Source organism: Anopheles marshallii, chromosome 2 (assembly GCF_943734725.1).
Source record: "Anopheles marshallii chromosome 2, idAnoMarsDA_429_01, whole genome shotgun sequence".
NCBI classification, from domain to species: Eukaryota; Metazoa; Arthropoda; class Insecta; order Diptera; family Culicidae; genus Anopheles; species Anopheles marshallii.
In genome coordinates, this window is record NC_071326.1 from 41894486 (window position 1) to 41966574 (window position 72089).

The 72089-nt window shown below is 42.5% G+C and overlaps 2 protein-coding genes across 2 annotated transcripts; one reads left to right on the forward strand and one right to left on the reverse strand.

Annotated features, from left to right (window-relative positions):
• Nucleotides 1–12757: 12757 nt before the first annotated feature.
• Nucleotides 12758–18758, forward strand: LOC128708973 (connectin-like). The gene is made up of 3 exons (XM_053803956.1): nt 12758–13615; nt 13694–13910; nt 18226–18758. The coding sequence occupies exons 1-3, from the start codon at nt 12758–12760 to the stop codon at nt 18756–18758; spliced, it is 1608 nt and encodes a 535-aa protein (XP_053659931.1).
• Nucleotides 18759–29250: 10492 nt separating this feature from the next.
• On the reverse strand, nt 29251–30743 carry LOC128708819 (angiopoietin-related protein 1-like). The gene is made up of 3 exons (XM_053803799.1): nt 30289–30743; nt 29577–30203; nt 29251–29503 (listed from the first exon to the last, which is right to left on the reverse strand). Exons 1-3 carry the CDS (start codon nt 30741–30743, stop codon nt 29251–29253), a joined length of 1335 nt encoding a protein of 444 aa, XP_053659774.1.
• Between the last annotated feature and the right edge of the window lie 41346 nt (nt 30744–72089).

Consider the following 72089-nt stretch of genomic DNA (forward strand, 5'->3'; position numbering starts at 1 on the left):
AAGATAGCTCTATGTTGTATTTTCTTTCTATCGCTACACTGATGCGATATGATGTGAACATTTCGTCAGTTCAAACAGAGCAAACCATCGAATAAATCGTTTTCGTACGAACAATAGCATACTTTCAGGCGATTAGTTCAATGTTTCGTTAGGAAAAGCAGACTCAATTTTTTTAATAACTTTATGTTCTACTTTAATTTCACCAAAGAAGAACTGTGCATACTTACCGGTAAAATAAAATTACAAAGCGAACCGATGCTAGCATAAACCAATTCCAACTCCGTTTCAAAAACACTTTAAACAACCCTAAAATCAAGCAACCATGTAAATGGCATCTGTTTCTGAGAACTTTTTCTTTTTTCTCCCACTCTGCCGTTGGCGAATCCCGGATTAACCCTGCCCCGTGCCGAAGCGCTTTACAGCGATTCGTAACGAATTGTTTTCAAGGGTTGTTTTATCCCCCACTGTTTCCACTGATCCCACTGCCACCAGAACCGTGTGGTGGCGATGAAATTCAAAGCGGGAAACGGTTGGTGCTAAAACAGATAATACGAGGCAATTTTCCACCAAACATGACAACGATGAGAAAGCAGCGGAAAAATTAAAAAGACGAAAGCGAAACAGAAATAAAGGAAAAGCGGAGCGCCCGAGCAACAACGGAACAGCACATTCTCATGCAATTCGAACGCAACGCAATGGCACTCTGGAGGCGTAAGTGTCTTCATGCCTGCAGCGCTATCCTCGTAGCGTACTTGCGTGAGTGGCCTTAATCATGGCGCAGAAGGACTGCAAAATCTAGAGCAAGAAAGAAGGAAAGAAAGATAGACAGTGCGAGTGGAAAATAAAAATAAATATATTTTACAGAACAAAGGATCCAGACCCAGACGGGTCTGCGCAGTGCGATAGCATAGATGACGGCGACGACGACAGCGAGGACGGAACGAAGACGATAAATGAAACTGACACTTAACACCACTCGCGTTGACGATAATTTTCTCGAGCGGTTTCCGTTTCCGTTCGCATTCGTCCACGTCAAGCGTTCTGGCGCTTGGCCGCCCCTGTTACTGGTTGCCCATGTTTGTGCCATTCGGTATTCGTGGTGGCGCATTTCTCTTCGGCATCCGTGTGAAATAGACACGATTTTGAATTTTACCCCAGCGACACAGTGAACGGATTGGGGACAAAATTTATTAATTTCGCTATTACTTTTCTACACGAAACAGTATTTCGAAGTGAGTAATTTCCACGTATTTCAAGTGGCAAAGCCATTAGTTGATTTCAAATGAAACTATCATTGAAAGATCTAAATTTCGTAAGAGCTTTACGAGCTTAAAATGTTTAACGAAATTAACAATCGGTTATTACAATAAGTTTGAAACAATTTGATGGAATAAAAAACGATTTGTGTCGCGGGTTGCATACTTTTAGGCGAAATTATCGCACAGACAAATTTCCCCGTTTGCATAGTTTTAGTGTGTTTCATTATTTATAACTTGTCGTATTTTTATGACCAATTCTCTTCCGTCTTATCTGACTGTGTGCTAGGTGTACAATATTTGCCATACTTTCTCTGGGATTGTTTTTTCCTAGCACCGTGTTACTTTTCCTTGCATGAACTCTCTTTTAACAGCAGTGCCAGATGAAGGCATTTGGTTTCTTAAAAGCCAAAAACGATAAAAAAAACACACGCATGCACTATGAAAGGAAAGTTTTCTCCCTGAAAGCCACTGAACCCAAGCTCAAGACTCAAAGAAATGTCTGAGTATTTGGTACAAGTAGTACAAGATAACAACAACCAAAAAAAAAAAAACATCCTTAAAACAAATTGGAACATCTTCCACTGACATTGCCGTTGGCCAACTTTTTTCCCGGCTTCGTTTGCGCTTCACAAAATCTCATCCACACAAAGAAAAGTCCCCCGAACCGAGGACGGATCACGGATGCGCACGGTAGCAAAGGATTGTTCCGCGGACGGATAACCATAACACCGGTCCGAATGACCGGCCCCGGTTGGGTTGTTGTAGAATATCAACGCAGACATATTTTCGGTCCTTTCAAAACTTTTCCTTCACAAAGCGGCCTTTACCCACCCACCCTTACGGTTACCCCGTTCAGGTTCACGAGCAGGGTAATTTTTTTGCCCACCACCAGAGGGCGAACCAGCGGGGTTTTCAGAGATAACCTCCGAGGAGGGTTTTGGCGGTACTAAAAACACTTCACCTTCAAGTGATTATTTTCCATTTGACCTTTTTTTGGCGTTCCTCGTTCTCGTTCCTCTTCTTCTTTAAGAGAGCGAAAAAGCCATCAGAACAAACGAGGGTTGGAAATGGCAGTGGCGGTTGGGAAGGAGAAGGTAACGATGAACGGTTATGGTATCATCTTCATTAATGTTCTCGCCTCGGTTATGACACCGGTTGACCCGGCCTCCGTCATCCGCCTGTCAACCGCTAACCATATCGTCAATCCCCGCTCCCGATAGCCGTGAAACCGTGAATTGAGCTAAAATTGTGAAATTTATTCTTCACCAATCATTGCAAAAATGGGACGCTTAGGGATAGCGCAGGAAGCCTAAGAAAAAAAAAAAACATTCCAAAGAAAACGCCTGCTTCCACTATCACCCACACGCTGGCCTGGAGGCTGGGGAATAAACACACTTCATCCCACTTTGAGGTGGGTGCTCGAGTATCGTTTGTCGATGGAGAATACTCGAGCCACAAGGCCGGAGTCGGCTGCGAAAGATGCACAGCCCAAGGAAGACGTTATCGTTTGCTAAGGGGTTTTCAAATAAGTTCTGATTATTATTTAAAATATTGATATTAGAAGGCGAACACGCCGGGAGGAATGTGGTTTCGGTAGGCTCCTCTCCTTCATCCGCTCGGAATGCCTACGCTTTTCCCTTTGCTTGCTTCGCCGAAACCGGCGGGGAATGGTGCAAACCTAATTGGGAAATGGGACGATTTGGAAACGGTTGGTTGGATCGATTCAACGACTCGACATAGGCAAACCAGCATTTTCGCTCTCACGCCCCCCTGTCGCGCGTAGGCCAATCACGAAGGGGTCTGGAAAAATGACTTTTAAACGGTTAAATTGCCCAAGCTTTAACGCTTTTGCTCGGTGCCGGAGCAGTGGTACCGGAACGAAGGAAGGGATTTTAGGAAAAGCTCAATTTTATGTTGTCTTTCACCGTCGACCACCCGGCACAGCGGCAGCATTCGGGAGGAAGGGGGAAGGCCGGAACACTCGTGCGAAAAGTGTCTGATAACATTATCCCGGGTAATGAGAGTTGATTGCTGTTTTGCAGGAGGGGTTTTTGTTGTCGTTTCGGTTGTTTCGACAAGCAGCTGGTACATGATTGCCAATGTTGTTTCGGATCGAGCGGTATAGCAGGGCGTTACGTCGTTATCGCACTCACAGCTTATGTAGGATCATTTTTTTATTGCCCTAACGCCCGGTACCACATCGGGGTTTTTTTTTTGGAGAATTGTTTTCCAGATGTTTGACGTTGCTTGAGCAAAGAGCATAGGGAAACGATTTGGATCAATTGGAAGCAAAAAAATAACAACCAGAAACTAAACCGAGAGTAATTGTGAATTAGAACGGTGACACATAAACGGCACATGATATTATTCACTAGCTTGTTGGGCATGTTTCGACAAGCGCCTACAATGACTTTCACGTGTGTCATCAAGAATGAATGCGCATTTAGGCGTTCTTTTTGAAAGCCATAATTATTGGCTAAGTGAAGTGCACTTTCATTCGGCTGATATGTACGAATACTTCCGCAAAATTGTACCGGACCCTATTGGAACCAACTGTCGCCAACAGCGAATCGGAACTACGGCATTAATTGCCATTAATTGCAAAAAATGTATATAGAGCGATAGAACGTGACTATCATGCCATTTTGATAGAATCCTCTTATCAGAATGGCTAATCCCTCACGCTTTGTAGGCTCTTTTGTCATTAGAGACAAAGAACCACCTTAAAAGCTTATTTATTCGATGGTATTCTGAACAAAAGAGCAAATTTTTAGGATAAAATTGTTCAATCATTGTCGACTTGCTATCATCATTTGTCAGTTTGCTTTAAAATCTTAATATAATTACTATTGCTTAACGAAATACTTGGCTACTGCAAATATTACAACATGCTAATTGCAGTTACCAAAACATTTCAATGTGGTTTCAGAGTAAAACATGCTCTACCATAATGAATTTCTAGCTTAAAAAACGGAATAATACGATTGATTACAAGCTTACAGATACGTTGATGCATCTGACGAAATGCTACAATTCATAACTTCCGCAACAACGTTTTCGAATTAGAACGTTGGTTTCCATACCCAGCCCTATCATCACCGACGTTCCATGTTAAAGCAGTATTCCATCGCCAGATTACGCTACGACGAGCTGAAAAGTATCTTTACCCGAAATGAGAATTAAATCTAATGGAATGGATTAGCGCAGCGAGTGAGAACATAAAACCAGCGAGAAAAAAGGAAAACCATCCCATCACGCACTGCAGTACTACCCGTAGCACATAGCACCGCACACGTAGCTTTCATTGAACTGAAGAAACAATGAAAACCAGACGAGTACAGTCAGCAACGTACTGCGCACACGTTCGGAGGATTTATGCGTTGTTCAAGTGGAAAAAATGTCTTCCAGTGTGCTCGGTACCTAAAAACTGACAAAACGCCTTCTGCCGCACAAGGGCGGACATGAAAGCAAAAATGCTCATAAAGAGCGGACGAATTCAATGAGCATTTTTTGGTATTTTCGGTCCTTGCACACAGTTTCACACACCATTCCCGGAATGGCACAGCAAGAGGTGTACATGGCTGTGTGCATTCTGAATGTAGCTTTCTAAGACAATGAGTCAAAATCTCCTCATCAGCACAGGGAATGTGCTGGCATGCGTTGCCGGGCGAGAATCGTGCATCGATGGAGCTCGAGCATCGCCAAGAACCTAGAAAGAAGATGCCCCGATCGGTATCAGGCGCCATCCCGAAACCTTACCTCAGGGTTTGCGAGGGAGATAATGAATGGGCTCACGCTGGAATGGAGAGAATTAAAACATTACTCTTCCGGATGCAGTAATCCAACGAGGGTAACGAGGCTAGCGCGGGTCGGTGCATTCGATCCGATGTCGGTAGCAGTCGCTTCCATCGCAAAAATACCCACCGAGCAAGCTTTGCCTTTTTTTACCGATAACTTTGAAGGACGCTTCACGTACAGTGTCGTTAGTGTGCTTACCTATCGGGTGCTAACGCTTTCTTTTGCCTTACCTTTTCTCATTTCAGACATGTTAATTAACGCCAGCAAATCGGCAGAATCAATTACTCGCTAAGCTCTCGGAATCGCTCGGTACAACGTGAGGAACCGTTGCTGTGTGCTTCGGAGAAAAACGAATAAACCAAATCACACCGATAGAAGGTAAATTAAGAAGAAAGGCTGAAGTGTTATCATTAGCTGGTGGAATTTCCAATATTATCCTAAAATGTCTTACACGCTAGTGGATGTGTGTTTTGCTCGAGAGCAGTTTCGGGATCCGAGAAAAAGATTGTTCTAGTCATATGAATTAGTACTTATTAGTAAAAGGCACAATTTATATAAATGTCATCATTACGAAAGTCTCTTTGACAAAATACTCCAAATAATAAAAAACTGAAATAACTACAAGAGTTTGTGAAGATCTAATTGCCTATCATGACCCCTAAATGTATACAATGCCATGATCATATAGTAAGTAGTTTAATGAAGTTAATATGTACTATTTTGATCTAAAATGCGCTAAGGGTTCATTTGAAGCATGCCTCACCACGCCTAAATTAACTCTAAAGTAATTTTAAATAAGAAAGTAAAAGGGTTTTTTTATAAAAAAAGCTTTCTGTTGACCAATACATCAACTCCCAACGGAATTTTACTCTATGAAGGATGAAAAAAATAGGCAAATATCAAAATGGTATCGCTTTCGTCATAATGCTCGATCTGCATTTGACGGTATCGATTACAGCCCCACGCTCCTTTTTTGACCCCCCAAACCCGCCAAATCACGGCATTACCACAAAAGCAAATCGATCCCGGAAACCAGCCCACTGGCGGTCGGGCAATCAATTATGATTGATAAAAATGTCTTGTAAACGTCTATCTCACTTCAGACTCCACTCTTCTGCAGCAAAACAAACCATACCGCTAACCCGGGGACACTGTCTCGTACAGGTCTTCCGATCCGCTTTGCAGTCGAATCGATAGACCGACCGAAGGGATGGAAAATTATTGAAATTCAATAAAGCGATCAAAGCGTGACCGTGGTAAAGATGGTAAAAGAAAAGATGGGAAAATTGTGTTTACCCGTCCTGCTATGCGACCCGGTCACGGGTGAACTGGACCGGCCTATATGGTTGCCGGAAAAAACGACCATTATCAAATGCCTTCTCAAGACTGGCAAGCTGCTGCAGCGATGGTGGAAGCGATCACAAGAAATTGGGGGAAAAATGAACCTTCAACCTCGTTGGACACTGGCGTTAGCCTTTCGTTAGCAGAGAGCTTCACTCTCGAGTAAACCGCGAACGATGGCGAAATTGCGTATTGCCAAAAAGTGCTCCTCCAACCAAAATATAATGGAATTACACGCTAGCGAAACGAAGTCATCCAACGGACGGCACGGAAGCGATAAATTTCGGCTACAAAAGTAGTCCCGATATCCTTTCTCCAGGGACGGCACACCGCTACCATCTTCCTGCCGAGTTGAGGTGGAATCAATTGGAAAGTTTTTGATGCAGAAGCGAAACGGCACCCGTCAACAAGAACCATTCTGTCGAGCAATTTCCGGTGTCCGCTGTCAAGCGGTTCCTCACCAACAAAACACCCTAGCGCCACATTTTAATCCAGCGGCCCTTCCCTTTTCGGGCCGGGAATGGGCGGGTGGGATGATATTTATGGAAAATGGTTATTGAGTCTTACTAACCGGTCGCGAAACAGCTCTTAAAATCATCCCCGGACTGCTCTTTGTTTGGGACGCACGGCAGCCACGTCGGTGCAAGCCGGTGGAGGCTGAATCGGAACAAAGCCTCAGGTGGGCACAGCGCAATCATAATCGCGCTCCAAGGTTTGGGGCACATTTTTCGGTCGGCAATTATTGTCTATGTTTGGCCAACTTCCAGCACACTCCGAAGGTATCGTTCCCGGTGGGGCAACATTTTTAGCACAAATTGTCCTGCGGGACTGGGCGTGACGGCATGCAACGGGAAACGGCCGGGAGACGCCATGATGCCATAAAAGCTCGCTCACACTCGGCGTCTCCTAACGCCGAACACGCTGAGCTGGCCACAGAAGTACCGCTAGCACCGGACGAATGGCAATAAAATGAACGACTCACGGCGGCCATTAGTTTATGCGCTTTAGTGAAGCGCACTGACATAGCGCTGCAGTAAAAAGGGGGCGAGAAAGCGCGAGCGCGCGCGCGCGACCGAGCGTTTTGGCTACCATTTCGTTGGTACTGTACACAAAGAAAGATGCTGTGAATGGTAGCCGGGTCAAAGGGGAGCAAATGGCTCATCCTTTGGGGGCACACAAAAGCAAACACGCTGACGGTCCAATCTAGCATTCCAAATGTATCCGCTCCGCTGTTGGAATAGTCTAAAATGGCTATGGACAATGTGAAAACATAAACCAACGTTAAGCGAGTATCACGGCGATAGTTCAATGAGTGGATTTATCTGCCGGAAGAATGATAAGAGTTTTAACTGCTGCAACTAATTCGTTAATAGAATCTCCAATAGAAAAAGCATTTCCCAATATTGCATACGTCTTTCGAATTTTATATTATTGAACATTGAAGATTTAACACTCACCAACACCAATTTAGAACTACCTTTTGGAAATGATTTCCTCATCATGCAATAATTTGTAAAAAAAATTCTCTAGTTACAAGGCCGTTATTATTTACGAGAAAAAATCGTCAAGGTCTAAAAAAGTCTAAAGCAGTGGTCGGCAAACTTATATGAAGCAAAGAGCAAAATGTAATAAAAATACATGTGTAAAGAATTTCAGAAATTCCAAATATGAACGGAAACGGAAGAGTTAGGCGTGTTCAAACAGTCGACAAATCGCTCTTACTATGGTCTAGTCAGATTAGAATATTGCTTTTTTATATTATCAGAAATTACTTTCAAACTTGACGGTCTATGCCGTAGTGTCAAGCTACTTCTCCACTATGGTTAACCATCAAGTAGGCATTTTCTCCTACCAAACTGCCTTATCCCAAGCATACTCGGTTCAAACGACTACTTCATGCGGCTGTAATTTTATTGCAGCCAGTATACAATGTGTTCTGGTTAAATAAAAATGTCCGTTAAGTAAAAATAAGTCAGTTATTTCTTAAACACCATATAAAACCATCTACTTCCCTTTTTTGCACAACCGTGATCATCACAAACAAGTTCCGAATCACCCGGGTGAACGACAGAGACATGCAATTTATGCGCGTTACCATTTCCACCATTCAAAATTCTCCACCAACGGCAAACGATATGGCAAAATGCATTCACCTACACATACAAACGCACCAAATATCTTGGCCCCGTAGGTTGACAGGCATCCTTTCTCGCCGGGGAGTCATCAGGTCATCGTTTATTACGATCAACTTTCCCTGGGGGGAAAAGTGCAAGAAATTACAATTTCGTTGCAGACATTCAGGGGGCACGTATTTTGGCACAGTTGAAAGCACACGCGGCTATGTCGTAAAACAGCATCGACCAGTAGCAGCAGTTCGTGGCGAGTGGATCGATGCCAAATTGCTTCGTAATTGTGTTTATGAAGTTTTCTCGCCCATGCGATGGGAAAGGGAAATGTAATGTAAAAAAAAAAAAAACGAGCGCAAGGTACATCGCTATCGCATGCGGAGAAAGGGCAGTAATATGGCTTAGTGCCGAACGTAAGTAGTCACATTTATTATGGTGGCATTTCGGATGCATTCTATATGCTGGTTTAATGGTAGCCACCGCACGTCCTGTCTCTTAATGGATACCACATACACACACACACAACCCCACTCACGGGTTGGAAAAGTTGCGCGAGCGTCAACAAAATGTGCAAATATGTGCAAAATAAACTGCATAATAGCACCACATAAAAGTCATTATTATTATGGGTTCAACTATGTTTGCTTTTGTATGAAATATGCATTATTGCATGTGATGGTTAGACAATTCATTCACCAATTAAAATTCATTCGATTCTAATTCATTTCCATTATACTGCTCCACAAATCATCACCAGGAATGTAGTTAATTATTTTCCACGAAATGGTAATGGCGGTGCTTGTAATAATAAGGCAAAGAAATCTCTAATGATATGCCGTGTGGATTGATTTGCAACCATAATTTAATTAGTTTTCCACCTTCCTTGTGTGTGATTAATTCATTCGTTTTCCCACGAGAGTTCTAGGCTATGGCATCCCGCCGCCATCAATGTTTCCCCGTCCCTGCGGGAGGTTGATCCTTATCAATCAACAATTTCCTTGCCTTTTCTTCGGCACTTTCGTGTAGCTTCCGCTCCGTCCAATTTCCCGCACGCTATCCGGCGCGGAACGATTTGATAGCATGGCTTCATCGTGGCCAACAACAAAGCAAATAAAAATGAAGCGAAAAATCGTGAAACAATCGAAGAAAAACCGCATGCACCATATCGAACCCATGCTGTCCGGTTGGGTGGGACTGCCCGGCTGGACTGAGAGCAGTAAAAGTCAAGACACCGGGTCAGACGACCGGAAATAAATCAATCCGAATCGGCAAGTAGCCGCACCACTTTGCTGCTTCCGGACCACTGACCAAAAGAAAAAAACAGGCCGCTGCGCTGTGTGTTGGTGAGCAATGCTCTGCGCCATTCGCAGCCTACACACTTCTCTGCCCTTAATGCGGACCCAGAGCAGAACAGAGCAATTTTATGCTCAATCATCGTTTGACTGCTCATCTTGCCAGCGCTTTACTTTTGCAGAATATTCATCACTCTGAAGGCCAATTCAATCCGATGATGGCTGAAGATGATGTTGCTGCGAGAAGAAACAGCATTTTCAAGCGGTGAAAGGAAGAGGATAGAAAATGACCGGAGGAGAATAAAATACGAAAGCTTTAGCAATACTTCTACCATCATGGCGTGCAGCAAAGTGGATGGGGTGTACGGCCACACGCTTACAAGCCTTCTATAGCCCACTATGCTTTTCTACACCATCAAACATTCTGCCCGGTCCCTGGTAAAGACAGTCCAGAGCCTTCAATCTCCTATCCGACGCAGTTCCGGACCCGTCCGAACCCGCAAACCATCAACGACAGACAGCGCTCGCCGGGCAAGCGGATCCGGAAGCATACATTCAGGCGTCCGGAGCAATGATAAATAAATGCTCACAATGATGCGCACAACTTCATCGTGCGGCGAAATCTCATCTCATCAATATGCCGTTCTGCCGTTACACACTCCACAAACCTTGGCCACACTTGCCGAACAATGCGGTGCGTTTTGCAAATTTGTGTTTCCCTTTTCGGGTGCTACGATTTTTTCCACCCTTCGAACACACACACACACACACTGTCCGGTTGATTTACGTTCGCCGGAAGCGGAAGTGGCCGGAACCAAGGGCCGGTGCACAGCACGTAATTTGGAAGAGAATAAAGTGTAAACGAGCGCCAATATTTCAGCGGGCGATCAAATTTCTCAACGGTCGGTCAAATATGGGCGGGTGGATGGGCAAGCGTCATTTAAATTTTATTACAATTTGATCTCCTCCATTGTAATACAATTATTGCCAATCTCGTGCTTTGGCCCTCGATTCCGCGCCGCGGAATGATGCCGATTCGTTTTGGCACATTTTCTTTTTCCATGTATTCTCATGAACGTGCCATTGTTCCTTGTTAACGCAGCTTGAAAATTTGCGTGGAAGAGAAATGTACAGAAATACCTTTTGTTCATCAGATTTATTTAAGAACTGGCGCAGAACTGTTTCCTTTCTGCGAAATGATGTTCTTTCAATCGCAAGACGTTCTTTCAAAGTTTTCCTACCAATTCATTTCCAAGCTCGGTCGGAGCATTCGAAAGATGAAGAAGTGTTAATAATAATCTTCTCAAATTTTAATTTCCACTGAAAAACATATTTCCTTCAAGAACCATTGAATGTTACTGGCATAGGTTCAGATAGAAGCACTATTACAAATCGTTCGAAAATTTTGCAGTAGAACCTTGTTTTACCACAAAATATTCAACGCAAATGGCTTAACAATTTTAAGTTTTCAACACATCTTTTCTGATCAATTTTTATCAAAACGAATCGCGCTTGGGTATTTTTCCAATTCTTTCTAGGCGAGAAACAAACAGTTCCTCCCGTTCGTTCGCTACAATGCCGGCGCCACTCGGTCTGGAACCGGAAATTACTTTCATAATAAAGCTGTTCATTGACGTTTCCTTTTTCGGGGAGGATTCGTTGAATGTGGTACGCTCTCACTATGTCATACTCGCGAGCCTTTTCCCACCGACAGTCCGTGGCCCTCGGTTGCTCATTGCCTTTCATCCGAAGTAGATTGTTTTGTTGGGAGCTTTCGTTATTTTTCTGGTAAACGAAGACGTTAGTAACGTTTGTTTGTTCATTGTTTTGTCAGCTTCATATCTTATCGCTTGTTGCACAATCGATGAGAAGTTTGAATGCTTAGGATATGACTGACAGCTAAGCAACATGGGCATTTTTTTTTTCGACTGCTTTGTACGACGCATGAGACTATAAAATGTCGAGTAATTGCTTGTTACAAAACAGCAAACATTTTCACGTCAAACTGTTGAATAACAATGAACCAACAGTAGAATTTTTTTTTTTTCCAACACTCGTTAAGGTGGCTTTAGCAGAAGAATTAGACGGATTGCATATTTCAAGGCGTTTAAGAGTGTTCAACAAGAACTATAGTAATAATAAGAGGGGACATATCATATCATATCATTGATATCTTGTGGATTTAATTTTAAAAGCATAGAAACATTATTTAATGCTTCTAAATTTCCAAATTGCAATGAAATTCCATTTGGGGTTACAGCATTGTACGGAATAGAATGCATGGTGTGGAATGCAGTACTTACTGATGTTTACCCAGGATAGCATAGTTTAGTGTAATGTTTGTTACAGCAAGAGAATTTTTACGAATATTGGAATCTATCAAACCTACGCTTTTACCTCATTGAGAACTGTATTGCACACTATTTAGCGAAAAGTGGTTGCAATTTTAGTTAGTTCGCTACGCCTCAATACACGTATTTCATTGTTGTTCAAGTAGCTAACAGATGCAGAAACGGTACCTGTTGGCGTCGTTGAATTTAATTGCCATAAACAAGTTATTTACACATCTCTGGTCCCACTAACTGCTCACCAACATTCAACACACATCGTTCTGTTCGTTCGTTCACATCGAATTCCTTGAATTGCGAGCAAAACAACGCTTATGCAGTATTCCGGTGAATGCCTGCCTAAGCGGAATTTGTTTACGAACCTAACGTTTCAATAACTTTCGAGTGGCACATTTGGTTTCCTCGTATTACAACCACCAACCTCGTATATTGTACGTGATGAAATCAAATTTAATTAGCATTAGCCTGCGGGAAACCACATGCCACGGTGTTTCCTAAGTTTGATATTTTGTTTCTCACAGTTTTTTACATCATTTTCTATTCTGATATAGGCCAAACTTTTCCGACGACAACGCACAAACTTCTCCTTCACGATGGTATCTGCGACATATCAGAATCTGACGCTAGCGCTACTAGTGCTGTGTATCGTCACCAGTCCGATCGAGAGTCGATACCGCGAGAAGGATGTCAAGAAGGGAAAGTCTTCACCGCCTGTACTGCCCCAGATGATAATTCCATCGCCACTAATGAACCTTTGTTCCGGCGATCGCGAGATGAAGTTGGTCTGCCACTGCTCACCAGACGATCCGCACGTGAAAGCACAGAAGGCGAACTGTTGGATTTTTAGCAAGGAGCTACCGCGCAAGGATACTAACTGGCTCGCCTTCCAGACACAGTCCACACTGGAACAGTTAAAGATTACGGTGCAGAAGATCGGTAATCTGGCCTATATCCCCTCGGACGTACTGCACACGCTTAAGTACCTCAAGCAGCTAACGATCGAGTACGGTGTGATACCGGACCTGCTCAACTACGCGTTTGGCAATCTGACTGAGCTACGCAATGTGACGCTGCACAAGAACCAGATCCGCATCGTACATCCGTTCGCGTTTGCCAACCATCCGTTTCTGGAGGAGATCAACCTGGAGCGTAACGAGATACTCGAGCTAGACAAGGAAGCGCTCGTACATTTGCCCGCATTGCGCAAGCTTAATCTAGATTTCAACAATCTCTCCATGCTGCACGACGACGTGTTCGTTTACCTGACCAGCCTGGACGAGTTGAAGCTCGAATCGAACCTGATATCTGTGCTGACGCGCGAAATTTTCAAAGGTCTTGGCAACCTAAGAATACTGAAGCTGACGGCCAACACCCTGACCTTCATCGGTGATACAATCTTCGCGGAGCTGTGGAGTCTGCAGGAGCTGGACCTAGATCACAACCAGATCGAGGTAGAGAAAATTGCTCTTATTGCTCATATTCCCGTTTTAATTGCATTTTTCGCGGTCTCCTTTCATTTCGTACTACAGAAACTATCTGCCCGTGCATTCGACGGGTTGAACAACCTACGGAAGCTCAACCTGGAGAACAACCGGTTAAAGCGGCTCGAGCGGGGCATCTTTACCGGCGTCCCGGCCGTTCTGAATCTCAACCTAAACTCCAATCAGCTGGAAACGATTACGTACAACAACTTCCTGCCACTAATGGACAACCTGGTCAACAGTACGGCCATTCTTCATCTCAAAGGTACGCTATTAAGGGAAGGAAAGTTTTATATCTTCGCTGCGTCGCGTGAGACGAGCCGGATGGAAAAGGGAACAATGTGCCGGTTTTTTGAAGCACACGTGCAAAATCTCAACCCAATTAGTGTCACAATGGGTTGCTGAGCGGGACTAAACCGTAGCATTCGTGGGTGCCTACGGGTTTTGATGGTGTGACCTCAAAAGAGGATCCCGTTTTGTTTTACGACCACTTGGCGCGCCCCATCTGCCGGTGAGTATCCCACTTCCGCTCGTGTGTCGTTTGGGTAACCTACCTTCGGAAGAGTTTCCATTCACCTGAAAGTTGAAAAGTATAACAATGTTCCGTAGCTAACCTTTAAGTAATGAGTGGTACGAATTCTGTATCACCAGACCTGCAGGAAAACTTTGTTTGGGAAACTACCTGAAATGGAGCGTACCAATGTAGAAGTGATACATTTCATTCCACCTTTTTATCGTCAATCAAACTCGTAAGTTACATCAGATTCAGGGTAAAATTTCACTGAAGGATTACATAAAAAGCAAATACATAAATCTGAAAGCATGGAAACCCAAGCAACCTGTGCACGAGACTGTTGAAACATGTTTTTCTATCAAACCTCATTCCATACGATAATCCGCCTAAAGGTATGCAATTGACGTTTTGACGTTATTGACGTTATGAATTGCATCGAGTTAATACAGTTTATACAGCTTCTAATGAACTACCTAAGGCCATGTACATGCAGCAGCTACATGCATGATCGTTCTGAATAATTGTTTGATGGTAAAAAGCTTTTCGTTAGTCATATATCAGCTTCGGTACCGTTCGGCAGAACTCTGCAGCAGTTATGTCAAAGTTCAAGTAAACTTTTATTGCATACCTGGTTGATGATGTACTTCAATATCATATGCCCGGCGTTTAACTATCAATGGAAAAACTTTCCCCAAATACCTGTAGGCCATTGCCAATGGTACGCATTCGATCATATGTACAGCGGACTCAACTCTCAGCAGGCAAATATAATGAGCCCAAGCCTACAGTGTGCGAGAGTGCTTGTTTTTATTGTCCCCGGTGTACACTCCAACGTCATAATCCCTTTGATCCGTTGAGCCGAAGAAATTTAATAATGTACGGACCCACCCTGTTTGCAATTCATCTTCAACCGTTTTTCATCGCACATGGCAGCAGTGCGCTGTAAGGGAGAAATGGCACAACTAATGAGGAAAAAAGTAATTTATTACTCCTCCATCGACCAGCTATTGGCGTGAGGTGGTTTTGAAAGAACTGGTCAGTCGCCAGTAAGCCGGGAAAAGATCAAAGAACAATTTTGTTCCCATACACACTCACTTTCTGTTTGATCAGTGGGTGACACGTAGGCGACAAATTTTGCGGACGATGAATACGTTTCAAAGGAAATTAACTTTCCATGTGGACTACACGGTACATGTCGTAGGCTTACGGGTTGGTTTTTTTTCTCCCATACAGCGCTGTCTCACAGTTTAATGCATAATTTTAAATTTAATTTAAATTCATCTCATCATTCATATCATTTGCAATGTAAAGCGACCGACGGAAAGGTTTGGCACCATCGGTGAAAACATGGAAAGGAATAATCAAGCGGCGGATCATGAAGGATCGTCCCACCAACAGAACACATTGCAATTGTATTTTAATTAACAGAAATAACACATTTTGAGTCCGTGGTCATAAATGAAAAAAAAAATGCCATCCACACAGCGCTCATCATTCGCTTTTTGATTATGGATGAAGTGGTCTTTTTCGATTGTTTTCATTTTTTGAGTGTTTAGTTAGTTGGTGGTTTTCCGCAAGTTGTGTGGTTCTGTTATTTTATCGCCCTAGCCGCTTTGCTCCATTTTCTACTCATTGTGTCATTGCGTTGAGATGGGTTTCGTGCTAGTGCTTGGGGCATTTGGAAAAGTTTCACCTTACCCTATCACACGTCCTTCCCATCCCCTGCCTCTAGTGAGTTATATAAAAGCCATGCCTATGTTTTATACTGTTTAAAAAAACAAGGGAAGATAAAAAAAATCACTCCAACATCAATCACAATTACCAACTTTGCCCGGTTGATGGGAGAAAACTGTCACTCGTGTACATGGAAATTGTCGGTCCCTGGGAAAATGATCCGAAAAAAATACTGGAAACCCATTTTGGACACAAGGCAAGTTGACCGCAAACGCACGATGGCCTCACATTAGCAAAACCTGGTTCAACCTGGTGCACGATCCAACGTCCGGTGGAAACTCACTACCATCAATCATCGTTTTCATTAACCATCGGTGTGTAGGAGTTTTTCTTTGCGTCCCCCAGTCTTCCTCTCTCTCTCTCTCTCTCTCTCTGTCACACACACACACGCCTGCCGAGTGCTTAGTTCTGGCCAGCAAAATACAGCTTTTGAGTTCATTTAAATTTTCATTAGCCGTAAAAGCTAAATAAACTTTTGCACCGGCCGGTGTGGCTCGGTGAATCATCATCTCAACGTCAATGGCATGTTGGCCACACCCGTTCACGTTCACCACCACTTTGGAACCGGTATGGCTGATGCCCGTAGCTTCTCCAGGGAATGCTTGGACAGGGAAGAAAAAATACTTTCCCATGCAGAAATGACGAAAAGTTGTACCCACATTGCTCAGCGATACCGTTGAGACGCGGCTGACTCGTGTCAAGTGTACAGAGACTCACGCTCTCCCAATCAACCTTCAAAATTGACCATATCTTCGATTATTAAACAGTGCTACGGGTTGCCATGAGTTGATTGCTTTCCCATATCGGTTGGATCGAACTTTCCTCGATGAAGTTTAGCTTTGTGCCATTTTTTTTTTCTTTACGAATTTCACTTCCCGAGCCGTTCAGTGAACTTTCAAAATATTGATTTAATAAATGTACGGCTAAGCTTGTCGGTGCGCTCTTGACAGCTGAAATCAATCATGCTTCAATTGCAAACCCACCCCGTCAACCGTGGCGAAACGCGATAAACTTTACGTGCGATTACGGCCAACAGTTTTCCTACCGGTTTAAACGTTTGCCACAACTTGGCTATTTCACCTTCAACCAACCGCCAACACCTAGAACACGCGGCACAAGCACAAAACTTTTCCCCGAACGGGTTGTTCCTTCACGCCGTTCCGGAAGACGAAAACTTCATCCTCGATAATGCTGCAAAATAACAAATCAGAAACTGAACCGAAACTTGCACCAACCTGCCCGACTATTGATGGATTTCCTTGTGGGACGCAATTGGTTTCATCTCGCCAAACAATTCAAGGAAAGTGGCACGCGAAGCAGCTCTCTGTTGGCAATAAATTCTGCCAGTTTACACCTCCTCCCATCATGACGGACAGCGGTACCGTAACAAAAACATGATGGACAGAAAACAGCATACCACCGCCACGATTGCTGAAAGTCGGTAACACCATTTTTACATTACTCGCTCCCTACCTTTTTTTTTTATTGTCCTGGCTACTTATTGGCCTCGTTGGTGGCATGCTTTAAACGTTTGGGTATTTACACCGTCCTTCAAAACGAACCCGGCACCCGGCGATGTTCGAAAGAAAGCGAAAAGCACCCATCGTAGGGTTGAAGTTCGTGTACCGTTCGTGGTTGGCAGCGCGCCCAAAAGTTAACAGACAGCTTCGTCTTCCGTTCACCTTGCGTTTTGGCAGGTCGGAGTTTATGATCGAATTTCGCCAACGTGCCAAACTGTCAAGAATGCAGCAGGGGTTTGCGCATCACCTCGGTGATGGCAGCCTTGGTGTCGATGAAGGTGGCTCTTGTAATAGGGAACGCTTCTGAGGAAACTTATGCTTTGATAGTGGTCGCTTTTAAAGAACGGAAAAAAGATCATTAACATTGCAGTATTACTAGTTTTTTCCTGTAATGAATACAAAAAAACAATAGAACTTCTGAATTCCAAAAACTCTACCTTTCTTTTATCGACAATGGAATCGGCAAGAAACGGAAAATTATGGGGAAACAATTGAATAAATAGAACAGTATTCAATATTCTCTACAAGAAAGCAAACTTTTCAAAACTATTTCTACCAGCATGAAAAGTTGCTAACATTGCATACATTTAGGCGTTTTCATTGTCGAATTTTCGCGTGTAGTGCAAATCCTTTACAATTTGTTACAAAATGTCATCTCCATGTATAACACCGTTCCAATGTTCGACATGAAGCTCATGGATACAAAAAGTGGTGTTATGCTCGTGAAAATAATTTGTTTAATTTTTTATTCAGTCTTTTTAACAGTGCTCTGTTCACCGCAATGTCCTCTTTGCTTTTTGATTTCTCCACAGACAACCGATTTCTATGCGACTGTCGGCTTCTGTGGCTGTTTGATCTACGCAACAACACCAAAAACGAGGATCTCCGGTACACACTGCAGCACGTGGAATGTCTGTACGACATCAAAGGCATCTACGGAACGCCATCGCTAACGCACAACCAGCTGAAAGAGTTTGGCCGCAGCCAACCACCGGACACTATCCTGTTCGACGAGGACTACTACGACGATACGGGGCACCGAAAGCCGGGTGTGGTGTTACAGAAGAAGTTCAGCTCGAGCCGATCCGTTCCCGATGGTAGCCCGGACAAAAGCCAGCTGCAACCCATCACACTGATGAAGCTACGGAAGGACACTATTCTACCCTGCCCGAAGGAGCTGGACGAACCGACGGAACTACCGCTTTCGCGTGAATCGATCGGGCTCGATATGGGCTGGCGTTCGTCGGTGACGGCCACGAGCGAGGCTTCGACTTGCATACACTCGGTGGTATTGGTAGGTATGTGTTCTATGCTCACCGTAGCGCGGTACGGGCGAAGATGTTAGTTTTGGCAGCAGCACACTAACCAATGTTGACCGACTATCTTATGCAGCTGGTTTGAGCAGGATCGGTCGTGCGTGTATATGACTCTCGTAGACATTTCGTTTAATCAACAAGATCTCAAGTTTCATTGCTCTGGGGCGTTCTATTGTTTAGAAAGTTAAGAAAGAACATGCGAGGCACGATGGCTGCAGAGTGGGGGGAGAAAAACCTGGTGTAAATAACGATGTTAGATCTGAGTAGCAAATCGATGATTTGCCTTAGCTAAATAAAGGTGATTTAGATCGAAAACGAATTTATATGATGCCAATGATGTTCGGTTGATTTTGTCTAGAGGCAACAACAGGACGAAAGCTATACGCAATGTGCATGCAAGTACAATGCCCATATAGACGCATCGTCGGCATGCACACGCCCTAAAGGACGGTCAAGAGATGAATGAACGGTGAACACCATCAAGGTGTTCCTTGCCTTGTACATAGTACCTTCCTGCCCTTTAGTTCCGGCACCATTGCAGCATTCGATACGAAATGGTTCCGGTTTCGGGTACCGGTATCGCACACTTAGTAACACTGTGCACTCAAACACTTTCACTCACCGCAAATATCGGCTAACTCTTACTGAATGTACATAGTAGCACTGGTATGGTATTACGTCTTACAACACAATTCGAGCGACCATGAGCACAGTAACGATTACTTTGTCTCTCCTGGCACATCCAGACATGGCGGTTGTTCTATTTCGGTGAGGACTACATCCTATTCCCTGAAACCCTTCATCCCAGAATTTGACGGAATTTGAAGTAATAAACTACTGCTTTGTGTGATTTGTTTAATGCACAGCTTCCAGGAATTTAATCAAATAACAAAATCTAGATTTGATTAAACCGATTTATTTAGTTGTAACGATGCTTAAGAACATAACATGGATCAAATTCGGTAAACATATTCAGTGTATTCAGTTTACAACTAATTTGCTGTTGGGATTGCATAACTTTTGGCGTTTTTTTTTTCACTAGCAGTACATATTTAGGCTGCTCAAGTTATTGTTTGTGCTCTATAAATGGATAAAGCTGCTGAAGAAAAGCTTCATTGGGAATTATGTTTAACAGTAATCAGGTTTAATTTAATCACAATCGCATTACTCTGATTAGTTGAACACGAGTAGCACTGTTCAAAATCGTTCACAACCGAAACAAGCTGGCTTAAAGTAGACGCGCTGTGTTGGCTGACGTTTACAGTACGTTTTATGAACTCCTTTTGATTATTTAATGAAATACAATTACTGCAAACAGCAGCTATCCGGTATCTTTTCTTGCAGCGGTTTTTTACGTTTCATTACCAGCGCAAGCTTCACAATGAGCCTGTTTGACACCTCATCAGGCAACAGTCGTCAGTTTCACGAGCACTTTAACGAGCCCATTACCCGCCGGCAAACATCCGTTGCTCGTTTCCCGCAGCCAACGTTGACGTTTGTTGCTTCGTGTTTGGCAATCTCGCCAAGAAACACAACTTTCGGCAGGAGCTAAAAATCATGTCATCCGAATCACAATTTACATGCACCGACGTCTAAAACGGATGAAACATTAGGCGACCATTTGTCGCTCTCACTGTTCTGTGGCTTCGTGGTACTGACAGAAGCCTAAAACCTACCGTGTACATGGGTACGAGAATGTTTTTTTTTGCCTTCTTCACACGGAATCTTTTCTCCATCCCACACACGCACGCTTCGGCAGAAATGTGCGGTACGACGAGTGCTGTTCGGCTGGTGCACATCCATAAAATGTGCCAAGTGCCTGCCAACAACCGAAACCTTCGGAACAGGAACGTCAAAGCCCGGTGAAAATGGGTGAACCTAAACAACCGCCAAGAGTAACAAACAAACGGGCTGATACCCGTAACAGCAACCGTACACGCGCCGTTGACAGTGTGCGTGCGCGGCGAAAAAAAGGCACAATTTCTGAGAATGGAAAAAAGAAACACAATCACAAAATGAACAAAAACAAGGAGGATAAAAAATGAAATGTTAATAAAATAACGAAGTACGTAAGCATACATTTACTGCACCGTAAAAAGTGTAAAATGGGCAAACATAAACCATGGGTTGCGAGCGAGGCGAAAAAGACACGACCATGAACGCTATCGATGCCTTTTACCGAATGGGAAAGGGCTGCTGAAGTTTTGTTTTTATTTCGTGTATTTGCTTCCCTTTTTTTCTCCCCGTTTATCCCGCATACATACAAATTCGCACAGGGAACTGAAGGCTCTGTCGCCGTATCCCGTTCCCGGTCGTAACGGTTTGCCTAACTGCAGGCGCTACACAGACGCCCGGCGGTGGAAGTGTTGCCAGCATGAGTTTTTCATTTTCTCGACACGTCTTGAAGTCAGAGTGTAGTTTTTTTTTTTCCTTTCTTTCCCAACAACATTCAGGTTTGGGAGAGAAAAAAGTGCTCCCGTACAATTACGCCGTACGGGTTTCCTTTCGTCCGGTTCGCTTTACCCCACCATCTTCGAGGAGTTTGTGTGAGGTAAGAGAAGGTCATTGGGTGAAACGGAGCACCAAATTAATATTTAATGTACGCGCAGCTCGCTACATGCGTCCTGGCGAACCGAAGCATAGGAAATAAAAACCAAACGAAGTTGCGGAATGTTAAAAACCAACCCAAAATTGAACAAGCTCGTGAAACCAGCTAGACACATACACATGCGCACCGAGTTTGTTAGAATTCCCACCGGAAATGGGAAGTTGATTTTGCTCGGCATGCTTCCGTTGTGGCGGGGCTGTTAGTGTTGAATCCAATACCACGAGCAGACGGGAAATGAGCACTAAAAACGGAATTGAACATCGTGTCTAAGACGCCTCCAAGGTGCCGCACCCGAGGTTCGACTTCCGCAATGAAGTGCTCGAATCCGTGATAACTTCACCGAAGCCGTTACAAGAAACTCAAACCCACAGCGCAGCTTCACTCAAACTTCCACGGATGGTGCTGGTGTGTATGAGTTTCTGTGGCACTATGTCTGTGCAAGAAACCATCTACGTGGAGCATCCAAAGCATCATTGCAACATAAAACTAGCGCACCAGCGCACCCAATTAGTAGTCGAATGTAATCTACGTAATTGAGTGTAATCATGTTACAAAGCTTGCTTGGCAAAGACAGACAAGGCTTGGTGCAGCAGCACGATGGACGCATGTTATCCCTTTTTTTTTTTTGTTCTTCTCTTCCTCAACTCCTCAATTCGTTTTCCTTGCCGTTTATTTCCGGGATTGGTGGTGGTAGTGCAAAGTTTTCGCCCCGACCGACTTACCGTGCCCGGGGAGGGATTAGAGCAGATACTTCGAAACTTCCCGTAACGAAGATTTACGAGCTGTGCTACCGCCGGGACGTATGGGCGCCCAGTAAAATTATGCACCCGAAGGCCTAACCGGTCTGTGGGCCGAGCGCCGACAGGGTGATGAATGTGGTTTTAAAAGTATGGTGACGAAAAAAACGGGGAATCATCCGTGAACTCGATTAGAAACGAGCGTAAATGTATCCCGCACATCTAAAGCCCTCCCTGCACAAGGACGAAAGGACACGGTACACAGACAGAAAAAAAAACAAACAAACTACAAAGCAGCGGGTAGCTGTAAAAAACTTGAGCTAAGCAAGTCATATACAAGTACATGAAATATTGAAAAATATGCAAAAAAAAACCAAACCCTCATCACCGATCCGGCTAAAGTAACGGTTAGCAACACAAAAATCCACTATGTGCAAACGTACGAGCAAAATTTTGTCATCTGTAAATACTGTATAAATGTGATTCTAGATGTGCGAACATAGATACTCTATCACTACAAATGAAACAACTAAAGCCTAACAACAACAAAGAAAGAACAGAAACAGGCAATAAATCACACAGAAAGAGAGGAAAAACAAAACATACTAGCATAAATAAATCATGAAACAGGATGCAGATTGAAACATCAACAGGAATGCTTCAAATGTCTGTACCCTCCCATGAAAAGTCCTAATAAAAAAAAATCACTTTTACACACATTCCAGCGACGAAAGCAGAAGCAGCGAAAGCCTGTGACGAAATTCAATGAACGCAATGGTATTCTCGAGAACACGAGCAATGTTAAGGAGTTTAAGTTTGAGTGTAACTTAGTTTACACCTATTTATGTTTAACAACTAACATCCCGTCGTGAAAAATATTTGCCCCCTATACAAAAACACACACACACACACATAAAAGATACGAAATCGTATGTAGTACACGGCGAGTGTGCATTATGAGACAGGGTGACAAATCGCAACATAGTAGGCAGAGCGAGGAAAAACAAACCGATTATCCAAAAGCACAAAAAAATGTAATGGAAACGTGGGATAAAATGGAAAGAAAACGCATCCTTGTAACATTTTTTATGCTTCAGTGATGTCCTTAACTCGACTAGGATTAGTAACGTATGAAAAGTAAAAATAAAAAGAACAACAAATCATAATTGACCTTGGAAAAAGTCTCTCTTTCTCTTTCTCTTTCTCTTTCGCTCTCAATGTAGTGTTTTTCTTCTAGGCGGCAGCAAAATGGGTTGGGTTTATAAGTAACCTTTGATCTGAACAATTGCAACTAGGTAAGTAAGCAAAGTGCATGTCAAACAATATGTAGAATGAGTCCTTTTATTGCTTATTGCTTAAGAGCTTATAATACTAATTAAAAGCAAAACACCCAAGCGTATGCAAACTGCATAGAATAAATGTTATGTTTCTTACACATTTTTAAAAGTACGAACAGATATTCTTTTTAGTCCTTGAGCTAATAGACACAGGATTACTTTTATTTAAATAATTTCAGTGCAATTTTCAAGTACCATGTGATACCTGCATGCGATAAATTTCTTTTCCGAACAGATTGGTTTCTAATTGCTATCAACATCAAAAGACAATTACTTTATTCCGATCAACAAACGATCGATATCTTCATTTCACTCCCCTATCTACTCCACTTCGCTGGCTCGGAAGAGCCCAGAACGTGAAAGAACTTATCCTACAAAAGGTGTACCAGTAAGTACGTGTCGTAACTTTCCCCGGCCTGCACCGAAACCCAAAACCGGACACAAAAGGGAAGAAAACCCAACCCCATGGAAAAGAAGAGATTAAAATTTATAATCCTCCCCAGCCGGTAATTTACTCCTCCCATCATGATTACGTGGGCCGTGATTCAATCCATGCTCAGCGCCCACTTTGACCTTCTTTCCCGCGCTGGCACAATGCGGTTGATCGATGGCTCGTCGGGCAAGTCGGAATATTGGACTTTGGGAAACTTTTCCCGCAAAACTTTTGCATCTCGTCGTCCTGCATCGTCGTCTTAAGCAGCATGTTAAGTAAATTAACCTCAAGCGATTGCTGGTAGCGGCCAGAGCCGAGTGGCACAGGATAAATGGTTGGAGGCGATGAGTTGGGTACATATTACATTATTCTGAGCCGGAGCGATAAATATTGCTGTTGGGATGGGTGCATTTAAATTGTTTGTTGTTGCTGGTGCTCCTATGTTTTTATGGGTGGAATGTAACGTATTAAAGCTGGGGCATCTTTTCGCATCTTACTGAATGGCCAGTGGAGCTAACGATAAGATATAATTGGACGTCTCAATTATTGAACATAAATAATACATATGGTTGATTGTTTAGCTGATGTGTGTGTCTCTACTTGAACGCTTTATAGTTATTTTAATGAAATAATTAATTTTATATAAACAGCAACAAGAGTTTTGATTTCTGTTATAGATCTCGGACTTTAATCAATTAGAATAGAATTTACTCAAATCATTTCTACAAACCTCATCCATTCGGACATCAGCAAAGTAATCCTGTTTCAGCTTCAAATTAAAGTTCAAATGCTTATTAATCGATATACGATGTTACGTTAAATCGTCTATCCTCCATTTTAAAACTTGGCCTGACCCAACCCTGACGTAATAAAACTCTAGGTCTAGTCACAAAATTAGCTTCCAACATCCGTGATCCTTAATGGTTAACACACTTTTTTCGCAGGTGGGTTCAGATCCTCTTAAGATTACCGATCCGATCCGAACCTACAAGATCGCCGATCCGGGTAGAGTAACGATTAGCGCAATAATGCAAAAAAATCCTAGTATATGCAAATGTTCAAAGTCCCTTGTCGACAAGACTAATAATTCTCTAGATCGGTTGGTAAAACTATCATTTTAAGTTGTTATTTTGTTGCTAGGTCTGATCCACTTAAGATTACGCGTGTATCATCTGCACTTCCCCTACTTCTACCGCTTTGTACAGGCTCAAAAATGTGCAGCGACGAGTGATCGTCGTTTGCTCCGCTACTGTTATTTCCCAAGCTGTTTTCATAACTAATATACTTTCTCATAACTATGATGATCCATTCCTTCTACCCTCAGTCCTTAAAATTATGTTAAGTTATAGGAACTAACTGCATGGTTTTAAATTCTGTAAGAGGTTTTGGTTCAAATCCTGAAGAAAAACAATTTACATAAACGAAAACATAAAACATATTTGTGCCGACATATTTTACAACAAATCAACAAGAGTTCAAAAGCATGACTCATTAAAACTAGACCAAACCTCAAACGTTCCGTACAAGTGTTCTGGAAGTATATCCCACGCAACACATGAATAAAAAAAAATAATCAATTTTAACAACTTACGCTCCAATACATCGCATTCAAACAAGTTCAGTGTCGGTATGCTGACATCCGAAAATGCGACGCCATATTTTAATCACTGGCTTCTGAAACCATCGTTGGGCATATTCGCATCACATCAGAAAAATCCGACGCTTTTAATGATTGTGATTTCCCTGGGAAAAGTCCCGACTGAGCTGAAATAAAATTAAAATTAAATGTGCTGAAAGTGTAGCGTGTGTATGTGGGTGTTGGTTAAACAAGCGAAAAAGAAAATAAGACAGAAAACCCACCCACTAACTATTCACTCGAAACCGAAACTTTCATACGACAGTAAAATCAAAACCGAAAATATGTGTGGCTCGGGTGTGCCAAACACTCTCACACACACACACATAAAAAACGAAAACAAAACTACGATACAAAACCACCCAAAAAAAGAATGTTCTCCCTCCGGACATAGAACGGCACCGTTGCACCGGGGGTTTCAGTTCTTACCGGTACGGGTTTTGTATGTGCTAGTGTTCTGGATTAACATAATTTGCTAAATGGAAAAAGTTTAAAAGCCAATTTAATTTTCAGCCATTTAATGTGTGTGTTTGTGTGTACGTGAAGGATGCAAAACTAACGGTGCGGGCAATGTTCTTGTTGTGTGTCGTTCTGCATTCGATCTCGTCCTATCCGCTTTCGGGCAGCGACGGATGCTGCCCGAAATGTTGCTGAAACTTTACCACCACAGAGGGGAGGGCAGGAAAAAAAAAGATCGCAACGAAACGAAACGAGCGGATGGAAAAGAAACCAAAAATCGCACACGCTTCGTTTCATTTTAAAACCTGTTCACAGGCGAAACCCGTGCGGTACCATCGGTGACGAAGCATCTGATGATGCAGACGATAATGATGATTATGTTGAGCGACGCTAGAGCAATGATAAGAAGTGCACATACGTACATAAACAAACATTACCACCGTACCAGCTACGAGATGCGGTCGGCGAAAGGAGGAAGGCAGTCGGTTCTTAGCGCACGTGCATACAAATACCCGAGCAACCCCCGAGCGCTGGTGCCGGAATTTGTACATTAATGCCCGCACACTGCTTTGCGGGAAGAGGTGGCATTTTTTGTCGTCTTTTCGTTCGCTGCTGGCGGTGCACCCTTGCAACGTACGGGTGAAACCATTGAAAAGCATCAAAAATGCACCCACTGACCCACTGGGTGAATGGGGCAGTGTTTTTGATCGTGAAAGGGAAAATTCGTGCCTGGCTTAAACATCAAAGTAAAAATGGTTCCAAAAGCCACGCGCATCCTTGCACTTGCATTCACTCCCCGGAACTGAACACGACTGCAAAGCGTATTTCATTAAGCGAAACTATTCCTTTACGCCACTTCGTGGGGTGCGCACCGTTTGCCTAATTTAGGAGTGGCATTACGTTAAAATGTTCAAACATTCTGCAGCTGACGCTTCAAAGCAGCAACCAACAAGAGGTAGCTTGCCCCGTGATCCTGGCACCAGGTCACAAAACTTTTGACTTTTCGTAGTCCATTTCTTTTTTTGTTCTTGTGTTTTGCAAATGATGGTAGTGTAAATGAATTATTGCCCAAGCATAATTAGAAATTATGGTACGTTTTCTCTAGAGAAAAAAGTAGATAAATTTTAGGTTAACACAAATTACCACCATTACGGAGTATTATTAAAACATCGTTGGTTTACAAGGCTTACAAGGTAAGAGATCCTGTGAAGTGTTATCTTTCTTCGAAGCACGGAACATTTTTACCAAGAAGTAAGCCCAAACGAGGCTGAATATTAACACTGCTCGTCAGATCTGTTTTTGTTATTACTTTTTTTTTTTGTTAGAATGGCCTGGCCGTATCGACTTATTTTACCACGTAGCCGGATAGTCAGTCCTTGCTACGGGAGATCGGCCCGGATGGGATTTTGGTCCGGTCCGTTCGTGTGAAGTCCGGCGCCGCTACCATCATGCCACCGCGTCGAACCGGATCTGTTTTTACATATGTCAACAATTAGTACACGGGTTCGACTGGCCTGGGAAAGATTAGCTAGCTGACAGTCACTAGAAGACGCTCCGGATCGCTTCACAATCAGTAGTGTTGATAGACGAAGTGAATTTATGTAGATCAATCAATCACCGACGAATGAACCTTTTCTAGTCATGCCCATATTTGGGCATCAAGAAAGATGAGCAGGAAAGGGACTGATAAAAAGGATGAGCGAGCACTACGGGGGATCATTTCACACTCTAAACAGAATATACGTGAATTTTAACACGCCTGAACGGATGATTAAAATAGTATTGAGCTTTCTCTGAGCTCAATTTCCGAACAAGTATAAGGTTTTATGAATTGTCTTGCTAATTGTCTAAACCGTCGATGCACAGAAACACCAGAAGCACCACCATAAGCACAAATTCATGTTTCATTGGTTGAAAACTTATCTTGAATGTATCAAATACATCTGCATCAATATCTGCTGTTGGATTAACTCCCATCGGTTTAATGCTCGAAAAATCTCATACAACGTAGTTGTAATTTCAAAGCGCGTACGACTTGCTGATAATGCGCATTGCAATTATACTGTCGAAAAATCCACATGCCAGTCTCGATGGTACATGACGAATATCATTAACCTGATACTCCCTTTAGGGATCGTTCTTGCGATACCGTGGTGGATTAATAGCCATTAATGCAGAAATGCATTTAATTGTAATTTATATTCGCCTCATTCCTTCCAGAAACATCTTCCTCGCGTAAAAAAAAAAACAACAACCTCAAACAACTGCACAGCTCGCGGGGCAATGGTCCACATAAATCATTGCCCAGTTTGGAGTGGGGTTTTGGGCGCAGTAATAAATAAAAATAATTTGAATTATTCACTCGCAACAGCACCCTACCCACGCTTGCCCTACCTTTGATTCTGGCGTATGAATATGCTGTAAATGTCAACCCCTTAATACGACCAGTAGATGACCACAACATTGACGAATTGTGCCAGAGATTCTCATCAGGGCGAAGGGCTTTGGCGAAACCCAATACTTGCATGGCGGTAGCAGTGGTGGGAGAAAGAATATTTATTATGACAGAAAATAAATTACAGATATTAATATATGTATTTTGTAACATTTTACTAACGCAATCGCTTTGAGACAACATGGGGAAGGAAATAAATTACATTTCAAAAGAAAGGCGTGTTGTGGGTGAGCACAAAAAACCACGAATAACATTTATGCCGCAACCAATTCACTTAATTTGTACATAACGTTACTAATACACCTGTCAAAGCAAGAGCAAATGCTCAAATTGAATAGGATAAGTGACTCAATTATGGCTATAATATGTTACCAACATAGGAACATTACTGTTTCAAAATGTTACCTTGGGTTTTATAATTGTTTAGAAGCATGAAATTTATCGAACATTTTTTAATTGCTACTGATAAATGATCCGAATCACCAAAATTCTACATTGCATCAAAATATTCCCAATACGACTTCACTGTTAATAGTCAATACTGTTAATTTTTAAAACAAATGCCAAACTAAATTAAGCAGTAGCAAATTTCATCAAAGATGGAATATAAATCCCACTAATGCTATAATTTCCTCGTAATGCAATACTTTTCAATAATACTCCCATAGTCCTAGGATTACATATTTTTCCAATCGGTTTTTCGATTAAAAGCGCTACAGCCTCGATATTGATCGAAGCAAACAAACTATTAAAAATCTGAAAAATGTTTTATTCATTCAATACTCCTGCACAAATATAAAAATCGGTATAAGTTATTAATCCATATTTTCGGTACATGTCACCATCCCGCAGGACGCTAGAACTCAACTACAAAGCCTGGCTCGTAGTTTTCTTCATCTTCGTCCTCTTCCTCCACTTCGGCATCCTCCACATCTATTCGGTGGTAGCCGTGGTGCTGATAGTGCGGTTTATGATGGTGATAGTGTTCCTTCCTGTTTCGGATCATAATACGGGACCGCTTCAAGCTGTAGTGTAAGCCGCGGAACTCCTTCCAGAACATACCGGTCTGGTCGTGCGAGTACTCCTTGCGGTACGCACCATTCAAGTTGCTACGAAACAAACATAACGTACAGTTAGTCCAATGAAACAGAGCCCACATTCCGTTCGCTAGGCCATGTCTACCTGTCACCGCACGCCTTATACCACCAGCCCCCGTGGAGTTCTTGCGCACAATTCTCTTGCGCCGACTTATCGTTGTCCCGATCGTACGTGGAGAACTTCATGCCCTCAGCAAACTGCAGCGAGTTGCCCGCATTGCCGACGTAGCCGTGCAGCTTGGCCAGCTTGTAATCGTCCTTTTCGCCCTCGATGCGGAAGTACTTATACTTGGCGTACGCGAACTTACCGTCAAAGTCTTCCAGCAGTACGAGCAGCTCGTAGTCTCGTCCCGACATCATCGAGAAGATGTTTTCCAACCCCAGCCAGTACTCGCCGTATCCGTAATACCCGAACCCTACCTGGTAGTGTTTCCACGGGCGGAAGAACGTTTCCGAACCATCGAAACGGTTCTGAATTACCGTCCAAGCATTCTGACCAAAGTCCAAGCTGCACAGCACGTACATGCTCTTGGTGATGTTGACGTACACTTTGTACACGCCCGTCTTTACGATGCGACGGTCCTGACACGAACTGTACACGATCTCATCCAACTCCTGCAGAGGGGGCTCTTCGCTGGTCGATTTTATTGCTCCCAGCGCATCCACCAGGTTCTCTCTCGTGATGAGATGCACCACACCTGCCTTGGCTCGACTGGATCGAATGGAGATAGCACGATTGTAGTTTCACACCGCATGGCGTAGTTCACTAGTGCGCACACGTAACTAGATATACCTACCTGAGCTGCAATGAAATCGAATGTGTTTGATGCTCGAGGAAAGCGATCTGGCTCTCGCTACTCGACACGAATCCTCCTAGCGTGGTTAAGCTCAGGTCTATATTCTTCAGCAAATTCTTTATGTTCCGCAGGTCCACCTGAGCCTGGAGCAGCTTGTCGAAGGAACTAATAACCTTCAGCACCTGCTCGCGCAGTCTCTTCATCTTCTGCACGATCACCTCACAGTTGCACTGATCGTTCTCGCCCTGGAGCCAACGTCCGTTCGTCTCGAATGGATCATCAAAAAAGTATATCATATTGTGATGTCCGCCGTGCTTTTTCTTATGATGATGGTGATGTGACTGATGGTGATGGTGACCGTGACCCGTCTTGATCGGTTCACCGTGCACGGTCAGCATTAGTGCCATCATCAGTAACAAGACCGCCCCGAGCAGGAGTATCTGTAGCTGCTTCATTTTCGTTCTGATCCCAAAACACAACTGTCGGCCGCAGCAGCTCACGGCCGCACCGATACCGTCCGGTGCTCGTATCGAATGCCATATCAATGCTTTCTACTATCGATTTCGTGTTTCCAGCAGGAACCGTTAGATCACCCAAACACACAACGCAGCTTTCGCGCGAATAGTTTGCTGCTAGAAGAGATACCGCGCAACAAAACACCAACAGGTTTATCGTTTTGGCCGACCCAAATAGCTAAATTTGTCTACCGATGCTAGCACAGCTGTGCACACTTTCTAGTAAGGCATAAAGAAAGAAGCTTTCTTGTGACAAAAATCGCGGAGTTGTTGGAACCTATCTCCAGATACTTTTACACAGATTGCTTGCTAAAGCAGAAAAAAAAATATTTCATTCAAATGGTAACTTCAAGTGATCATGTGAGCATGAATCGGTCGAATGTCTAACCACCCAGCAGGCGGAATCGGATGTACGTGGTCGTAAAAGAAAGAGAAAGTAAGCGTATGCAGATGATTAAATAGTGTCACCAAAAGGAATCTTACCAAATATCTCAATGGCACCTCCGCCCGGAACGAGACGTCTATCTCCCAATCAATTGTTGAACTGGTTTTCACGCATCCAAAATTAGTTTCAGTTCAACCGAAGGAAACGAAAAATGAAACAAAACGCCAACCACACCAAATCTACAGTTTGCTAATTCTCTTAGATCTCTTCGGGCGAAAGAAGTTCGCATTCATGAAAACCAGTTCCACCGAGCATCACAGCTGTGGGCATTTTTTTTTATATCAGCGGAGGCCAGACCTTGCTGCTGAACGGTGGAACAATTTAATCACTCCGAAATGTAGATTGCTGTCGGTAGTTTACATCAATATGCAAATCTCGGCATACGCTCCGGTCAGCAGCAGACAGAAAGGCAAGAAACGGAAAAAAAGCTCACACAGCATAAATATGGATGACACACAAACCGTTCCGCGGTCGATGCACCGGTTTGACGTCACAGAAGGATTTATAGCGCGGGCGTCTTGTTTTATTAAAAATGTCTTTGATATTGCAGCATGAAAAGTAGCTTCTGCGTATACAACAACAACAAGCCTTTGTGGCAGTTTCTTTGATACATTTCGATGCCATCCCAATACCCGGCAGCCCATCTTATCAGTTTGCTTCATCGCCCTGCAGGAAATGGGATCATTTTATTTACCTTTACTCCATCTATAAAGATCGAAACAAAACCAGCTTCCTTTGCAACACCACCAACGCAAGCACATTGACATCAGGCCGATGAAAAGGCTTCGCTATTGCGACAGTGAATAGCATACGCAACCAGTACAACCAAACCACAAAGCGTTGAAGATAGATGAAGAACACAACCAGTCCCACCACGCCATGGAAAGCACACCCGTGGTATTTTTGCTTTCGCCGAATGCATTTGACGAATCAGATCGATCTATTCAAACCGCCTCGGTTGTTACCCTTTGATCAGTGCAGTTGTCGTTTCTTTGTATCGTTTTCCTGTAAAGAGCTGAAAAAGATGTGCGGCATACTGCTGGTAAGGTTGCTCAAGGGTGAAGAAAAAGAGATATATTCGAAAAATTGATATGTCGTTTAATTTCCGGCCGTGAAAGATGGAAGCGATGCCCTGTTACCTGTTGCTATTATTGCTACAGTTTGAAAAAACTCCCATCTACGTAATGGACATTGTGGCCGAATGAATTACATCCTTCGGTTAGAGGAAAATAGCAGCCAACTATGATGGCGTTAAAATAGTTTTTCTCTCGTCATTAATTGGATGCGTGTTTGATTTATTTCTATGCAGTTATAATAATATTTGTTAAATAATCAATATCCCTCTCATAATCACTTCCCTCTAAAATTGTCTCCCTTTTTTACTTTTCCTTTCTGGGACTTGTATCAACCTTGCTGTTTCTTCCGCATTCCCTTTCATGTTCTCTATTATTTGTTTTCTTTGTTGTCATTCGTTGGTGACTACTTTTGTGGTGTCTATTCTCCCAATTTCATTTTTTCATTTTACTTTTCCTTTGTTCTCTCTATGCCTTTATTGGGTTTCTTTGTCTCTATCATTCGCCTCTCAAACTTATTCTCTTTGTTAATCTTCCTTGCATAACTTATTCTTCCTAAATCATCCTTTCTTCCTCTCATTCTACACTTTTCTATCTCTCTTTCTCTGCTTGTAACAAACTAATCAAGTAACAAACTAATCCCTGTTAAAAAAAAAAACAATGCTTAATACCTAACGGCTTAACGGTATAAGTAAACCAAATATTCTGAACTTGTGTATGGCAAATGTCAATGACCAAGAACGTTGATCAACAAAACTAACTGTTGGTAACTGAGAGCTTTCAAATTAAAGTTCGAAATAAATATGTTGTAAGTAACTGTAATTAGAGTTGAAAGTAATTCCTTCAGAAATTTCTCTACCATTTAGATGTGTGTAAAAACTAATTTAAATAATGTTTAAACTATTTTGCTATTTTTTTCCACATTGAATTATTTACAATCAAGAGTTCCTGTTTCATACTTACATCGTTCAATGTTAAATCTTCCACTACTCGGAACAATTCATAATTGCACTGCTTGTTGCTTCGTTCGAGTCAGAAAATGTTACCAAAAACCGAACATGTTGGCACATTCAAAATAAAACCACACTGCGCCGGAGGTAACTAATTAAACCTGAATATGCCCAAAAATTGGTACCGGCATGAAAAATATGTTCCCGCATAGACGGTCTCGTACACTCGTACACGGGAACGGCACATCATACATCGTTGAAGGCAAGACCAGAACAAAGGAAGGGCAGGAGTGGCAGGAGGTTAGTCACATTCCAGAACGAAATATAGTGCCACTATCTTGCATCTGCTCAAAGCGGTCTCGGAGAAAAGTCGTTCCCGCTGCAGTGTAGCATGGGAAAGCAGTAGGTCAAAAGTGTCCATTGCTCTGGACGACGTAATTGAATCGCTTGCATCTCGGTTGTACAGTCAACTCCTACAGCAAAGGGAATGCCATGGAAGCGACACGAGGATTGCAAAAGGATTCGTTCATGAAGAGTGCATCTAGCGGGCAAGCTCTACCGGATCGTACTGCCCGGGAAGACGGAAGAGTGGAATAATTTATCGTGTCATAATAACTGTCGAAAACTGGACTCTCCCTTCATTTTTCCAATGCTGCCATTGGATGCCTTTTTGCTTCGTAATGGGACGGGGCGGGCGGTTGACTTACTCCGGATCTGGAAGGGCTCCAAAATGCAAGACCTGAACAGTAGCATGTAACGAATTTGCATGTTCAGCATTCACCGGTGAGGGTTTAAAGCAAATGGACAGATTGTCCAGGTGGTGAGGAACGTTGAGGTGAGATAGATAGCCTGGACGGTTGGTTTTTAAGTTAGTTTTGCTGCAGCACAGACGATGCTGGAGTTTTGACCAGCCTGGTTCATGGATGCGCTGAATGCACCATCATGCTGTAGCATTGAAACATTTTCCATTTATACTGACACGAAAACCACAGTAATGGGGTATACAAAAATGTATCGCCATACAGCAGCGCTGTCAGTGAATTGAAATAAGCCGAAAAATGTAGGAATTTCATACAAATCTATCATTTTTCCGTAAGAACATTGTACGTTGTACAACGAAAGCATTGTCTGTCCATTTTCCCGAATATATAATTCCAAAACAATAAGGCTGTGGTTTTTTTTTTATTAAGCTGCAACAATTTACGGTGACGACTTTAGCCTTCAAACCAGAGTACAACAACGTTCTAAAATAAAGAGCGATAAGTATAATAAAACCGAAACATTACACTATTAAAATTGGAGAGCTGAGTTCTTCATTTCCCCCGTTTCCACGTAACCATGTAAGCATGAAAACTCAATCCCATCTTTCTGTTCCAACGATAAAACTTCGATTCTACATATTTCAGCACGGTGACCTAATGGTATGAAACATTGTACCTGATTCGTAAGTCAATCTGGAAAACTGGTATAAAACATGCTGCATGCTCAATACGAACGTGCACCTTTCACTCAATGGACCGTGCCCTTAATCGATTCTGCTAGCGGAGCTTTTGTTGCAGAAAAGTTTAGCCAATTGCATTACAGCGTGCAGCGTATCGGGCAAGCCTGGCAAGACAAATCCTCAGGGTTGGAAAAAATCTCACTGACTCCAACGGTACGCTTTTGTTCGCTGGATGTATGGTTTGAATAAGGCAATGAAAAAAAAAAAAACTCGAATCCTCCTCGCATACCTTTTGGCCTATTAAACCACAGTGCTACAGGAAGCAAAAGATGCTTGGAAATGATTACATAAAGGGATGTAAGTCACAAGAGCAGAATGTTTCCAATATTTTTTGCCCTGCAACTTCTTACGCTCCCCATCGGTGGCGACCAATTGTCCGCGGTAGGTATTTACCCTTGACGAACAAAGCACACCGTCGGGCTGTGAAACCATTCCGTTGGTTACTGGCGCAGTTGTGCAGTCGATGCCGAGCAAAAACGATTCCAACTCCTATTGCTCAGCTGCAACTTTGCTGGTAAGAATCTACATTCTCTGCCGTTCAGTAAGATATCAATTTTTTTGTACCATTTGCCCTACCCATCCGAAACGAGTTCGGTTTTAGCAAAACTTTTCCCGACCGAGCTGCTATTTTTCTGGTGGTGACCCCCATATCTCGATCTCGTCGTGGCGTCGTGGTCGATGACAAAAATGGAATCAACCTCAACGCGCCCCAACCCCATGCGGCCATCCGGCCGTTTCGCTCATTCGGCCAGTCGTCCATCTTGGGAAATAATTTTCCCCATCCTTATCTGCCCGGCACGATCTCTATGCAAAGCAGCGTGCGATTGCGCTTGCAGTGAAGCGATAAAGACGATGATACTGTTATTAGGGAAGCATTTTCCCCGTGCCGAAACGGGACACCGGTGAAGAATGTAATGGGATAAAATAATGTCCAACGACGTAATCGCCCTAGTCGTTGTCAGCGCCATTTGCCCCATGGCCAGCAGCGTTTTCTGGCACGCAAGCCAGCTGATCGTTGGTAAAACGTGGGACAGTACATGTGAGGCAGAAGTTTGCAGTAAATAATAGTCAGCTCCATTCCACCTTTTTTTTTTGCTTTTCATCTCGTTCGCTAGCTCCTCCACACCACATGCAACACGTTGTGTAGACAGTGTAACATGAGCAGCAAAGGGAAAAACATCGATAAAGGGAAACATAAAATGGAAAACTATCTCACAATGGGAGTTACGGTTTCGGTAGCAAATAAATGGTTTTATTGATTTAATTTCTAAAACTTGGTGCTGCGGTTGGCAGCTTCAGGACGAAAACTTTCGATCGGTCGTTAAATTTACACGACTGTGTAATTTGGTGGTCAATCGAGGAGTGACGGTTCGAAAGTGGGAACCGGAGAGCGTAAATAATGTCAATTTGTGTAAAAATAGTATAACTTTAGAGGTTTAAAACAATGAATGAATCAGAAATAGCGAATGCCACACGAACTGAGCAAATCGCAAACGTACCGCAATTTTCGTCTCAAACAGTTAAATGCTTGGAGTAACAATCGATTGAAAATCGATCGAATTCGACAATTTACCCTCTTGTTGAACTTTGTCTGACTGATTTAACTGGTATTCCAATAACGATACAACAACGCTCTCTCTTCCTCTCTCGACCAAATGAACGATCAAGTGGGAAAACGTAATTTATCCAAAACAATAACAACTCCATCACGGTATCGTCCGAACGTTTGCACTGCACGACGTTTCGTCTCTCAACATCTTTCCAAACACTGTCAAGATCCTTCCTTCGAATATCACCACAGCTCGGTTGCTTCACATTCGCAAGACGGACCGGCTCTCCATCGGGTGAAGCTCAAAAAGGGGAATTTGAGGACGATTACCGAGATGAGCGCTATGGCACTGGATATGCCGATCAAGAGATGAACCGGATGAGATTATCGGGATCAACACTCAACACGCAGGGACAGCACAGCAACAGGCGCCGGGAGGCATCGGGAGGGCGTGAAATCTTTCGGTCGAGTGTAATTGAATATTTGATGCATTAACGCCCAGGTTCGATTGCGATAGGGGGTTTGCTTATTGATCGACACTGTTTAGTTTAGCAATGACGGTTCGCCAAGCTTTGGTGCGTTGAACCGGTTGGATGGTAACTGTTGAATGATGGAGTTGGGGCAGGGTGGCATTAATGAAGGACCCTGATATAGTCATTTTACTATAAAATTGTCTTTAATGTTGCCTGTGTTCAGCATTTAAATTCAATCACATAAGATTGTCTTCTCGTCAGCTTAGACTCATCGGCCGCGGGGGACTCAGAGCTGATTACGGTCCTCTATCCCTCATGAAGTGTACAATTCATTAAGTACCGCTTTGTTTCGACCGCTGGCTACATATTTGGGAACATATGCCAGTTTTTTATAGATCACTATTTACTAACCATACATATTTTGAGATCGACGGTCGAAGTTATTACATTTAAGGAGTATTTTTTATTTACTTTGATAGTTACTTTTAAGTTGATTTGATTTACTGTAACTAAAACCCATAATAAGTCACGACATACTCGCTGAATTGTGGTGATTGTTTTGAATGGTAATCAATCGTAGCATTCGGTTATTAATGTTTTTTTTTTTCTCTCGAAAGGTACACTTTACGGTAAATGAACTATGTCATGAAATGTTTGGCGACTGTTTGAAAATACTTCAAAAAAGTGATCAGAAGTTGTCGCTTCTTTTCAAAGAATGCACGCATGAGCCATCGCGACAAGAAATTAAGAACATGGTACAGTGAGTCTGAATGTTTTTGAAGCCTTCTAAAGACAGAAAATCACCCAAGAGCTTCGCGCTTTTAATAGCAATACAGTAGCTATTGTATGGGTTTGCCTTGAGTGATACATTCGACAGTAGATGAATCAGCCCAGAAAATGTTTGGTGACTGTGTAAAAATAAACTCTTTTATGAGAAGTTGTTGCTTCTTTCCAGAGAATGTATGCAGCGTGAGCCAAACCAATAACGAATGGTGGAACATGGTAGAATGATGCACTACTTTGATGATGCCTACAATAAGCCCAACGAGACTAACTGATGACTAAACTATCCTGATGTCATCGAATCACGCTTTTTTCGGTAGGTTTTTTTTTCTAAAAACTTACAACAGACTATGATTTTCGGATACAATGTTTTTTTTTTTAATGTTATATGAATAAGTTTAATATATTATTGAAAAATAGCCTATGCTTTATCTTTTCCCCAAATCGTAAAAGACACTGGGTGAGGTTATCATTTTGGCCCGCAGTGAGAGTGGGGATAGTTTTTACTGTCTACTTTTAAAGTACTACAACCTGCCAAGTGGTATTATCCTTGGATTGCTGCTTTGCTTTGACTTAATTTAACAAAAGCCATTGAAAGAAAGAGGTACAAAGATATTTCATTATCATTTTATTCACCATGATTGCAGTTAGCATAACAGTTGGCAAAGAAATAGCGCAGAGGAAGCTCCTGCCGTATTCCCGTAGAAGCTACGTTCCTACGATCCGGCTTCCGTCAAACGCCACATACGCAGATTCCATTGCATCGTTAACTATATGAAAAGAGAAACGCGACATCAGCAGATTCCACCGCAACCTCAAATCAAGTAAAAGAAAAAAATCATCAGACATAAGTTCCAGAATGGAAGGCCATAAGATAATACGGTTTGGAATTTATCAAACGCGTATAGAAAATAAAACATAATTGGTTTTAAAAACTTTTAGCCAATCAAACACTAGTTTAATTATATTCTTATAAGTAATAAGCATTAGCATATGAATTCACACATGTCTGCAATCTAAGCATTTCGAAAGGAGCCCGTAAGTTTTCCCGCTAAGGGCATCTACAAATGTTAATACGCCATTGTTCTCGGCTCATTGTAAAGTGTAAGTGTAAGTGTAAGGACGTAAGGACGATAAGGATGTTATCGGGCAGCCCGATAAGGATGTTATCCAAAAAATCCCCATCCAAAAAAATTATGTTTATGTTTGAACCACGAATTCACGCCGTGGACTCATCAATCCATTAAACCGTGATGCATGACTTAATAATCTTTACATTTTGATTTTTCTTTATTACCAAACCTTTACAAGCTACTGAAATAACTATTGTTTTGCTTAGATATCTTTGTTATAATATTTAATATATTTTTAAATATATTTGTTTTAAAAACCAGTCAACCCATAAGCTCCAAGTTAGCTCCAATATAAACCCAGCGCGACACGATGCCGAACATGTACCCATTACTGCTGGTATAATCCAACAAACAAGCGCACCAGGTTTGAATGTGAAGAATGCTTAGTGCTTTTTTTTATTTTACTTTCAACCCACCACCGGGAGCAAAATAAACATATCTGCCACACAAGCAAATGTAAAACCAAACTGCAACTTTACGACTCCGAGAGCAGGCAAACTAATAAAAGCTTGGAATGTTCGAAATTAATCTGAGCATCTTTACGCGGATGGTGCTTCCGTTCGGTGGGTAGCGGTACCGGAAGGCGGGAAAAATTTACAGCGGGGAACTTACAACTTCGGGAAGTAAGCGGTGGTAAGCTTCTCGTTACAGGTTTTTCCTAAGAGCGGACTAAAACCAATGTCAGCAAACGAATACTTGCTCTGTTCATGTAATGTTGTTATGTGTAGTGTTTTTGCATATTACTGGTATATGCTGGTATTACAGGTGTATTAAGAAATCCTGCACGCAGCTATCCAGCTACGGATTAAAGAAGTACTAGACCCTTTGAGGCTGTTGTACCACTAAAGAAGAGGTGAGTGAAATATGTAGTGAGCCATGTACATGGAAACAAATTGGCCTCATCCATTTCACCACAACCACCGATTACTACACTCAATCTGATGCGCAAATCATTGATCCTGTACGCTGTGATTATTACCCATTTCAAACACCCACCAATCCAAATATCCGTACACCACCCGAAATGGCAGCTACAACACATGTGCGGCTTAAACTTCTCACACTCAGGTGGACCATTTAATTGCTTCGGTATAGTGCCGCTCGAACATCCGGATCTCCTGTTCAGCGCACCTTGGTCTTCCCATTTCCAACTCTCCACCGGAAGCATGATGAGGCCAATAAAATGAAAGCGGGTTGATGCACTGGCTGCGGAAGCCTACCGGTATCCATGGTTAGAACCGTGCTAATGATCTCATTTTCCGGCCAACAGCGGAAAGGTTCGGTATTGCTGTAATTAAAATATTATCTCGCTTTCTTTGCCATTTTTTCGGACAGCGCATACAAACTCCGGTTGTAAGTATTTATTTATGGCGCATGTATTTACAAACTCCCAAGCAGTACTCCCTTGAAAACAATGAGATTCCGTTTTTTTTTCTTATTTCCTGACATGCTTTGTACTTATGGCATACAAAAAAAAACCCACTGATGAATATAAATTGCCATCCTAATTTGGCACAAACAACAATGCTTGCGTAAAGCAGGCTGCACCATTTATGCCGAATGACGTCATGCGTTAACACTCAATTTTCATATGCTTGATTTTTTGTCCAATGGTTGAAGGCCACAGCAGCAACAACAACAACAAACAACCTCATAAATATGTGCTTTGTTTGATACAAAGAAAGCTTATCCTGACGAAAAGCTCTTCATCGAAAGGTTCTTCAACCTAGTGCTGTAAATGATAAAAGTGTCCCTTTTGTGCCACAAAACACGACGCTCTCGATTATCTTCGGGTCGTAAAATTAATTATTGCAGCATAAATCAATCATTCATGGCATACCTAATGCCCATCATCATGCGCCGACTGTGCCGGTTGTCCATTATCGTTTTACTGCTCGGATTCATATTTACACCCGTATATACTCGAACGGTTGCCGTTCTATGCTAATGAGCTATTCGTGTCGTTGGGAACTTAAAAGAAATTGTTATGAATGGATGGAGGCGCAAAACAAAAAAAGAACAAACGATTCCACAAACAACAAAATTGCCCCCTAACGAGGCCACCGCATGCACTCCACCGATAGTCTCCAATATCGGGCGGCTACGATCTACGATCGGCCCACGTCAATATGCCAAGTTAGAGCTAATCAATCTGGGAGCCACCATGTAAAAACGTTCGGCTTGCAGCCGCTTCTAATAAAGTTATTATGCTCCCTAATGAAAATGGGGTCTAACCGAATAGGAAATCTAGATAGCATCTGCTTTGGGTCGTAGTTTATGTGCTCCATTAGAGTGTGTTTGCTGAAAAGTTACTGCCTAGACACCCGTGCGGCACAGTTGGCACATTACGCGCCAGATCGCTCGGTCAAGATTGGGCCGATTGTTGAGTGCTTTGATTGCATTCGGCTTCTTTCATCCTGACCATGTACTTTGGCCATGTGGTGATACCCGACCTGCACGTACGACGACATCGGATTTTCAATTCATAAATCATGCAATGATTACTGATGTCGATCCGGTGGGCGTGCATTGGGTGTATCTGTGCACGGTACCCGATTGTTGAAGATTTACAGCGATAGAATTAATTTCGAAGCAGTAATTCATTCAGGAGTAACTAAAATCGATGATAGTCTTCGCAGTTCTATGAACGATTATTAATTTTAAATCATGTCTGAGGCACAAAAGAAAACTATAAAAGGTATCAAAAACATGAATTTTAATGTTTATGATTATGTTTTTAATTAAGTACGTAATAAAAAATAATTGTTTTATGCTTCCAAAACATACATTCCCCATAAAGTATGCAATCCGCCTGCCACATGCTACCGCATAGTTATGCAACTCAAGAGATTACAGTTGTTGCCGCTAAATTTGTCTCTAACAGTTTTTGTCTGTAACAGTCTGTCTGTCTGTCAGTTTTAAATGCGAGTTTTTGGACAAAGGATGAAATCTACCATTTTTGCATCGAATCTGATTGAATATGGCTTGGCGCCTAAAACGATCAACTATTTTTGTTGAAATTCGCGCATCCTACAATAACTTATTGAAATCTAAATTAACACAATTGAATTCAGAGATTAATTGTTTGCATTCAGGGAAAGAGCAAAATAATTGGAACATTCTAGCACTACAATTTAAACACCTGTTTCTATCCATTGTAACGCTACGATTTCACAGTCCTAAATTGACATAACCATTCGAATAAACTCTACTTGTTTTCGTGAGGAGGCAACAATTCCTGACTAGGTGACAATCATTGGTGACCACAACACAAAATATAGCGGCAACGACTGTTCGCTCTTCTACAATTTCTGTAACGCTAATTAGCTAGATATTCGTTAATGATGTTGCTTCTATTGTATCTCAATGATTTCGTAGAATTATATCAAAAAGCTTAATTGAATTCGTAACGATACACATCGCATCGCATCATAATCAGTCGAACCAAACCATGCATATACGCATTTACCTCGTACCTGCTAATTGGACATTCATGATTAATAACTCTCAGCAATGAAATATTTCATAAGTAGCGTAACAAACGTTTTTGGGCAAATTTATTTCGAACCAATCTAGCCGCAACAAACCGCCCCAACTACAGTGCGAACAGTATGCAACTCGCGTTTAGCGAGATTTGTTTTACGATCCTCACGCTGCGAATCTCAATCCGTTATCAACCACCCGTGAACCGATACCCGTGAAAAGATATAATTTCCACAGCCACAAACCGCTCATGTGCGAGTCGTTCCTTCCTGCACCAGCTGCTTATTATTCATCAGGTGTATGCTGCTATGCCGGTAAGCGGCAACGCAACCATCGTACAAGCAGCCATCTTTCCACAATTTCTTAAGCCTGTTATGAAAAGAGGGGCCAGCACAACGAAAACAAAAATTCCACCAAAGAAATGCGATTAAAATATTATGTTTATTTATATTAGCATAATTCATGCAATATTAACCACAGAGCATTCGCGGGTAACGCATGAAACACCAAGGCAACAAAAAAAAACAGCGAGGCGCGCAAACAATAAAACAAAGTTTCCCCACATACGAACATCAAACCGCACGCGGGATGTGAAAGCACTTTTGAACGAGTTTTGTGTTTATTCAATGTGTTTTTTTTCAAACCCGGCGCAACATACAGAAAAGAAAAAAATGTCCACCATTTTCTATACCTTTTTACCGTGCCTCAATTATGCTAGTACAAGCCACCGTAGGAAGCTTGTTAGGGAACGAAAGCTGGCTCAAGTAATGGGACCGCTTTCGCTTACCAGCTTGCTGTTTTGTTCTAGCTCTACCATGTGCGATGAATGGCCATGAAGGGGACATGCACAAATACTGGCGTGGAAAAAATTGAAAGGCAAATAAATGAAAACCGAGCCCGGTGCTGTCCCCGGCACCAGGTACTTATGGCTTAATTCCTTTTATGGAGCGAAGCTTGTTATCGTGCAAGACTGTACGGAGCGCTTGTCAAATGCGGGGCAATGGTCAGGTGTCGGGGATGTTCCTATGAAACGATGAAGGGACCAAAGTATTCATCACGCTCGCCAGGAACCCTCGCTCATTACCAGGTGTTCATGGATGCAGGGTTTACTTTATGTTTTAACCACCTTACCACCTTATGGTCACCTCTGTTAACCCATATGCGCCTCTTCAGGGGGATTGGGTTATTTATGTTTTCTTTCTCTTTTTTCCGTGACGCCAGGCGCTTGTTCGGGCGGGATGCCAATCATCATTGGCATGGTATACTCTTTGAACGACAGGATTAAGTAAGCAACAAGGAAAATTAATAATGAAATTTAATTTCAAACCGTTTACGATACATTTGCTACAGCGTGAGACATTGCTCTTAAAGGAGATCGATGACTTTCATTGAACCTTTCATGGTGTTTGGTTTTCTAAAACTATTTTCTTACTCATAGAAGTGGTCAAATTAAGAACATTTTCAAATCATACTTCAATCATACCCAAAACATAACACCTGTGTGTAAATTCAACTTTACGAAAACATTTTACTCGCCTACCTTTGTATAAACGGTTTTTTTTTGCTCTTATTTAAATTGGCTTAGATCTTCTTGCAAATACAAAGCTTACAAAAAGAAAAGAAATAAACAAAGAAAACACCAACGCTGATTTTATCCAACAGTCACCAGCACTTAACGCAATAGTGCGCCTTCATTATGCGAAGAAAGTGCACAAATTAATTAAAACAGAAAAACTCCATTAGCATCTGCCAGGGCAAGTTGGGTTTCTTCGCTCCGTAGATAATACAGCCAGACCACATAAAATCATCTCGCTGACTTCAATCAACCCAAAGTCTGACATGATGAAACCACTGCGCTGGTATGGGTAGGAAATTCTTCCGCTCGTTGTACAGTTTGAACAAAAATGTCAACCACCTGGTGCTTTCATTACGCGAGACAAAAGCCGTTGCAAGCAGCGGCAACGCAGAACCACGATGCATTACATTTACGAGCGCACCTATGAAGAGCGTTTAGAGCAGATGACGGCCAGCGGTCGTTGTGGTCACCGCACTAGAACAATAAACAACCATGACGTCGAGCAGGACTTTGAATAGCTGCTCTGTTTACATCGTTCTTGTAAAACAACACTGTATGTTTCCCATTAACGTTATGGGCGCCGAATAATATGGACGCTGAATGAGTGAGGACCCTTTCTACGTGATTGTAGAAGAAAATCATGGTCTACAAACGAGCTTTCTAGGCAAACAGAGAATAGCCGAGTGTTTCAATTCGACTAAAAGTTAGTGCTAGTGAAAAACAAATCAGAATTGATAGTACAACCTTTTAAAAGACGAGCTGTTATGTCAGTTCTCTAAATCAACGTATGTATTTTTTTTTTTTAACTACGGAAGAACGTCCAGGCCCAGGGTATATCTACATTGATGCATTAATATTTAACAACCCGATATTTTTTTCATACAATGTGTTACGCTAAAGTTAAAGGTCACAGACCATATTACGATTCAAATAACACAATTTTAAGATTTCGTTCATTAAACCTTACTGTGGTTTGTAACATAAATCGTTACTTCTTTTTTAACATCGGCACAACAATCTCACTAGGTCTAGGCCTGCCATTTCTTGCTTTCTTTTGCTTTATTTACCCTTAGACGTGTAGTCAGTCCTGCGTTACTCCGCTATTGAAATTAATTGAAAGCGCCTGAAATTATGCAAATGACGAAACATAGCAGTCCTACGACCAATTTATCACGACGTGTTGTACTTTTCAAAATGTGTGTTTTTCGTTTAAAGCTTTACTGTTAGGTAAAATGTTTTATAAAAATGCCTTCTGCTGCATGAATAGTTCTGAACAACTTCACTGCGCTTGGCACCAGCCCGAAAGACTGAGTGTGACTCACGTCAATGGTGACCCTCGACCTCCACCTTAAGTATCTTTTACTCAGGGCATCCATTCCATAAAGCTTACCGCAGCAGACATAGTATCTACGCACACGCACACTACTGACAGCGAATAATGAAAAACACAGAATGCCAGGGAAGAAAATTCTTCGAAAACGGTGGACAAACGGTAACGTCAACACGCTCGCGATGATGAAATATTTATGATGATTGATGGCATCGTATTTTGTCATGGTTCGGTTGGCTGATGCCACGCTCTATTGTACCAACCCATCACCGTGTTTGTTTGATTTATTCAGTTACTTATTTATTAAGTTACGGTGGCCACGCAATCATGTTTACGTGGCACATGTGGCTGAAGATGTGCGTTCCATACGTCCATCATGAATGGTTCCGGTTGTGATAAGTGTTTCGTACCCGTGAAAACGGACCCGAATGCGAGCGTATGGCTATTTTTTTTTTCTTTTGCCATTGTTTAAGAGATAGTGGAATTGTTAAAGTAACGCCCTGATAAGACTTAATTTGTCTCCATTCTGTCAACAATTCAACGATGTGGAAGGCAGGATTAAGCACAGAAACGTTAGTGATGTACAATATTTTACAGCACTCAGCAACTGTTAAAAGTGTTGCTAGCTCTTTCAAATTCAAACTGCAATTCCTTTGCTTCCACCTTGATGATAAAAAATTAATGAAATTATTAATAATAAATGCGGAACTTGTCTTCCAAAGGTACGGAAATCTGTCGCAAAAAAAAAATGTGATATTCAAATGTGCTTCTATGAATTGCTTGCTAAAAGTTTTTCCCGATAATGCACACCCATCATGGTGTGGTTGGTCACACAGAAAAAATGGTAGTGTAATCCTTCCTATCAAAATAATTCCAGGAGAAGGACTCAAGCAAAAAACACACTAACCATTCCAAGCGTTTCTGTTTTTTTTTCGGTTTTTGCTTCGTCAAAACGCATTCATCCGAACCATTTTAAATGCAGTTGCAATTCAAATGTTTCCGTTACTACCAAAGCTTACCAACAACCGTCTGCCGGGTTCGGTTGGAAGGGTGTATTTTTTGTTGATCCATCGCTCCACCCGGTACCCGGTGCTAGCCGGGAACGAAACCGTGTGTTCATGTATGTTTCGATGTTACTTGATTTTTTTTTATTTGCCTCCCATGCTGTACTGGCTAGCGTAACCAATGGATCCCATGTTCATTTCCATTTAAGCAAGCCCAACCGAAGCAATGGAGCTTCTTCTCTACGGTTTACCATCGTTCATATACCGATCGTAAATTAGAATGTATAAATTTTCTATTCCTCGTGTAAAACATTTTCCCATGCAACGGTCCCATGCAATGGGCTGTAGTATGGTGGGTGGCTTGTAAATGGTTGTGAGCTTCATCAGCTGTACATGGCCTCGGTGTCATGTCAGTAAAGAGCTGTTTTTCGGCGGGTTGATGAGGCTTAGATGAGATCCTGGCGCGCCCAATTCACTAGGCAGACTGGAAGAACTGTGCATAATATAGTACTCAAAAACAGTTTTTTTTGTTTTATTTTCGTTTAGAAAATAATTATTGCATGATTGCACACTAAAATTCAAATTTATTAATCATACTCTACAACACTGCCTTAAAGAGAGTCAAGCAAATTAAAGCATTCAAAAATTTTCCTAGTAGATTAAAATAATAAAAAATAATAAAAATTTGACTTCATGTCCATATTGCTAAAATCATAACATCATTCTGTTCGGTTTCAAAAATTCTAACTATTTAATTATATATTCCGAACCGTTCAAAAGCCCATTGTGTGCACACTCACGCGATTAGCTTCATCCAATATGTTGGGTTTACTCGCTTTTCAGCGAACGAAACCGTCCGCCACTACACCGTTGCGTACATGTTGCGATGTGTGTTTCTCATAAAAATGAAATATGGAACGATAGTTCCGAAACCGAACAACGTGTTCAGTACCGCGCGCAGAAAGTTGTTCAAATTGTTGGCTAAAACCCGAACCGGACGGGAGCATGCTTTATAGCTGGAGCTGGAGTAACATTCCACTCACTGAAACTCTGGATGGAATTTGGCATGGTGGTAGAATGTTTGAATGAAAAATTTGACAACTACCTACTTTGGGTGATAAACGGGCCAATACATTCACTGGCATGACATACCGTCAGTTTGCCCAACGGCACATGCAATGTTTTGTGTGATGCTTTTATTCATTAATAGAGGAATGTTAAAAATGAAGGTTGAAACACAAGAACGTCAATTCGTTTTACTATGGAATTTGATTTCTGTTACGTATGCAAAAATGCTTGTGGCTTGTGATTGCAGTGATTATCATATTTATTATAATTGATTATATCGAAAAACAAGTTGAAACACCCATTACCGTCAGAAGTCGACCATTCTGTTCTGCTCTATTAACACTCTGCATAGCATTTATTGTGCCGCTCTTCAGAAATTAAAAACAAAAATCATTCGTAAACCATGATCAGATTTTTTTCTGGCAACGTTAAATCTGTGAATTATAGTACATAAAATTGTTAACCTTGATTTGAGCGCTGCGAAATATTTCTTTTTTTAACATATTCGCCCTAAGTTATGCAATTTGCAGTACAAAACATGCATCTTTTGGCGCTTGAGTTTGTTGATGAGCAATTTAGAAAATTAATCCAGTATTAGGTCATATTTTTCGTACTTTATCTTTACCCATTAAAATCGAGAGTTGCGGCTGTGGGTAATATTAGTTCTTGAGATTTTACCAATGAAAGTAATTTACTCCAATTGCAACCACATTCTCATACATTCCACCGACTGCACAAAGTATTATAAATCCTGTCCACCGGACGTGTATGCAGATTGAGTTTGTAACTGTATCATTGATCAACGTCCAATCATTCTCTCGTTTACTGAGATGACTAAGTGTCCCACCAGGGCCGGTCGCATTCAATCCACTCGTCCGACCAAATCCACTTCCGGACGCTTCTAATTAGATTGATTTGCATAAAACCAATGCCGCGCCAACTGGACCGTGTACCCGTAGCAAGGATACCTAAGCCATACCTGACACTATGACGTCTTAGTCAGAGGGTTACTGCAGGAACTGCATCGAACGCTGTTGTCTCGAACTTTTACCACCCGGTAAAGCCGCCAGATAGACGCCAATGCAACGCACAGTAAAGGCACACATTTCAATTGGCATTCTGGTCGTCACCGAATGCCGTGGAGTATCTTCGCCGTAAAACAGGATGAGTATAAAGCACTTTATCGCCGTCGCCTCAGGCAGCGCCAGTGCGCATTGACTACCGGCGATGGGCGGATGTGTTGCCGACTTTCTGAACCGATTTGAGATTTAACTCCACTCGAACACCATACCTACAACACAACACAAGAGACATTTCCAAATGGGAGAAGAGAAAGCATGTTTCAAAAACTGAACTGGAGGAAAAAGCTGCGTTTGTGTGTGTGCAGTGGGTAACAACGAACGCAAGCCCCATCCAACTTGCTGCCCTCCGACAACTAGGTTTAGCTTTTAAGGATGAGCTACGAAAGTCTCCACATCATGCAGAGAACACGCTTGGACTAGCGACAGTACACAAACGGGGGAAAAAAACACATCACGGAACTCTGGTACGACGAGTCGCACTTCGTCCCGTCATGGGTGACACTTGCGTCCTAGTGCCGGAGGCAGCCGTTGTATGTTTACTTCAATTCATATCAAATTTATGGCCCACGAACCTTAACACTGTCGCAGTGCCACAACACTAAGCCTCTGACGCTTGAGGGGAGAAAGCAGTTCTGCTCTTCTCTTCGCCGACCGTACCTCTCACATACTGACTGACCTCGGCTGCTTCAACCCACGGAACTACGGAATGGGAATGCCATAGGTACCGCTGTAACCTCGTCTAGCCCCGAAAAAGCTTCAGCTCCGGAACTGGTTTCATACAGACACAAAAAATTATCTCAAAAACATACACCATTTGTGGAACGCGTAAAAATCCTTTACGGCATCGCTGGTAAAGCTTGAACAGAGCTGCAACAGCAGCACCACTATCGGGACGGCATAGAAGCATTCGGAGGAACAAATCCTGCCATTTCTCTTCGCAGGGCGCGAACGAAAGAAAAAAGCGCACACGGCAGGCTTATTCTAAAGTCTCATCGACAGCCAGCCTCAGTGGACGGGTATTGCAGCCGAAAGGGATTATAAAAACTCAAATATTTAGCTCCGTATCGACACTTGGGCAATGCACACGTGCAACCCGTTAGTCCTATTGGGTGGTCTAGTGAGGTGTTGGAGCTTAGGCATCGTCACGATGCGTCACCACCAGTGACACTAATTGTGACGTGACAAAAAAAAAAGTTTCGCTTGGACGATATGCCGCACAGTGTGGGAACGTTAATGGACAGAATACCAACATAAAATGTTTTAGATTGATTTTTTATTCGCTGGCAAATAAGCGACAGGTCAAATGAAAAAAAAAACATTCTATTAGGATCTATTATTGTATAAAAAAAGCATCCAATGTGTTGAATGTTTTTGTAAAATGGTCTGTTTATTCTTCGCTTGATGTCCCACTGCGCAGAGAGAAATCAGAACAGGTTCTCCTTTGATCTATTCTTATAAACTTTTTATAACTTTTCCCATGAACTGTACGTCTATCAACCGTTGTCCTTTGTGGGCTTTCTTTGCCAAATAATCCCTTTGACACATGCGTCAGCAACGGAAGTGTCCTATTACGATCGACGTTACCTCGGTTTACTTCACCGAACGATAAATCCAACGCCAACCCTCTTCAACAGTTACCGGCCGTCTGGAAAGCTCTCGACAGCTGTGAGCTCACTCGTGATGGGTACGATGAGTGGGATTTATTTCCCACGTAAACGCACTGCAAAATTTCAACACTTCTCCAGTGTCAGTAGTGGACGACGCATCCATCCGATCGCATCCATCACACAGCCATGCGCATTGCTGTATTGTCGCATCGTTTTTTATTCATTTTTTTTTTAATTCCATCAGTAGTTTACTTGTTCGTTCGTTCTCACACCAAAAATCAGGAACGTAACGATGCCCGTGACCACCCCAAAACTGGCCAAACATGCCAACACTGCTTAACGCGATTCGTCCCGTTTGACGTTGATGGGCATATGGAAAGTTATTTCCCACTGCAAACACAGTGAGTGGTTCTTATCTTTTGTGAGGTATAAATTTTCTATAGCTTTATAAACGTTCACGTTTGGTCTAATTGTATTGTCTTAATTAAGAAGCAACGGTAGGCTAAAAAAACCTGTCATTACGTGGATATTTCTTTAAGCATTTCTGTAACTAGCTGGAGTATATCTGTTTGTGGTTTAATCTTACAATCAGTTCTACTATTTTTATCAGAATTCGTTTTGCGAAGCTTCCTGGCAAGCGCATCGTAGTCAACGAAAGACTCACTCACATTTTCATCTTCAGTTCTTATCCGTGTTCTTATCCGTGGGCAACATGTGAATCGGACCCGCAAACGAAACAGCCAGTACTCCACACTTTTTAACGCTTCTTTTTGCTCAGCCAACAGGAAATGGTCGGTTTATGTGCGATTCATTCAGTTGCTCCATTTTTCCTGTCATGTTTTTGCGGCACAAGATTTTAATAGCCATTATTCTTCATTTTCTCTGGGCGAACTGCTCAATGGAGGCGCACGGTAGTTCACAATGGTTGTTCATTGTGTGCCTCTCCAACGGATTCGTTTTTTTTTTCCAATGCTCTCTCCATTTTCTTTTTAGGTGTAAAAACCTAGAAAGGTCGCAAAAATCAATTTTCCCACTGCCCGAGAGCATCCAGCTACTGTCGGCCACCATCAGCGGCTGTGTTTTCTTTTGTCAGGTATTCGATTATTGTTAGGTGAGGAAGTATGAAGATAAACAAACCAAAAAATCATCAAAAACAAAACCATGCAACTCTCGCAATCTAGAATCTAGATAGAAAAAAATGTATACTCCATGTACAGTGTGTGTTTGCTAGCAGCAACAAACTAACACCTCGACTAGACTCCAAAGAAAGCCAACGTTTGCCGCTGGTACGTAGCAGGAAGACCCGAGCCCTCCAAAACGCCACTGCACAAATTCACTAACCAACACATGGCCATTCATCATCGCTGTGTCCTCACCTTTCCCCCGCCCCAGTGCCTTTGTCCTATCAACGAAGGGAAATTTAACAAATAAAAAATACCTCCCAGGATACACATCCCTACCGAGGGAAAAAGAAGAAAAAACATTCTACTCCCTATGTTCTCCACTTACACCCCCCATTCCATACCCTCTATTGCTCCTCTATTCATCCCTTCGTATTCCGACAAGGCTCCCACCTACCGTACTGATCCGGCGATAGTGAAGTGAAAAAGTGAAAAGCTGCAGCTGTGGCTTTAGGTGAAATATGGAAAATATTTTCAAAACCACCCCCGTGCCCACACATACACATTCTGCTGGACAAATAACGTGCGCCCGGGAGGTGCAGGATCCCCGTCGGGAGCGGGGATGAAACTCCAAAATATTTCACTACAAAACTTTCAATCCCATACAGATGCGCCCACAAAAGCGCATAAACAAACGAGTGTGCATGTGCCAGGGAGGGATGTGCTGTACTGTTTACACTTACAGCAATAATGCTAAACATTAGCACGAATAGACACTGAAAGCTCAATAGGAACATCCCAATGTCGAGCGATCATCTTCCAACGTCACGGTCGTCTGGCTGAAAGATTAGCAAATGATGGTACGCTATAATTGTAACAACTCAACTTCTATTGCGCACACTGTACGGCCGAGAGAATTTTTGCAATTTTCAATTTCTCGGCATTTTGATACAAACAACTTGAACGTTGGGTGCAGCAAAAAAAAAGGTAAACCTTCATTTTATTACCCGTACGCACCAGCAAACCCCACACTGGCACGATTACATTCTAGAAACCTTTCAACGCACCGCTTGCCTACATTCGGGTGCTATGTTGCTTCCCGGCACAGGGGTGCCGGCAATGCGAGAAGTTTAGTTCAAGTGAAGCAACCGCAGTGCAACCAACGATTCGTTTAAAATAGCATACGATCATAAGGGGGTCCAAGTATGCTGTGTGTGACCCTGCTGTGCGCAGTTGAGTAGTGTGGGGAAGCCCTTGGTGCAGTCAGGCAAGCCACCGTCCTGACACCGTCTCCCGTGCGCTGCCATCTCCACCGCAGTCCAAGGGTCGGCAATGGAATTTGCCGTCTATCTTCCACACAGCCCATGACAGGCGCATACCCGTTAGCGTATTTGCCAGTTACCGGGGAATACTCTAGCCGCTTCCACACCGGCGGATGATGCTGGCGGATGCTGGATACGTTTGAACGCCATTCGACGCTGACGACCGACCGAAAACCACCAACCAGTCAACCGAAGGACGATGGATAGTCACGGTAAGTGACATTTGTGACAGTGCTGACAAGTGTGACCATTATGACAGCACCGCCACATCATGATGAATGGTGGATCCGGGTGCATCGCACCGTGATGTTGTGGTGGTGAGAGTGTGGAATTTTAATCCCACACTAACAGAGCGTGGGCGCACTCGTTGTGCCCTTGTTCCCTATACGGCCCGGCATCAATAGCATCGCATGAGGCTAGCCCGTGGAGCAGCTTTGCACATTTTTGTCAAATTAAACCTTGACAAATATTTGTACAGCGCCACATGGGTGGTGTTGGGCGATGGATAGGTGAAATGCGCAGCTGGCATTGCAGCAAGTGTGACTTTTTCTTCACTATCATCATCACACGATCACCTTCAAAAATGTGCAAAGTTTGTGAGGCTCTATGGTGATGAAAAAGAAATACTTGAAAGCTTACGATTGGTAAAGTACGTATTTCAGGAGTGGACGACTAGCCTAACGTTAGGTTGTTAAACATATGCAAAAGAATGGTTAAAGCTGCGAGCGTATTTGTAAAGTTTGTTAATAACCAAACGAGCGTCATCATTAACCAAGTCGAGCAGTGGGGTTCGAACAGATCTTGTACTTGCGACGCTCTCAAGACACTATTGTTATTTTCTAAACCAATAGCGGCCAAGTACGAATGTAAAAAAATGCTGCACCAATGAATAAAGCTTTTGCAGATAAGGTCATCTCTTAAAACAATAGTGTTTGATAGAGTACGAAGCGGAAAATATCAGCCTCAAAGTATGCAATTGGAAGGAAAAAATATAAGAAATGCATTTTAAATTTACTGATTGTAGCAAGTCCCTTCTTCTGCACACAATTAATAATCTTATGCACACTGTTTCTCGAGCAAACTACAGCTTTCCTCAGCATTTCCGCAGTGTTTTAACAATCTCACAAAAGCAAAAAGGTTAAAAAACAACACGAACAAATCACAAACCTTCCGCCCAAAACCTTCCGGCCACCGTTTCAGTTCAGATCGCTTTCACAAAAGGACTCGCTTCATGCTCAATTACCGCCGGCTTGATGGCGGTGAAAATCATGGGGATTAATGGATTAATTCAATAATCTGGCGCCTAGATGGCGTGGAAAGTTCACAAGAAACCCCTTTCCGGCAGCTGTGGCTTCTGCTCTGCACCGGGGCACTGTTCGTCTCCTGCCCGGGGTCGAATTGTTTGCTAATTGATTTGTCATCTTGCCTAACGAAAACCTCACCTTGCACCATCGTACCGCGTCTGTGGCCTCCAAACACCTTGCGGAAGGCTGTGTAGACCTCGGGCGCTCGGCCATACCTGGCACAGAGTTTGGTCCGTTTGGTGAACATTTGGGAAGGGTTTTGGCCCGGGCCTTGTTGCTGCTGCTAGTGCTTGTCTCAGTCGCACACCATACACGAGCACTCGGAGCTGAACAACATCAAAGACAACCTTTGGGGCTGGGAAAAGGAAAACAAACGCTAGGGAAAAGTTATCTAAACTTGATTTCAACCCATTTCGGTTGCAAAGTTTGCGCTACCTTCAACGTGCGCCATCGAAAAGAAAGGGAAGGATCTGAGATTGCTAGGCGCTTGCTGACAGCGCTGCCGGTATGCTGCTCGCACGAGTAAAAGTTCTGCTGGTACAGACCCCAAAGGATGAACCGTTTTGATTCCAACCAGGTTCACTTTGATATTTTAATAAATGTTGTCGTGCTGCCTAAAGCCACTTTTCCAACCGATCACCTACCCTTAGCATTGCTATAACAATTTCAGGAAATGGTGAAAATGTTTGCTTAAACCGGCTACGGTAAGTTTAATAGATACTTTGTGAAGAAATTATTTTTTACGTGATTGAGTTCAATTTAGTCGAACCTTATGTTAGATTATATTTCATTAATTAAGACTTTTGAAAAAAACTAAAATTATAAGCAAATTCAACTAAAATTTTTGTTTGCTTTTAACCAACATTTAATCTAATGACACGAAATCGGAAAAAATGCAATAATTTTAGCAGATGTACAATAAAAAGTCTATATCTTTTTAAATTTATATCCTTTCGGTAAATATAATTATCCAAACTTTCACACAATAAACACACCAAAATAAACTTTCCCTGCTACGGAACGGATAGTGCCAGATGCAGAAGTCTTAATTTGAAATTTAAAAAATCAACAAGCCCAAATTCCTTCGCCATACATACCCGGTGGCGATAGTTTTTTTCACCCTAGAGCACAAATCTAGCAGTTTAATTATTTCTTTTTCTTCGTGTCCCACCACCAACAATGCCACTAAATGCACACGAAACGCAGAAGACGCGACGAAGAAACACGACACGTTGCATGACAAAAAGATGATACGGAAGAAGTAAAATTAAATTATCTTCCACTCCCGTTAATGCCCAGCTCTAAGCGAAGATAAATAAAAGAGCGATAGGATGCGGTTTCCATCACGGAGATCTCCCCTTGCCGTGCTAGTTCAGCCCTAGCAAAGTTTCGTTTCCTAGCCCAAGATGGCATGCAGTAGAAGAAACAGCGAAACAGGACTGGCCTAACGAACCGGCTTCGGTTCCGTGGGTGACAGGCATGCGGGAAAAGTTTTCCATTTTAAATTTCGCCTCCACTTGAGCACTCATTTTCCTTGCGATTGGATACGTGTTTCATTATACCGCTCCATCGTGCCATTTTCTGGGTGATTTTTTCTTGTGTTTTTTTTTGTGCCACTCTCACCAACAAGTGAACCATCTGCGGGAATGGCAATATTGGAGGGCCACCCCGATGGAGGCGCCTGGTACGTGTTGCTAATAAATTGCAATACACTTCGGATTAGACCTTCATTGTTAAAGTTTTGCTCCGGTAACACGACCAACGACGCAGGCCGGTGAAACCGAAGGGACCATGGTTCGTGGCCCACGGAACGGGCGTGAAGGTCTCGGCACGGGAAGCCGTTTGTGGTTGCAGTTCGTCTGACCAACGACCACCGACCGGGAAGTCAAAGGTAAACCGCGCGCAGGCAAAATACGCTTCAGCTTTTGAGTTATGCACCGACCAATTCATGGAGCGGGTCATACTTTTTACCAAGGCACCGTGGTCTGCCTGCTTGGTTCAGAACTCACGCACCGAACTCACTCGTTTCTTCATTTTTTGTTTTCCCCCATGCCGCTCGCGATTGAAACCGACCGAGGCGCTGCCACCGCGCCGGGCTCCGGCACAACTTTTGTCGTAGTGTATAAATCTCTCTAATAGGCCATAAATTGCCCAATGCAAGCCAAACACCAGCGCCAGAGACCAATTTCGTCTTGTATCCTTGCCAGTACACGGTATTTTGTGGGGCGGGTTCGCGTGAGATCGGTACGCGAGCTACTGGTCCTCGCGGGTGTTCGGGCCAACCTTTCACCAGCGCGTGGCTGGAGCTGGCGAGCAGTTTATTTATTTCAGCCCCAAACCAACGACCGGGACGCCGGGGCCAATTTCGCATTTTGGTGGAAAAGTTGATAATGTTAACTTAATTTTTTCGGTCCGCTTTTCCGGCAGGGGGCAGGACGTAACAGGCGTATCCGTATCGGGTCCGAACTGGCTTCGGGAAGATTAATGGACCTGGCTAAATATTGTCCCAAGCGATTAATCGTGTATTTTATTACACATGTGAATGTTTGTGTGTATTGCCATTTTTGTGGTGATGGGCACCGAGATTGTGGTTTTGCATTAAATATGTAAATGACCGTACGGAACGCATTTGTAGTTTTTGTCTCTTTCTCCCGATTTAAGAACCATTGTTCCTACATAAAGCCAATTAACATTGTTATCACAGCTCATCACACTATTAACCAACGATTCGGAATGATGAAGATAAAAAATGCTTCTGAACGAGTTGAAAGGAACTGCTTCTCAAAAGCACTTATATGCAAACAAATGGATACAATTGATGAAAATGTTATTTAATTATAAACTATTCACAGTAAATATTGTACCGCAACTAAATTAATTTCATAAAACTTTAGTTTCATTCTATTGTACCGGCCTTTTGACGTATGTAACCTTATCACTTGAAAATAAATTAAATGCGACTGTTATGATGGTACTTGAAGTTTCCCGAAGGGTTGACTAAATGTTCACGTGACAAGTTACAAGTGGCATTCACGAACTGAAAGGAACAAAATCTGAGTGCAGGGGACAACTTTTGCACTTTAATTATCAATAACGCATGGTAACGTTGTATGCTTATTATTGACACGGCTTATTAATATTGAGGCAGCTCGGTGGTGTGATGCTAGCAGCGCAGGTCTTCGCACAAACGGACCGGACTAAAATCCCATCCGGACCAATCCACCTTAATCAGAACTAACTATCTACCTACAAGTAAATAAAGTCACAGAATGCCAGGAATAACAAGCCTAGACCCCTTGAGGTTGTTGTGCCGATGAAGAAGAAGATATCTTCTTTTTTCCTTTTCATCGATCAAGAAGAAGAAGAAGAAGAAGAAGAGAAGAGAAAAGAAGACACGACGTACGCAGCTGGGATTGTATAGGACGTGTTTAGTTCTAGTACTCATATACACTTCTGAGACATGGAGTTTGTCCAAATGTGACGAAACGCTTTTAGCCGCGCTCGAGAGGAAGATGCTCAGAAGGATATTTGGTCCCGTATTTGTGAAATGACATATGAAGGAGCCGCAACAATGATGAGCTCTATGAGCTGTACGTTGAACTTACCGTCGTTTTGCGGAATAGACTCACCAGGCTCCGGAGGGCTGGTCACGTTAGTAGAAAGATACCGGACGACCCAGCCCGTAAAGTCCTCTTAGATCGTCCACATGGACAGAGGATGTGTGGTGGGTTGGCAAACGACAGCGCTTGATCGTGAGTGGTTTACAGAATTTCTGTAGCATATATGAAGCACATTTAAAGTCGCAATCCTGACGAATTTTGCAACGCCCTCGACGTGTCCCATGCTAAGCGCGGCATCAGCGAAGATGACCCTTCTGCTAATGCACCAAACAGCGTTCCCACGCTGTCACGAGATGTGCGCGACGCCACCATGGTTAGATGCGTTTGGGCTGAGGTTAGGTTTATGCACCATTCTTAGATTGGAATCAAACGCACGAGCATCTCATTCAAAATAAACATTTTCTCCCGTGTTGTAATTATATGTATAGCACCATTGTATATCACTAATGCATCAACCACGGTTGAGTTGCTTAACTCCAGTCATAAACTATTTGTTTTACTCTCTTCAACTATTTATGTGCCCCTCAGCAATAGATCACTATCATCTCGGTTAGTAAACTCCCAATACTGGCTCGTAGTCAAAGTCTTCACGCACAGTTGATGGGTGAAGCGAAGAAAAACCTCTTTCCATCTTCCCGCTCCCCACTCATTTTCCCGTGGTATGTGATTTATTACAGCTGATAACATTCCAAGCATATTTCAGTCACACGGCAACTTGGCAGCGATTGGAATTTTCTGATAAGTGTTGAAAAGGCAAGCCAACAACGAATGTGTGTGAGCGAGATTGACTGCACGTTTGGTGGGTTGCGCCACGTCCCAGCGCAACCTGTATACACCGGTCGGCAGCATCATGTGAAGCCGTCGAACAAATGTCTCGGTTTCCACGAAAAAACAGGCGCCATTGGTGAAGAAACAAACCCCTTGTTGATGCTGGTCGCTCCCGGTACACCATTCAACATGCGACCCAACATCAAAGCCCTGCACAACCTGCACGTTAGCTACGTTCGCTACCTTTGGTGGCAGGGTTCCGCCACGGTGGCCGCCAGTAGCAGCTTGTGCTGGTACCAGCTCTAGGCGTCAATGCAGACCGCACAACTTCGCCGGTCCGTAGCGGGCACCGTTGTGCACTGTTCTAGCCTAGCAACCGTCGAATCATTTGTGATGGTGGCCATTGCGATAAGATGAAACGATGCCCCCCAGTACGGTACCGGGTTTTCCCGTCACTTGACACACCGTGCCACCGAATTGGTGCGTTGTCCCGTGCAGGGGGAAACTCCACACTTTTACCAGGACCTGCGTTGACGCTATCGCGTTCGCAGTAAGATCATATTAAAATTAATTTTTCTCAACCCCGACCCCAAACGTACACTAAATAGCCCATGGCTCCGGCAAACCAGGGCCAATCGGCCGCTTCACTCACCGTCACCGGTACCCGGTTGCGCGACAAACGACCCACGCGGGACACGACCGAAATGCCGACCCCATCCCAGCAAACAGCCGTGGTACGCTCTAATGTCAAATGGTACCCTTATCTGCTCGAACGTAAAGTTTGGGAAGATTTATACGATGAAATTATTTCTACGAGGCGCTGCTAGGGCGCTTGCTTTGTATCGCGCCGAACCATGCGCGCCCCACCCATTGTGCAGGCAGGCAAATGAACTAATGTCCATTTCCGAAACGAAAAGCAATGGCCCTCTTTTGTGGCATCAGTTTTGAGGAAACGCAACCGACGCAGCGACGGGGAGAGCGAGAAGAGTCTCGCTTTGGGAAATATGGGTGGCGTGATCTTCACTGTGGCCTTGAATGCTTTCCAGTTCGTGTTCGGGCCTTGGTAAGCCGTGGAACAATTAAGAGTGACGAAACAATTACAGCTATCGCGTGATTGTTGCGAATGCGATGGTAGGTACGGACAGTTCAACGAGAACGACCGTCTTTTTCGCCCCGGCACGTGCTGGCGATGAATAAAATCCTAATTATTTACGAGAAATGCTTACCGGTACGGCGAACCGAATGGTACTACATTTTAAATATTCTCTTTCTGTGCGAATCGTGATGAGATTTTTCATTGAACCATGGCAATATTGATTCAAATAATTAATCTCAGATTTGACAAACTGCCCGAATGATATGTTTAATGAAATAATCATCATAAAACGCTTAATGGCCAATTCTCCTTGCTTTTCCGTGTCGGAAATTTAAATTAGCTGCCGATTAGTTTGGCATTGCGCTGCAGACATTTCCTTGCTTGGGTAATGTGTTGTACTTTACGCCTGAAGTTATGCTCTAGATAGATACCTCTGCCACTGCTTATCTTTCTTGGTGCATCGTGAGCTATGCGGTCATGCCTGGCATCTCTTGGTAAAAATACTTTTTTCTGTGCCAGTCCTACCGTGTGGAAATGTTCCTACTGCCACAAATACAATTTAACAGTTCCTGCCACTCAAAGGATTATGAACATTAAAAAAAGCAATTAAAAATCACAACCACACCTAATATTGCATACCTTCAGGCTTTACAACGTCAAGTATGATTTCAGCAGCAAAGCGCAAAATAAAAAGGCATATTTTAATAATAAATTTGAATTGTGTAATAGTATATATTACCTAGCAGAGTATATAACACAAAGCGCTCTGGTATGCCATTTGAACTCCTATTGAATAAATCTGTTACATACCTTAGACGATTACTTTGCATTGTATGAAATATCATACTTGTAAATGTATGTCACTGCACGTGATACTCAATGATAATTTCATTCTTTGGCTTTGAGTGCCAGGAACACTTCGTGGGATAATTTTGGTGGATTATGTGGTGCTTTGTAGTGTGCAAAGCTCTAGAAAAATGTAATCTATAAAGTAAGCAGCCAAAATAAAATAAAAATCCTTTCAGAGGACGGTGAATGGAAAAAATTGTGATGAAATGTCAAAAGACAAGCTTTAGAATATGTTTGTGAACAAATTTAGAAAAAAATTAAAACATATCAGTTGCAAGGAGAAATTGAATTTTGCTCTTCAGGTAGCTCGAGCTTTGAAGATGACCAATTAAAAATAACGTCCTAGCCCCCCTGTTACAGGCAATTTCTAGAAGGACTGCAAGTTTCCATACCATTTGGATTAAGAACTCAGTGGTTACCCCCCAGCATGGGTTAACATGTTTGGATCGACTGATGGTCAAATATATTGACATCATTTTTCCGGATAGTCGATTCGAGCCATGTCAAACCAGTTCAGCTGAATTTTTGTCATCGCTACTCCGTTCACTGAATTCTGTGCTGAAAAGCAAAACAAACCGAGAAGAGAAGAACAACAAACATTCATTAATTTTCCAACTGTTCCCATCACGATTAGTGAATAACGAGTTCCTCAAAAAGGAATACCTTTTTCGCCAATGGATGTTTTGCTATGAAAACTGGCAATTATTGTTAAAACAATTGTAATGTAAACAAAACGGCTTTTTAGTGGGTCGAGTGAATGGTGCCGTTTTTATACCACCGTCACGCCATGCCACTCGAAATCGATTGCTCACAACCGTTCGTTACAGCATGCTGAATAACTTTACCAGGAGCAGCACCATTTCCTATCGATGGTGCCACCCACCAACCATTTCCCACCATTTCATGGAATACTTTAAAAAATCAGAATAAAATGAACGATCTTACCAGCACCGCATGGTGCGATACGTTTTATGAACTTGCTGTAGGAACAACATTGAACGAGTGCCCTCGCGGCTACTGCCTTATTAAACGCTTTCGGAAATCTCACTTTCCACCCATCCACCAGCGCCAGGCTTTTCCGGCTCGTCCAGCTGGTGCCTACCCACACCATTGACTCATCTCGGTCGCAAACTCTCTCCAGGCACACTTTCGACCAAACTTGACTGGCGCGTTTCTCTCAAAATCTTGTTGTAAAGTACAAACATACCACCATCGGTTAACGTGTTCCCCCACGCGCTCCACTGCGTCCGCTTGCGCAGATACGGAAAGCTGCTAGCCAACCAGACGCGGCTTCTGCTGGAACATTCAAAGCTGGAGAATTTATTATTCTTTCTCGCGATGTTGTTCGGCAGAAGGATCGTGGTTTAACGGGTTTGTTTCCTTTTTTATCCCGCGTTCGGCTCCCATTAAAACCACTGCTCAGCTTGGTAGGGGGGTTGTTTTTTTTAATTCTCACTCTCTTTTCCATGCTGCAGCATGTTGGCCTCACCTGCTTTGACCGTCCCTTTTGCCGTACATTTCCTGAGCTTCCTACGTAATTTTTGTGCTAAAGTAACAAAAAAAAACCCGTGCTTTTTAACGCACAAGAAACGCGACCCAAGATGAATGGTATTTTTCTTTCATACTTTGCCCTTGCAAAAGTATCGCCACCCACCCAACACCAACAGCTTTTGTGCGAGTGAAAATTCGCAAAACTTAGCGAAGGGCGCCTTATTCTTGATTTACCGGGAACAAGAAAAAATCCATGTTAACAAGACTCCGCCAGCAAGTAAGATGGATGCGTTGTGTGTTTCCTTTTTTTTCCTTTCTTGCACACACAGTTGTTTTGCTCTGTCCTGTCTCTCACCATGCCAAACATTCCTCCCTCTGACCACCACGCAACGAGCAGCCGCAGCCACTCAACGCACGCGTTCCTTCGCTCATCTGACAACGTTAAAGTGCTCCAATGAACTTAGTACCCGGCATTAGCAACCGTACGAAAAGCATCAAACGATCAGCCCGCCGTACTGCAAATTGGTAAAATAACCATGGCGATGGTAGACTGCCAACACCAACGGACGGCGAGAAATGTGAGGAGCCACAGAACAAAAAGAAGGAAAAGCAAGCAAACCATCCATTCGCGAGCTGGTAGCTTTAAAAATTCACAAACCCAAAAGTCAATAAATTCTAATCAAATAACACACCATCGGGCAGCATCGGGTAGCACTTTTGCACTTCTTTCACACGTCGTCCGATCGTCTGGAGCATCGATAAGAAATTATCGCCCGAAAGCCATCGGGCTATCGTGTTGCGATGGTGAAGCAAAAATCCTGAACCGTGCCTAATTTAGCACGAAAGCAATGCTACGTTCAGATGCTGCCAAGTGTAATGGCATTTGGAACGCGCAGAAGAAAAGTGGAAAACAAAGCAAGAAACACAGAAAATCCGCCGCTGGCATGCTGTTTCTTCAAGTGATGATGGTGTGTCTTTGATAGACAATCTTTTTAATGTGTTTTTCGAGCACAGTGTATGGGTTTGATTTTTGATGAAGGTTTTTATTGTGTTTTTTTTTTTCTATTGTGCAATTTAATATTTGAATCATGTACAAACAATGCTGGTGCCTTCTGGAGAGTACGCTAAAAAAACGCCACGTGTAATATGTATTTTTAATAAGCAATTGGAGTGGCGTAAGTCAGAGATGGATCATCCATTGAACGGACTTATAGAACGCGGAGGGTATCTACTCTAAAGGGTCACTTGGTATCAGTTTACAGAAAAACCAGGTTGAATTACCGACAGACGAAGTAGGGTCACTTGGTGTCCCTCATAAAGGGGGTCACGAAGAAAGTTGATATCAGTATTGCAAAGGGCTATTGAAGCTAAGGTGACTCCAAACCATGTGGCATCCGCCCCACGCTCAAAAAGGTTTTCAATGATAAAAATCATCTGTCCAGTGTGGTGCGACCAGTGGTGTTACCTTCAAAAACTTTTCGGCTTAGGGCCTTCAAGGGCCATTATGTATTTTTTTTTGTCGTATGTGAGATGTAACATCTCAAAAGTGTAATGAAAATAGCCGTATGAGCGTATGACGGACAACAATTTTAAAGTTTCAACGCCCAAAATTATGCAATCCGTAAATCAAAACATACTCACAACTCACGTATTTTGAGAGTTCAACAAATTGTAATTGTCTCCTCTATAATGATTAACCAGCTATACAAATAAATAGTTATCATTCTGAGTAGGGCTATGCCGACAACTCAGATCCGAAGATCGTTCAGTTTGCATGATTGTTCGATTCCTTTTTTAATAAATTTAAGAACTCTCGGCTTTATATAAGCATTCCTGCATTCCTGCCAAAGCTTCCAACATCATTTCCATCTTCGATACAACGATACAGCACAACAATTACTACATTCAATTGTACGCGACCATCAACATCCCATTTCACTTGGGCATTCTGTAAAAATAACTTTCAGCATCATTTATTGATATCCTGCAATCTCTCCTGCTCATTCACCACCTTCACCGTGAGGTATCGAATCCTTCACCACACTATCCCTCAATAGAGGACCCACACAACGGCGGGCGGTGAAAATGTGGCCTTTCGGTGAAACGTAACGAATGAATTACTCATCAAATTTGCAACGTGCCACTATCGTTTTCTCACACCTCGTTCAATAATGAAATCATCGACGAAAGCGTCTCACCCGATCGGGAGAGATCTCCCTCAACTATATAAAATTCCATATTGCTCCGAAGAGCTGCGTTTGTTTTCGTTTGTTTTGCTTTCCCTATGTTGGGCTGCACGATTGAGAAAGTTTCCCATCTTAGCCCAATCCGCATGAAAACCCATCGGATGCGCGCCTGCTTCGATGTTTTGTCCAATTGATTCTTAACTGGAAATGGATTTCATTTGATATTTCGTTTCAAACAGATACTTGGGTTGGGTGTTTGAAAAGTAACGTCAGTTTCTGTTCAATAATTATTTGATATACCTTTTCTTTTTAAATACAAATTTATACAAAGAAAGTTTTGTAATAAGAATTATTAACTTTATTACAGTTTTGCTGAACTTATTCGTGAAGTGAGTTATATTTCGTACTGAATCTCTATATGTTGTTGTTTACTTTGCAGTTAACCTAAATTGCATTTCAATTAAACTTCTTTTTATGCTGTTCCAATTACCACCACAGCGATTGTTACCACCGAGCATGCGATTGAGGTATCTCCGTTTTGTACACACAAAAACAGTCACCCCCTGTCTATGAAGCGCTTAAACTAAAGAAGAGCTCCAGCAAATGAAGGCATGAATGATTGAATCAATCGGAATGAAAAATTCAACTCCACTGAGGTGTGCATGGCATCGGCGCTACCATTCGGATGCCGTCTTGAGAAAAACGTTCCCTTCCATTACGATTGGCCGTCTGTTAAGCGAACAGAGAAAGGAGGGTGGATTTTTGCAGCAAAAACGACAAAAAACAAGAAGCAACACATCGAGGGAAATACGCTGGAAATATCGCACACAACAAAAAGATCCCCAGATGCAAGCTGATAAAACTCACGGCCTACGTCTGGGCGGCTTCGCTCACTGTTGAATCCATCCACACTGGAGTGAATGCAGTGCCGAGTGTGGGCAGCTTTTTTGTTCCGTTCCGAGCACGGTTCCACCACAATACGGTAAACTTTTACCGTCCGATAGTGGTGCGCCGATAGCAGCATACAAATGGCACTTTTGTAAGCGTTCGGGCCGAAGACATTCTTAGCCGGCATTCGGTTCGATGTAAGCTGAAAAAGTAAATGGAAATAGCAAACCAAAAAATAAAACCGACTCGTTCCACTTGTTCTAACGATTGTGTTTGCACTCAGGCAAAAAAGAGTGAAACTGAACGAGAAAAAGAGGCTCATCGACTCAAATTTTCCAACTATCGACATTGGGCGGAAGGAATTCTGCCATTTCCCTTTTTTTAACATAGAGGGCGCTGCGAGGGTCCTTCCTTTCGAGAGAAGAAATAGATCACGGCACAAAGCACAGGCGTAGTGATGAGTGCATCAATGCAGAGCTAGTGCACTTTCACGTACCCTTTCGGTAGACGCTCGGGCTAGACGCAATATGAATAGTTTAAATAATTTGCGATCCATGCCACCATCCGTCATTTGCAGGATACGTGGTAAAAAGAGCTGCAAGTGTTGGAGCGTTTCTTATTGTGCAAGACGTGTATGTGATGTAAATATTAATTCCGGTGGCACAATCATTCATTTGCCGAGAGTCCTTCTTATGGGTAACGATGGTATCGCTCACAATGGTACAAGTTTTTTGGATTGGAACCTTCGATAAATTTACTCGCTGCGACGTAAAATGATTGTTACAAACAATATTTAAATAATTATATACTTATACTTATGGAACTTATAACTTTCCATGATTTCTTAAAATGAGGTTATGGAAAAGTGAAAAGCTTTTTCAAAATGCTTCATAATACATTAACGGTAGAATTTATTGTCAACATAATATTTTCAAATCTTTACCACGACGTAAAAAGGAACGAGAACATTGACTAATTTTCACTCTTACCGTGAGCTCACTGTTATATTAACGTCACCTTCGTTAACACAAAACTCTTGGAAAGCACAGAAACCAAGCAACGTAAGAACACGAAGGAAAAACGTCATCTGAACGTGACAATTATTTTACACATTCTTCGAATACCACTTTCTGCTACCAGCAACAAATTCATCTATTCTTCATTATGTTCGTAAGCAGGGAGCAAATTAATCAACATGCTGCACCACTTCTTGGGGAAAAATGAAAGTTTTGTGGGGTGTGAAACTTTTCCTGGAATTTTGGTTTGTCACTGTACGCTCCGTACCGAATTGTGAACCATTATTGGAAAGTTTGCAGCAAGCGTAAATTTGCATACACCTGATTATAATCTGCGAGATTTTTCTTTATTCGTTTTGTGCCGTCGTTACGTGCCAGGCTATTGTTTTGAGGACACACAAATACCAACCAGCGTTTGGTGATTTCATGTTCGTCGGATGTGATTTTTATTCAAATGTTTTCTGATAATTTTATGGTACAATTGATTGTCTGTCAGCAAGAGAGGAGATTAATTTTGTTCAGAACTTTTGAAAATGAAACAAATACCAGGAATTGTTAACAATTTTAAATCTGTGTTGAAGTTTTAACCAATATTGCCAGTAAGCATACAGTGTGATTTTCTGCTGAACCTCTGATATCCTAATAATAGGGACAAGTGATCTGTTCAAAATGGAAACAGATAAACAGATAAACCTTTCACCCTGTTATATCTAAGTAACACAATACAGCATTGCTATGTTCTCTCTTACTAACCGTTCTTTCATAACACAAGAACAGCAATATGTAGAGTTTAAACTAGCTTTAATAATTTTTCAATAAAAATCAACCCGAAGTATCCCTCCGCTCGTTTACGTTTCTTCAAGGACATGAAGTAAAATTGCTACTCCATTTTGATTCAATAAATGTCATTATTTCCTTAATAAATTTACATCCAAATGACTTAACACGCAATTCAGATATTCTTTATGTATATTTTAACATTTAAACAGCTATGATTGTATCTACAAGCACTTTCACCTTCCTTTTCCTATCAGGACAACGGTGCAGACTTTCCTCCACAATTCCACCAAAGCTGTAAGCAAACAAAGCTTGTGAATGAGCTGTTTGATCACTGATACCACTGCCACTCATAATGAAGAGACCATTTCTTCCAACGACCTGACGACACCCCGCTATCGGAGCATTCCAAATGAAGTTAAAACCATTCCACCCTGCCGGCCGGCCTGGGTGACCATACCATACCGGCGGCAGTTCGCTCCGTGCACTGCATTATATTACATTTAATTAGCTTCAATTAAATTTTACTATCTCCTGAACGAAGAACCAGCAAACCGGGCTCTTGTGATGTTTTTTTTTTGTCCGGAAGCACCGTATTCTTATACCGTCACAGCTCATTGGAGTGTTTTCTTTGTGTGTGCAGCATATTCGATGGCTTACCACACTTTCCCGGGTGTTACACTCGGCGGGATGCGTGTGTGTGAGTGCGTGCATGTGTGTGTATGTGTGTAAGTCCAACCTGTCTGCACGGATCTTCGATGGGTGCACAGCAGAACGGAATCATCTTACAACGACTGATGCAAGTCACTGCGCATGGACACAGCGAAAGATGTGCATTAGCTGGGTAAATCCAAATGCATCAGACGGTGTACGGCACAACTGCGCTCGACTCCAGCCGAATGATTATACAACTAATTTCCAAGTTCTTGTCTCTCGGATGGCGAGGAGAAAAGTTTCACTTACAACCATATCGCACCATATCCACACTCGTGGTAGAGATAGCCTCGAGACTAATTCCAATATGTTCCATCCTAGATGAAAAGCTTGCTCGCACGCACACGTACCAGCAATAGGGCAAATTACTTTAATTGAGTGTTTGTCGAAATGGTTGCAAAAGTAATTTTGTTCGGGAGAAATGCTTCTTCCACAAGGAATAGCAAACAGGGCATGCATGTCGAGCATTTCAGTAGAGTGATAATGTCAGATCCTGGAAAGGATTGTGTGTCATGTAGCATATCTTGGGATTGAAAAAAAATGATCGTAACCTCCATAAATCAAATAAACCTATTTGCACTGTCTATTACACCTATTACGGAACGAGTTATCTTGCTAGTAATTAAATCCAAACCCAGCAACCATCTGCGATTGAACTTTGCACAGGTCACGGATCCGATTGCACACTAGCAAATCAATTAATGATTTACTCTCACTTCTCCAGCCACGCTATATTGAGCTGTAATTCATCTGATTAGCCCTGAAGTCATTAGCAGTTGTTACTGGCAATCGGCATCTCTTCCAAGCGCTCCGTACAAGCTCGTCGTAGGGCTCTCATCCTAATTGCTTCAGAAGCATTCGCTCTAGCACGCATGCATTTTTTATGCTCTCCACATCCCATCAGACCCGCATCCCGGTGCGTACGGTACGACAAGATGTTAGAAATTCATAACCGAGAAACCTGGCACCCTTCCGCCGCACCATGGATCGTGTCTGGTCTGCCCGATCGTTTCCTCAACCTGCGAGCATAGCGACAAGTATAAACAGCCCATAAATTATCCATGTTCGGTAAATCGAGCCAGGAGTGCTTTGGCCGCAAGCACACGCCAAAGGCCCCGGGTGAAAGTTGTCGAGCGAAACGGAGTAGAAAAATAGACTGGCAGTCTCGTTACCGAACAGGGCCGGGAACTGCTGTCTCAGGACATTGGGTGCTTGGCCTGTGTCCTATCATTTCCTTCCCGCATTAAACCATTATCAATATGTGAATATGGTAAAAACCTTTCTCCACACACACACGCACACACGTACGGTGGATCCGATGCGGAACAAACACTAACAGCAGTGATGCGTTGCATCATGGTTGTAGCGTACGCAAAAAAAGAGAAAGAAACGTAGCTTCCTCGAAGCATCTCCGGAACTCGAACCACCCCGAAACGGGTGTTCCTTCACCGGAAGAAATGGCGTAAATAAATTTCAATTAAATTCAATTTACGTTATGAAAATATTGAGCCATTCTTCATCCTTCGCTCCGTGCAGGCACCGAGTCAACTGTGTCGTGGTGTTGGTTTCAGATTGACCCAAGCCATCCTATGATACGGAGCCGTTCGGTCGTTCAAGAAGACGCCACATCACACCAGTTCTTTCTTCTCCAGACGTTGTGCTTACTGGCCACCTCAGACACATTATTTTACCGGTTCATGGTCGTACAAGATATTTGGTATTGAGGGCAACCGGTAGAAGCAGAAATGTTAAAAATCGTTTTGTTTAGTCACATAAAAGGCACCGCCACGTTCGTTCGTTTGTCGCCTACACACCACTCGAGTTCAGATGCATATATTTAAATTACATAATATTTCAAGCGGGCTATAGTAATACTTTAAAATTGTATGAGCAGAGTCGCAAAATTAATGAACTATAACGATTACATTTGAACGACTGAAGGTAGGCAACAAAAAAACATTATTTTCCTAAAGCTAATTCACGAAAAAAATAGAGATATGTAAAAATGTCCTTAATGTATTCTTAACCTTTAAAGAGTTGTCTGTCACTGTGAAAATTAATAGTATAATCGTACGAAGTATAAAAAACCTTCTCCGCTCCATGACCAGCCCGAAGGTATTAATAATAAATCGTGATGTTAAAAAGGGGGATAAATAGTTAAAATAATTTTAATAAAAATCGTTGATAAAATTTTGTCGTAAATTCAAAACTGAAATTAATCAAATATTTTGCATTTTTATTAGTGATTCAACATTTTATCGATTGAATTTAATATGGAATCGCGAGATGTCAATGTCGTTGTTCCTGGATTTGCAAAAATCCTGTATATCTGCACATTATATAAACAAAATGTCATTAAATTTCGATGCCTGATTTCAAGCGTGACTGAATTGTTTGGATAGTATTCTATAGACATTCCTTTTGTGTTATCAAATATTATTCGTCCTTCCTGGGTAATAGTTAATTGCATACTGTGGACAAATGGATGAACTTTCACACGGCTGCTACCTTCTACCTGCTTAACGTGGGGTGTGTGGACAGCTAATCGAGTGTGAATGTGTTGATTATTGGTTCACTACCGAGAGCATAAATATCAATCATCAATGTGTCTGCTGCTATTATCAGACAAAATCCTCTACCCTGATTACTCGAGCTCCATGTATCTGTCCCCGAGTATGTGTATCTGCCGTTGTGAGTTGAGTTATTTTTAATATGTAGTACAATCAGGCCTATTTTTCTCAGTAAACTCACACCCCGTTTCCCTTCGAACAGGTGTCCAACGCCACAGTGCAATGAGGTACAGACTAATCGTGACTCTCCATTGAGGCACCATTCAATTCTACTTGCGTGGACACAGAAGGCCACCTTTCTACCTGCCACACTGCCGAATCGCCAACATTCAGCTGAATAATGATGCCACCGTGTAAGCAGATTACTGCCACTAAGACGATTGTGCGCTACTTTCTTATTATGTACCGGCCCGGCATGGCTTGCTGAGACACCGTCCTGCTCTTGGCGACCCTGCGAGCAACCAGCGAAGATTTAAGCCACGGAGCAAGATTTATGTACCGAAACGGTTTGCTTGCCCGTGGTAATGTAGCAGTTGCTGGGAAGAGAGAGAAGACTGCCAGCGATGGATGCAAGGCGAGCCGTAAGAACCTCGCCTGCATGCTGGTTCCTTATTGGAGCTGGTCGGTTTGTGTGTATCTGTTGATTCGCGTTATGATAAATTACCCGCCGAGCCAGCTTTGGTGCTGATGGAAATTTATAATTCACTACTGTCCCCGGGTCTGATTGTCGCGCTAGCAGACGGACGCTCTGCTGCGTACCGATTGTTTTTCATTTTTGGTAGAAAATGGTAAGAGAGACTTTGCCATTTAGTTTGTGTTTTCTTTTATTGCTACTTTTAATCACTCGCTTTCAATTTGTGATGACGATTGTCTACAAGGTGATTTAAGATTTTACCCATCAAGTTTCTAAGGAATTGGATTTTAATTGTTCATTCTCAATGAGCTGATATAAAGTACATGGAGTAACTGCAAACCATTTCTACTAAGATTGGTTTAACAGTTTCATTTAAGATTTGCAAGTAGTCAACGGAAATTAGTAGTAAAATATGTTTTAAATTATATTATTCCATTGTTTTGATAAACGTTAAAGATGAATACACACGTCCACAGGAATTAGCTTCTAGTTCATGCCTGCCATTTCAGGCTCACTAGACTTACTTTACCACGGTATTTTTATTTAAATTAGATTGTGTTTATGTTTACAATAATCACAAGCCATTTGTTCCTTGTACGTTGCCTTATCCCGGACATCCGCAACGGTATTGCAGATATATATCCGGCAGAAATAGGGAAAAGAGATGTTTTATGTGTGCCCATAATCAAACTTCAAACACTTTGCCACCATTTTTTCATAAAACTGCGTAAATAAACCCAAAACTATTTCTGCCTAGATGGTATGCCGCTATCAAAAATAGAACCATTTCCTGCGATCGCTTTCTCAGCAGATGTATGAAATTGCCCAATACGCGAAAAAGCTTCCGTAAAAATTTACTACATGGGAAGGATAAAAAAAAAAGGTAACCTTCGAAGAATTGGATCCCATCTACCCGTACAATACTTATCACCCCAAAAAAACCGTACTGAAACGAGTGCCATTTTCATCATTTGTCATGTCATCATTGTGCATGGACCACATGGACCGATCGTCAACGGGACCGCATACATAGATCAGGAAAAAGTAACACACACTCACTCGCACTTAGACACCCTCCCAAAAGTGTCCCCTAAATGTTGCCCCACAGCCCATCATTCGCTGTCATCGTTATCCTTCCTTTTTCAAAGGTCCTTCGCAATGGTGACCAGGGGCGTTCGCTAGTGTTCGGTTGCCCTTCACATTTATGACCCTTTTCGCAAGTGATGAGTTCCATCTTGAGGCAGTCCACAAGTATGACGAAGAGCAAAAGGAAACACACCCCAACGGGAAGGTTTCGCAACTCAAGGTCCAGGGGAAATTGGCGAAGAAAACATCCGGAAAAATTGAACCATCCTTACGAGGCTCTTTGTTTCTTTGTACATCATTAGCAAACGATTGTTCCGTTCAGCGGTGGATCCACTTTCCATCCAGGGTGTATGTGTTGGTTTAAGGAAGCGAAGGAGAAATACAAAAAAATGGCAACAATAGGGCCAAACAAAGCCCAAAGGCCAAGTGAGTCGTCTTATCCCAAGAGGCTAAAAACAGCAAGACAGTGGAACTACCTGTATTGACCGGGGTTTTGGTGACCGATTTTGTACCCGTGTCAGACAAGGAACCGGTCAAGGTCTGAATGACGGGTGGAGCTAGACCTGACCGGCGGACAATTTATGCTCGTTTTCCTTGCCTAACAAAGCATAAAACGATCAGTAAACGAGTCGAGCCAACAAAAACAAAGAAAAAAAATGGGATGGACAAACTTATTTGATGTTTGGTTGGGGCTTTTTAACATTTTTTTTTTGCATTTCCTCTCTTCAAGGTGGTTGTCTATTTACTTCATCAATAACTTTTTTTTGTATAACGTTCTTATTAAAAA

Bases quoted from the DNA above. Each gene is read 5' to 3' on its own strand.
- LOC128708973 (XM_053803956.1), top strand. From the start codon at position 12,758: ATGGTATCTGCGACATATCAGAATCTGACGCTAGCGCTACTAGTGCTG. The intron at 13,616-13,693 runs GTAGAGAAAATT...TTCGTACTACAG, and splicing joins TAGATCACAACCAGATCGAG to AAACTATCTGCCCGTGCATT. The intron at 13,911-18,225 runs GTACGCTATTAA...ATTTCTCCACAG, and splicing joins GGCCATTCTTCATCTCAAAG to ACAACCGATTTCTATGCGAC.
- LOC128708819 (XM_053803799.1), bottom strand. From the start codon at position 30,743: ATGAAGCAGCTACAGATACTCCTGCTCGGGGCGGTCTTGTTACTGATG. The intron at 30,204-30,288 runs GTAGGTATATCT...CATTCGATCCAG, and splicing joins TCGATTTCATTGCAGCTCAG to TCGAGCCAAGGCAGGTGTGG. The intron at 29,504-29,576 runs GTAGACATGGCC...TTTGTTTCGTAG, and splicing joins TATAAGGCGTGCGGTGACAG to CAACTTGAATGGTGCGTACC.